The sequence below is a fragment of the Sciurus carolinensis genome, chromosome 8, assembly GCF_902686445.1.
Source record: "Sciurus carolinensis chromosome 8, mSciCar1.2, whole genome shotgun sequence".
Taxonomy (NCBI): domain Eukaryota; kingdom Metazoa; phylum Chordata; class Mammalia; order Rodentia; family Sciuridae; genus Sciurus; species Sciurus carolinensis.
The window spans coordinates 79346699-79418787 of record NC_062220.1 but is presented as its reverse complement, the minus strand read 5'-3'; positions in this window follow the sequence as shown (position 1 = coordinate 79418787).

Here is a 72089-nt window from a genome sequence, read left to right as displayed (position 1 = left end):
TCCCCATAGTGGGAAGGATTAGGCAGAGCTGGTCATAACAGACACAGAAAGTGGGCTCAGGAGCAGAACACCTATAAATTCACATTTTATTAGCCTAGTTCACATCCTGCTGGACTCCTCTCTCACTCCACAAGAGAAAATTCCTGTTTACTTGTACAATCTCCTTGGGACCATGGAGGAGTATGAATTGTGCTCTATGAAAAGAACTGCAGTCAGATGTGGGAAAAGTCAGCTTAATATGACCTGCGAGGGCTGTACATCTCCTAATCTAAATTCCTCTTAAGAGATCTACCATCCTCAGTCCAATGAACTCAAACAGGAATCTTCTGTAAGCATCAGGTACTCAAAAAATTCTACAGTTACTAAACCTAGGAAACTGACCACAGACATTCTTATTTTTAAAATGAAGACAGACTAGACTGACTAGAGAATGAAGACAGCTCTATATTCTTAATATAACTTGTTCTCTGAAACTTAGATACAAATATGTTTTAAAACAAAACAAAACCTGTTTTATTAAATAAGTAAATTCCTATTCATAAGAGACTAAAATGAAATGACTATTTAAATTAATCAAATGGGGAGGGAAATGGAATGAAAACTCATCACAGGCATCTAACCATTCTATCCAAACTGTTAAGTGGGATAAAGATGCTATCTTGATCTAAGTTGCAAAACTGTGAGGTCCTTAAAGACACAGATGGCAGAATATTACAAATATATCATCCAACTCTATCTTTACTTAAATTCTCATTTCCAGGTCAAGAGGAGTATGAACTGCTCTATGGAGAACTGTAAGTATTCAGAACAGCCAACATGGGGTGGGGTGGGGGTTGGAACCTAAAAATGGTTCAGGGGGATTTTTCTGGAAGTGGTTTTGAAAAGATTTAAAGAAAATGGTAGGCAGTCAATTGGCAGGTTTAGTTTATGTTTGTAATAATACATTTGTTCTGATTTTAACATGGGGGTTAGACTATTTCTTAAGATTTATTAACTCTATATTTATTTCATTAATAAATATATAGCTTACTTTATTTCAAAAAGTATTTATAGATGCATGGTAAAAAAAAATTTTAAATTAGGGGAAATAGGGAATAGAGACAAGACTTGTATATCATGAGGAAGCCAGAGAGTATGAACCTGAAATAAATGTATACATTTTATATGTAAATATATACATATACATTTATGCATTTAAACATGTAGATGTACACAATAAATGTATATATTTCTGCAAAAGAATGAAAGGTTGATCATCAATTCAGCTGAGTTTTTTATCAGATTAATTGAAGTGAGAGATATGTTATAAAATGATTATACACAAGATAAAAAAAACTACCAGCTATCCCAGAGTCTAAACAAAATTCTCAGCTGAGTTTTTTATCAGATTAATTGAAGTAAGAGATATGTTATAAAATGATTATGCACAAGATAAAAAAACCTACCAGCTATCCCAGAGTCTAAACAAAATTCTCCCATAGTTCCTTGTAGAGGAGATACTTGGGAATTGTGGGGGCATCATCCTCAATATTATCCTTGCATCACACAGTTAGCTCCACAGAATTGCTTTTACTGTGTCTGCCCTGCCATTTTCACCAGGGACTTCATGCCAAAATGCTGCTTAGAAAATGCAATTCAGAAGGACTGCCAAAACCACATAATCTAAACCCACAGTTTTCGATTGCCTAGTGTTATTCAGGGATACAATTTTTATACCATTTAGCAGTCCACATGGACTGGGATGTGCATCCTCATGTTATCTTTTTAAATATTACTTCTCAAAAATCAAGTTTTGATAAGAGTTGGATTGCAGAGTTTATATTGTCTGGCAATATCCTGAAGCATAGGCATTGCATCCTGCTGATTCTGATTGACAGTTGATCCAATCCCAATATCCAAAATCACCCCATCAGGACCTCTCAGTATAGCCTGAATTATTTCCCATTCCAATTCTATCGGAAAGTGTACCATGGCAATACTCCTCAGGTAGTCTTAAGATTATTTTAGAAAACAGTTTTAGTCGTGATAAAACACATACATTAAAACAATACAATGACACTAAAGTTTAAGCTCCTCAAAACTGGGAATCTTTGTCCATTTTCTTTACTGTTAATAGAAATAATAGTGGCTTATAGTTGGTACTCAACCAAAATTTGTTAGCTAGTAAATGAATGAATAGAGAAATGAATGATCTCAGTGATTTCAAATCACTATTTTTATCATTTTCAAATTAAGTAATAATAAAAATACTATGGAATCTCATTTTTAGAAAATCCCTTCTTAATATTAACTAGCCAGAAAATGATAATGAATGAAACTCTATAATCAATGATGACTAGTAATTGAACATACACATATTCAGAAAGAATATATTCATGTTCAATATGTAGTAGTATGAAACATCTTTATTGCCTATAGATAATGTGTATGTATATTTGGACTCAAGGATGCCTTTATATTAACTTGGAGGTCCCCCAAGAATTCATGAGCCATAGGATGGGAAACAGTGGATAAAGACTTGGCCTTTATTATTTTGGCCCTGAAATTTGTCTCAGAGGATATTTCAGGTTTCTCGCCAAAGTCATTGAAAAATGGTGTGCTTAAGTACAGAGGATGTTATCTCCACAGACTCACATTTGAATCATGGCCCCATTGTGTTCAAGTTGAAATGCACTTTATTTCTCTGAAGTCTCTGAAAAGAGTATAATTATATCCACATCACGAAAACACTGTGAGGATGTAAAAAGTTTCACACGTAGTAAGAGCCCTGTAAAAGAGCTCCTTTCTTTCCAAGAGATGCTGGATGGATGACAAAAATTGATTCATGAGATCCCTCTTGGTCTCTACATTTTAACCATCTCATGGGAAACTTTTCCTGTTCCCTACAGCAAAAGCACCTACAATCACAGCATTTGAAATCATTATCTGATCTGCCAGGGACTGTGTTTTCCCCCTGACTCTTAGAGTGTCCTTATGAAACAGATTCTAAGTAAATTTCCTATCTGGATCTCTCATAGAGAGTTCATGAAGTTCTTTCTGTAAGTAGTGCCTCAAACCAAGCGTGGAACGTGAATGAAGAATCAATAAAAGATGCAAATATTCTTTTATGTTGTTGTCACTTTTGTTCATAAATACTATACTCAGTCACCTAATACCCTGACAACACATTGACAATCAATGTGATACTGATGAATGAGAACTTCTTCAAATATTTTTGCTCAATATCTTCTTTAGGATTTTCCAAAAGAAATCTAAACAATGTGCCTGTAGTGTGTCTGTAACAGGGATTCAGGGATTCTTTTTATCTCTTCCTTTTCTTGCAGCCCAGACAATCATCTCTTTCTTGGAGTTGTTACTGACATTAATACAAGTATTCCTGACAAGTGGAAAATCTCCTTGTAATTAAATTTCTGTTGTACTTTAATGTTTGTTCCCTAAAGAAAGTTCCTGTTAACAGATTTCAAGCTGTGATAATAATATTTTCTTCTTATGTTATAGAAAGTTGTAATCTGTTTTCTTTCCTGGACCAAACTCAAAGTAGCTGTAAGATTTAAGACAAACTGGAAAAAAAAAATTTTTTTTCCAAAAGTTTGAGTGAATTATTCTTGAGTATCAGCTTAGAGTTTCAACATAGTGACGGAGAATATTAGCCAACCTACCATAATAACTTGACTGAGAAATTAAAGTCTCAGCAAATGTCATAGTCTAGAATCTCCTGACTTCTTCCCAGGTGGATGGGGAAGTAGAGGCAAGTTACGCTAAAGGACTATGTGCTTTGATAATTAAGTTATAACTTTTGATTCTGACAAATAAACTCAATAGAATTTCAATGAGTTCAGTTTTTCCTTTTTAGTTTTGGTTTTTGAATATTTTACTCAGGAATTTCCTTTCTTAACTTAGATACAAACCGATCAAAATAAAACTTCAAAATGCATAAAGGCATTCTACTGTTATGTATAACTAATTAGAACAAATGAAAAAATTTTAAATAATAAATAAATAAAATTAAAAAAATGAAACTTCACTTCCCCCAGATAATCACCTTTGAGCCAACTGTGCGATACCAAGTTCCTTCATAAATAAGACTAAATTCAACACAGATAAAAGTCTGCTTTCTTAAATCACTTTATTTGTTGTTCTCATATACCTATGTTGAACTTTTAATTATTTTGTTTTTTAAATTAAAGCCTCTCACATAAAACAAACCACCTTTCCTTTTTAATTCCAGCTAAAGAGCTGATTTCTATAAAGAGTAGGAATATAATATGTAAAATATTTAAGGAACGAAAATCTGTTGTCCCTTCTGCACTAATCAGTACTTAATAAAACATAGATATTGTTATAAAAAGTGCTGCCCAAATAACTAAGCATGCAGCAGTTTCATAACTTTCAGCTTTCATCTAGTGTTGCTAACCAAGCCAATTCTCATTTCTTAGGTTATATCAAAGTGACAGAATACAGGGAGAGCCAAGGATGCTTTCTGGTCTTCAACGAAGCTGGGACGGGGGTCGTTTCTTGAACTGAGGTAGGGAACATCCCTAGAACTTGAGGGATTTGTTGATCAAATGAAAAGGACTGCCTCTGAGAAATTAAATGACTTCATCAAGGGAGAAGAGGTCCTTACTAGAAGAAGCACTTTAGTCCCTTGACTTTCAATCCAAGATTCTATATTCCAGACTCTTTCCTCAATTGAGTTTTTACACCAGAACCTTTTTATTCCTAAGTGTTTTGCAGTCATGTGAATGGAGAATCCATATTGCCCAGATGGAAAATAAGGTGTTTTGTTGTTGTTGTTGTTGTTGTTAAGTATTGCCACTTCTTCCTTCTACTGGATCTGCAAAACTGTATCACAGTTCCTGCAGAGATACACTATCTACTGAGTATGGATGCCAGGAAAGTGTATTTCCAGAACATTTGATGAAAGAAGGATTTATAGCTTTTCACGAGCCCTTTACATGGCCAAGTGGTAGGATAGTTCAGAGACTTCTGGTTTTTGTTAATAGATAAAATTATAAAACTTGTTCCTATTTCAAAGATGAATTCCCTATTTGTAATACTTAACCAAATAAAAATAACTAAATAAAAGGTTCAGAGGTCCCACGCACTTCAAATGGACCTCTTTAGGTTATTGGCATGTTAGGCAACAGATTTTTCCTTCAATGAAGACAGAGTATGGGGAGGTTCTTTATAAGGGTGAAGATGAAACAAGAATTAGTACAGGTTTTATCACAAATATTTGACAAATTAATTTTATCACTACCACTATTAAATAAATGATTTGTTAAGGAAACAGATACAAATATTCTTTGCTAAAATTTTACGAAGTTAGTCCTTATTCTGGTCCTTTAATGGTTCTCTTTTGAAAAGAGAAAAAAAAAAAAAAAAAAAAAAAAACTTAAGTTACCAATTTGCTAATACCATCAGAGACCAAGCCATCCTAAAGGCAAATTTCAGTGTCCTGACCAGTTAATCATGTTACATTTTAAATTTTTTTCAAAAACTATTGAAAATGTTGTATTTATGAACACATGTACAAGTAAGTCTAGAAAGAAAAGAAAAGATTTTTGTGGTTCTCTACAACATGCTTTTTAAAATATGTTCTTTATGTAGTAAAAATTGTTAGCAGTCTTGGCATGTATGTCCAGAATATTAAATATTCAGTCCCACAGGTAAACCTTGTCATAGAATGAATTTTCCAAAAACATAAAATATAACCAAGCCATAAGAGAATAATGGAAAATAAGGGAATGAGAAGTAAGGTTAATGTGTGAAGAGAGCACCATTAAGTCTTCTAATCTTTTTAGAAGTTGGTCATGAACTTGTCTCAGAGTATTCTAACAACCAATGCAAAGAAGGTAAAGCTGTTGTTACATTACTATAATGTTTACTTGATTGAAATCCACTAGCTGCTGTGGATAGGAAAAATGATGCTTATTAATCTAACAGTAGTGATTACTATGATTCTGCAAACGCATTGAATTCAGAAAACAAACTCAAACTTTTAAAGAACAGCAACAAATAATAATTAGTAGTAAGAGATACAACTGGCCAACAAATATATGAAAAATACTTGGTATCAACCAAAGATTAAAAAAGAAAAAAAAAAAAGACTGGTAAAGAATGCAGAGAAAAGTGAACTCACACTCTGTTGATGGGAATGTAAATTAGTACAGCTATTCTGGAAAACATTATGGAGAACTCTTTTAAAACTAAAATAGGACTACAGATCCAGCAATTTCAATACTGGGTATATAGGAGATGAAATCCTTATACTTGCACACCCACTTTTACTGTAGCACTGTTCACAATAGCAAAGATACAGAATAAACCCCATCAGCAGATGAGTAGATAAAGAAAATGTGGTATATATACAGATTGGAATATTATTGAGTCATAAAAAGAATGAAATCCTGACATTTGCAGCATCATGGAAAGAACTGAAGGTCATTCTGTTAAGTGACACAAATCAGACACATTAAAAAAAATACCAAGTGTTCTCATCCAAAACTGGAAAATAAAAAGTCTATCCCATAGACTAGCAGAGTGGAATAGTGGTCACCAGAGACCTAAAATGATAGGGGAGGAGAGACAGAAAGAAGTTAGGTAAGGGGCACCAAAACACAGTTAGGGAAAAAGAATTAGTTCTGGTTTCCTATCACACAGTAGGGAAACTATTGATTAAAACAGTCAGTGATATATTTCAAAATAACTAGAAAAATAACTAATGTTTGAAAAGATGGCTTATTATTCTAATTTGATCATTACACACTGTATACATGTATTGAATTATCACAATATACTCTAGAGAGATATTAAAACATTATGTCTCAATAAATTAATAATGATTATAATAATAAAAAATAATTTACCTAGGAATGAAAAAGAATATAGTCAAGAAAAGAAATGACACTATACTATGGGACTTCAGAAAGCAACTTACATTATGTCTCAGCATTGTCAGCATGCTCATTAAAATAGTATCATACTATAGTATTTTCATCACTTTGTAGTTATAAGTTCATTTCTTCTAATTTATAATGTTATATGCCTTTAATCAGAAAATTAAGATTTCCAACATTTTTGTAAATCCTGGTTTTAGTTGAGGCACGCCACACCATGACATGAACATCTGAAAGCACTTTGTAAAACAGCACCTTCTGAGAAGTATTAAGGAGTACTAAGATTTAGAGATTTTCTTAGGGAAAACCTATTCTTCAATTCCCTTCCCCTTCCCTCTCGTCACTTTAAAACTGCGTCCTAAAGATTTTAGAGTTGACTTTGCTGATAGCTAAAGGTTGAAGAGTTAGTAAACTATTTAGGAATCCCATTGACTTTACAATATTAAACAATATAATGTTGGATACCCCAAAAAAACATACGATGACTCAGTATTAAACATAACTTTTAATATGATATTGCACATAAAACATGATAAGCTAAAAACAAATTATGTATATTCCAAGAGTTTCTATAATAGATAAGTCTATCAATAAAAGAGAGTGTAAATATTTTTTTCTATATGGTTAGGGAAATGAAATAAACAGCCCAAAGTGTATTACCATTATTACCATGTCATCTTCAATCTAAATTCACATGAGAAATTCTCGATCTATATGAGTGACTTCAACTATATTCTCTATGTTAGCTTAAGTAGAACATAACGTTTAGGGAAAATTCATCTTTTCATCACATAGTTCCTTCTTTAATGCTTGTTTAGGTCTTGTCCAGTCAGGATAATGTAAGAACATCTCAAAATAGAGATACTGTCCCTTGATCTTTTACTGCCCAAACTTTCCTTTTATTTACTTATTTCGAGTGAGGGGATTGGAGAAAATGGTTAATCATTGCTAATGAATTTGGTGCTGGTGAAAAATACCAGATGGGCAGTCACAGAGACTGAAGTTCTTGTATTCACAGGCTGAAGAAAAACATTTCTCTCTGTAGTTTCGAGTCCAGATGCAACCTGGAGTACAGAGTTATCTGCATTTCCAGACCTGTAGAATCTCTCCTTCATTAATCAGTGTTTTCACATTTCATCAGGTATCATTTCTGATAGGCATATTCTGGCTACACAGAAATCACTATTTCTCATTACTCATTTCTCAGACAGCTTTTGAAAGAACAGGGATTTCACATCAGCTGTCTTTTGTTGTAAAGATTATATAGTGTTAAAGGAAAATGCATGTAGGAACATACAAAATAACATGTCTGATGATGTGTTTCCTTCTTCCCTTCATCTAAGCTAGAATAGATTTATGCTAGTCCATTTGGTGGTTTTGCATGCATTGAGCCAAACTATCTACCTTAGTGCATTCCTAACTTAAGATAAAACAAGAAACTCATATTGGCTTATGATGGTATTTCCAACTGTAATGCCTAGGGAAATGTTAATCTAGAAGGAAACAGTAATGGATATATCACAGCAATTTTTTGTATAATTATTTCTTTAAGTGCTAGTCACTAGAATTCTGAAGGACAGCTTCTTATTTCCAAAGAGAAGCCACGACCCCAATGATTTAGATAACTTGCCTGCAGTCAGCAGATAGTAAACAAAAAGGATCCTAACAAACTCTCAGTCTGTATGACCATAAAGTCTCTATGTCACCCTGTCTCCCTGCTGTCAAATCCACATCTCCAGACCAGACCTACAATCTCGTGTCTAATTTCTCCGAGTTATTTTCAATTTACTCTCAGCATGTCCAAAACTGAATTTGAATATTTCCTCACTAACCAGCTCCCATTCTGTTATGTGCACCACTCTGATTTTCGGAATCACATTTAATTTTTCTATCATTTACATCCCCAGTATTCAGGTATTCAATCTTCTATTTCTTTTTCTTTAAAATCCCTTATGGTTTTCAAAACAATGGGGATTTTTTAAAAACATATTATTGCAAAATTAAATATTTCTGTGAATACTATTATATCTCTATATAACAATCAAGACTGGGAGATATTCCCTAAAGTGAAAATTCTTGAGCAGAGGAATTAGAAGTAATATTTCTCCTTTCTTCAAAATAATATTTACTACTTTATTGTTGCAAAATATTGAAAATTCCAGTTGTACAAAAAGTGTTAGCAATTTTTTCCCCTATTTTTCTACTTCTTGAGCTTCTTGTCATTCAAGTTTGCCATGAACTATGTAGCCTTTCCAAACCATTCTGCAAAACTTTATCCAGTTGATGTTTAAATAAATACATAAAAAAACAAAGATTAGATAACACCTAAAAAGTCTTTAGAACATCTAAAACACTGATAGAAAAATAAAAACTCTACAATATTTGACTTAGGTTTTGTAGTCAGTATCACTTCTCTAAAATGAGCACATCACTTCAGTTAGCCATGACACATTCTTACTTTCAACCTACCTTTATGGTTGACAAGCTACTGAACCTTGCTTTGAAGGATATCTTTTGGTTGAGCATGGAGTTACCATGCTAGATCCTCAATAAGCCCTTCTTCTTGCCTGACTTCTCGTTTCCTTCCTGCCTTGGATAGGAAGTATCCACATCACATTTAAACATTGTTTACTTAATGCTGTCTCCTTTTATTCTCTTAGGATTTTCTATATATGTTTTCTTGAGATCAATAACAAGGTCTAACAGTTCTTCTTTTGCTTATGTAAAAAAAATTTATCAAATAGAAATGGATTAATAAATTTCTGTTGATTTTTTATTTGGGATTAATACTGCCTTTGACAACATACATTTAAAAACACACACACACAATGTATACACATACAAAATGATATGACTTTTCAAAGATTTCATGAATTTTTCCTAAATTTCCCCTAAATGCATGAATATATTAACATTTTAGAAAAATTTAAAACACCCAGGATTAGATAAAATGTAAGTTCCCAATCTTCATATGTTAGGTTTTAGATTCATTAACACCAGAGTATTTTCTGGTCAGATGATTTTAGGTTAAAATATATATATCTATATTTTAAATTCTGTTTTCTTAATTAAAAAAAAAAAAAAAACTTCAGTAATTTTTCTGGTGCTTAGATGTAAACACACCTGACAACCTATCATTAAACTTTCCAAAAATCATGAACTGGTAGAAACCTTATGTTACCATTTAAAGTAATTGTTAAAAATACATCCACTGCATAATAAAGTTAAACATTGTTTTTATGTATTTAATTCCACTGAAGCTATTATAAACTGTTACAAAATTTAAAAATATACTGCCAAATATTAGCACTTCAGATATATCTAGTAAAGTTTACACAACTGAAAGAAAAGGAAATGAGCATATGAAATATAAAAATATCAAAAATGAGCACAAACAAGTCTGTTCTTCCACAAATGATTAAAAAAGCATCAAAATTATGTGACTTATTATTGAACTCTCTATTCTGGATTGTACAATTTTGATGGAATAAAATACAAAGCAATAAAATAAAAGGAAGAGAAATACCTAACATTTATTACAAATCTGAATTTTTTTCTTTCAAGAGGTGTATTTCTTGAACAAGTTAATGAGCACCTCTAAATTCCCAGTTTCTTCTGAAAAAAAAAAAAGATAATTCTTATCTGTAATTATTAGGAGAACTAAATGTGGCAAAATATGTGAAATCTAGAACTATGAGTAGATGCACCCGAGTCATCAAAACTTTTGTTGTCTTTGTTGAAACAATGGGATTCTGAAATAACAAATGACCTGGAACTGAGGCAGACTTAGCCTTTATTTCACTTGACTGAGCTCTGTGTTCAGCTCTAGAAGAATGCATTTTACTTCTAAGTGGAAGAACATGACCTCTGTTTCTAAGTTATTCAGCACCTATTTATGCCAATCTTCTTGCTTATTAGTCTGGGTTTCTTAACCCCTGCTTTCTTACCAGCTTCTGAGTTCCTCAGTCCTCAGGGCTTAATTCTCCTCTTTTATCAAACTCTACATGTACATATATACATAGTATATACATATGTTCGTTCATTTGTTTTCCCTGTGGTATGATAATGCATCTGCCTGTAGGTCCCTGGGGTCCCTTAAAACTAGGATCTAACTTAACTTTTATCCATACAATGTTACCAATTTTTATGATCTGCACTGCAATTTGCCAGTTTTTAAGTGGTAAAAGTCCCAAAAGCTGGAGCCCTGTTTTCTCCAGGACTTAGTGAAGTCTGTCTTCACGTTTTTAAGGAAAAAGTCGTGTCTAAGAAGCTCAATGTGGCCAGTTCCTTTTCTCTCCTTATCTCCCATGGCATGGCCATAAGAATTAGGAGGCAAAATAAGAGCAATCAGAGTTTGCAGGTATGCAGGAGGTTGAACAGTAGAACCACTTAGGAAGATATGATAAAATATTTATGCCTGGTGCTGGCCCCCAAAAAATTAAGTCAAAATTGGCTAGGTCCTGCTGCCCTGAAAGAAGTGGAGCTTTTTCTCCCCTGAGACTTCCATGCATTCTTACTGACATGGCCACCTCCCTAGCTTCTATCTGAGCAGATTAGGTTTTAGATCCTTGGTATCTTAGATTTTAAAATCCCTGAACAATAATAGCATTATACTCACACGTTTCCTAGGTTCTGAGGGAAATTTCTTGGCAGAGGCTGTGGCAGATGCTAAAACAACAAGTAATGTAGAACTTTACGAGTTTGATTTTCTTCCCTGCCCCCACTCCCCCACCCCAAGACCAAATGGCTCAAGAAAGTGCACTTTGAAAGGTTAATTTAATCCATGCTTTTTCTTTGTAATAATAAAACCTTATCTGAAAATTGCTGTGAAACTTTTGCGAGTCCATCTAACCATTTTGAAATGTCAGTAAAGTAGAAAATGAAACCACGTATATACCAGAGTGATAAAACATGCAAGCTTCACATGTAGTCCCTCTCTATTTTTTTTTAAAAGGATCTAATGGTTTCTTCAAGGTGCAATTTAAGGAGCTGATATCAATTCATGTTACTTGAGCCATGTTTACACTAAGATTTGGTTTCCTTTCTCAAGTACTTTAAACTTAGTAGTTTCAATGATGCTCAGTGAGTCCAGACACTCAATAAATGCTTTTTGATGATGATAATGATGGAGTTGTAACAGGGGTGTTCTTGTCTTTACTTACACTTAATGTCTCCCTGAAGTTCAGACCACACGTCGTCTTATCAGTGTGCTTTTGCTTAAAACTGTATAATATAGATATGGTTAATCTGCTTCTTTGTCTTCATTTTCTTCATAGAAACAAACCCTAAAAATATCTGCATTTTCTTAAACCAAGTTAGATCTTCTATTCATGGAACAGGTAACATAAGAAACACAATCATGCCAGATTTTGTTCTATGCTTGTTTTCCTTTGCCTGACTCCCCTGATTTTCCTAAATACTGCTATTCAGACAGTGTTCCCACAGGTAGTGTTATGAAGTGGAGTTCGGGGTCAGGGGCCAGTGGACTAGCTTTCATGTATGTATCTCTAACTGTAACCCAATGCATCCCTTTCCCCTGAGCAAAGCATTTGTCTGCTCAGCATGAATTGTCTACATGCAGAGCAGGGTAAGACCCTGCAGATCCTTTGAGGATTGACATTTGGAGAGTTAAAACTCACACAGGAGTTTCATTCTATTACTTTTGATGAGAAAATAAATATTGAAATATTGCTAGCACCTCATTATGCTTTGGAAATACTAATTGGCTTATGTTTCAAAAAATAGATCCCTAACATCTTACGTAACTGGATACTGCATATGGAAAAGACAGTCATGCCTAGCTAGTTGTTGTAGTGGCTTCCCTATAAAACAAAGAATAGCTAAAAACACTACACAGACCCCTTCCAATCAAAGAGCCTAAACTTGAAAAAGTTAACTTGACTGCCTGATTCTGAAGTTCTCATTTTCTTTGCCAGACAGGTTCAAAAAGAATGTCTGTTTTCATTTCATCAAGCTTAAGCCATACATAACATCCTTTCCCACTATTTACTAGACTACAGCTATCAAATGAAGATATGATGTCTGTGTTTGGGTTAGTTGTTTTAAATTCTAATGACCATGATGTAATCACAGTAATCAAGAAAAGCTTCTCTGTCCTTAGATTCAGGTCCTTTGCCATTGGCCTGGCACACTTAAGCCTTTTCATTAAGCTAACCACAATTTTGCCTAATTTGTAATTATCAGTAAGCCTGCTTTACACAGTGTTGTGTCCCCAAATTAAAGCTTGTTCCATTGGTTTTGTGTTATGGTAGTGGCTGTTGTTCTGACAAAACAGTTTATAAATATTTGGATAAGACAACTTTATCAGCAGAACACTTTTCACTATTCTGATATGTTTTTGCATTTGAGTGTTTCATTCAAATTGTGTCTTTTTTTTTTTTTTTCAATTTGCCCAAGTAAATGTTTAGAGAAACTTGGAAGTTTAGAAAGAATTAAATTGAAAGGAAAAAAAAAAAAAAAGATGGAAACTACTCAGTATACATGTAAATATAAATTTTTTTCTTAAAATCTTCATAACTTTGTGTTTTAAAACAATATATGTTCCCATATATAAAATGGAAATCACAGAAATATTTCTAGGATGAGAAAGTTTGAGTTATTGTGCAGAAAATGCACTATATCCCTATTTTAAGCGCCAGTTTTTGAGAAGTATAAGATTATTCTTTCAGTGGTTTACTAAAAGGGAACCATAAGAACTCCGTTATCTAGGAAAGAAATTTTGCTAATTTATTTGGGAATCAAGGACCGCTAAATTACTTTAATAAAAATACCATTTCTAACTGATAGAATGTGCTACTCCTTAACTCACGTAATGTCCAATTCATCAGTGATACCCTGGATAACATTACCATTTAGCTCCATTCCTGACACATACTGAAATTTGTGAAAATCTTCTGAGTCTGATGCCTTTATGTTTATGTTGCACATATGGGATAAATTTGTGGATATTTTTGGTTGCAAGGTGAGTAAAGTAAGGGGATGGGGAGAATGGTTCCCTTGCACAGACCAGGCATATTTAAACTAAGACCAGATAAGTTTTCAGTAGTGCCCTGGGAAAGTGATAGAGAACATTCTCTCCCTCTCTGAGCCTCTTTTATGCTCATGCTTTGTGGAGAAGAATTTCATTTTGTTCTGCAGTGCTGTGGATAGAACCCAGGACCTCCTGCAAGCAAGGCAAGAGCTCTACCACTGAGCATACTCCCAGTCCTTCTCCTTCTTTTAAAATGGGAATGATGATCTATTCAATTAGTAAAATTTATCATTTTTTCTACACATTATGAAAATATGACTATGGAAAACTATGAACACTCCAATTCCTCAGTGATGCCTTTAGTCTTTTTCCTCAGCAGGGGTAGAAGTGTAGATGGATGACCATGATTGACCCCCACAGGACACCGTACCACAAGGTTAATTAACTCACCTACATTAATTAATCACCAAGCTGATTTAAATTAATGGGTTGCTATATACCTTCTCATACAATCATCTTTTGGTAGATACTATTTCATTTCTACCACCTAAAATAATTCATGAAAATCAATATAAAGGAGGATCTGCATTATTATTTCAGTTTATTTAAACAAAACTCCCTCAAGACCATTTTTCTGATTGGCCTAATCAAACTAATAATTTAAATGACTATGTGAATATGACTGATAAAGAGAAATAGTGTCAAGATTACAATAGTGATTTATTCCCAAGAATATAAGGAAAACAACAATTTGTTAGGTGGGAATGATAAAATTTGAAGTAAAACACAATCATATATGATAAATATAATAGGGTGTTTAGGTTAATTGGTGTGACGTATGTCTATTATAAAAAGTTGTTGTGGAAGCCATGCCTGTTAACCTTTAGCCCTGGAGCCTTATTTAACAGTTAACTTGCTTACCAGCAGGATACTTTTGTGATTTTTTAACTTGGTCTGAGCATAGAGAGGCAAGTCCTGACAGTGTGTCCGTGAAGAAAAAACAATTTTTTCCCTAGAAGAATACATTTTCCAAGGCAATTAGTTCTTCTAGGGAAATTCTAATATACTAAGGAAAAAATTACTGCTTTGTACTTAAATGAACTAACAAAAATGAATGTTTTAACATTATTAAATTTTAAAATGTACAATTTTGAAGAACCACTTACTACCAAATGGGAAATATGAACTATGCATGCATGTTTTTAATCTTTGTTAATGTCAAATAAAGTATGTATTCTTTACCTAGGTATGTATGCATGAAATTGAGATGCAAATCAGTACAAATTGTGTTAGTTCTTAGGCATTGTTTTAAATGTAAATAAATAAGTTTTTAACATCGAGATTTAGCAACACCCTTGAAATAAATAAAGCTACCCTTCCATGACAGAAAACATGAATTTTGATTCTCTATCCTAAGGAGATGCAGATGATGTGGGCAACTCATTTAGATTTCTGTGGCGCCATGGATTATTCTGCCTTTCGATGTCTTTTCTGTCATTCTGATCATCTGTTTTTTAATGTATTATATGTTTAATTTAAATTTTAAGTGTTTATGCACTGTACTCCCAATGATATTATAATCTCATTATGGGAATGAATCCCAGCAGCATCTAACATAATGCCTTGTATACAGTGGCATCTTAAGGAAATGTCTGTGGTCTTGGGTTGACTTAAATCTTTTATTGTGAAAGTTTGGTATACTGACAAGAAGCAGGAGTAGGAGAACCTCAAACATCGTAAAGAAGGAAATGGAGTCAGGCAACACAATGAAGCATTTGCAGCTGTATTTGAAAAGGAGGGAACATAAAGAAATAGAGAGGGAGAGAACGAAAGATGAGGCTGAAAATACAGGTTCAGTGGGCATCATGGAGGGTTTTGGCATAAAGCAGAAATTTATCCTTTGGGTGTAGCCATCAGAAAACCAATGCCAACGAGAGCCAAGGATTTAAAAAGGCCTGAGCATCTAGTAGAACCAGACCTAGCAGAGATTATAATGGGACAGTGGCAAAATGAACCATCATCTCAAACATGACCTTGACACCCCAAATTCAACTCAAGCAAACACTGACATTTAGGAAAGTAGATAGGTATGGCCAGACCTCCAAATCATTTCATCAATAGCCAGAAATCCATTAGGTTGTAAAATATCCTAATCTAAAAATACTATTTTATTTTTTAAAAAAATAATTGCATGGGTCAGATAAAACATATCTACAACTTGATGTGACCCAAACACTATCAGTGTTGACATAGAAGAACTATGGAAAGCATCAGGAGGGAAGTTTTTACCTCCACTTTCTAAGTATAATAAAAGATGTGCTATATCACTAGACATATTTGGTCATTTAGGAACAGTGATGCTGCTTGATGGACATCCTGCCATTTTAGCAATGGAACCAGAGCTTTGTTCAAAATAGGGTGAATCAGTAGTCTTCAATTATGCCAGAAAAATGAAACTCTTTTAGTCAGTCTTATAAATAAGCTGATTTTTCCCCTTAATCCCCACTTACTGCTTAGTGTGTGTGTTTTTTTGGGGGGGGAATCAAACTCTAGCTTTTTTCAGTTTAAATCTCATTCTGGCATATGTATGCAAATAGCCTCTTTAGCTGCTGTCTAATATGGTAACTCCTATTCCAACCCTCTCTCTAAATTGACCTCCACACATGCATTAGCTGTGTGCACTTGTTATAGCATAATGCTCCCAAACCATCTGATTTCTGGGCATCCTGATGACTTACATTCTAAACTGTCTCTACCCTCCAGAATTGATTTCCTCATTATGCACTCACTATCCGTTCTTTGGGTGGAGATGGCAATCCTGTTTCCCAGGAACAAACACCACCTGACAGATGAATTTCTTCCCCTCAGTTATCACAGATTTCATACCCAAGTCTCTGCTGGTGTCTATCTGAAACCCAGTCATATATTCAGAAATACAAAAAAGAAAAGCACATCAGAACCTCCAAAATATTATCTGCTTTATTTAAGTATTGTTGAGAACTATAAAAATCAAAATTTAATGAAGCTCCTTCCCTTCATTCCAAACTCACTAAACTTCTTTTGCAACTCTTTTTTCTCCAGTTTCATTCCAAAGCAACATTTGAACATCCAAATTTACACATTGCAGGTCACATATAAATATGCCATGAACTTTTTCTGATACTGGGGAACATGGATTCTGAGGCTTTGAGACATATTGAACGATTTATCTTTTCATTCTAACTAATTTCTACTCTCTGAATCTAGAAGGCCTTCAAAACAGAAAATGATTTAATAGAAGTGATGTAATGCTATGTGTATATTTTACGTTTTTCCTTGCCAAAGTTCCATGTTAAAAAAAAAAAGAATTAAAAAAATAAAATAAAATGATTCTCAGAAGACACTGCATCCGATGAAAGCTATTTATATCTCTACTCCTCTGCTGCTCAAAATGGAAACCTCCTCTTGAAAACTTGTCAACAAATATTTTGGCCTAGTAAAGTGTAGTAAAACATCCTTTTTATTTAATGTCGAATAATCAACAACAATATTTGAATCCATTGCCACCATAGAAGATGAATCTTCTCTAATTACATACACGAAATCAACAGTTCAACCTCAGGGTTTTCATGTTGCTTCAGGGAGATATCAGCAAGCTAAGAGCATGTGTTAAAGGGTTTGAAGTTACTGTACTTCTTTCAAGTGCATTCACATATAGATTTAGATTAGGTGGAGAAATTGGTGTTTAATCTAGTGATTGAACAATGTGAGTTTTTCTTCACAGGTATGAGAAATTAATTTTTTCAAGGTGAAAAGAAAATATGTAAAGTTTCTCTCAATGTTCACCCCAATAACTTTAACAAACTATTGTTGAGATGAAAACGGTGATATTCTGAAGAATGGTAACTTATTGAATGAACATAAAAATAGAAAATAGCAACGTTTCAGACGTTTTGCTGTTCCTATTTTAGAAGATGACTGCACAAAGCCAGCCTGAAGAGGGGGATAAGATTTCACATTTTATTGGTGTTTAGGGAAACTTTATACCCTGTCTCTGGAAAATCAGAAAGGGAAGTGGTTATAAGGAATCCACATAATAATGTATGGGAAAGCCAACTAGAATTTACAAGGGAGGGGGCTCTGCTGGTGAATCAAAGAGCTGCCAAGTCACATGTTGCACAATTTATTAATCGTGGGCCGCTCCACCAGCCAACAGTTTCTCCATTTTCTCCCCATTTATGACTCTATTCCCACTAAGCCACTAAATTATTTTTGGTGCAAAATATGTGTTATGAGTGAAAACACAACACAGAATAAAATGAGAAGAAAGTAAACACTTGGCAGCTTTTGAAAGCAGGTGGAATGGGTCCAGTTTGTATGTTGTCTACATTTTGAAATTCCAGTTTTGGCCAGGGAGTATTATTTTGTTGTAAAATGCTATCCAAGTCTCAGTTTGATTTTGAAGAAACAAGGACTCAGCATGGTTTTGAAGCTCAATTACCGGAGATCTACTGGTGCTAAGAAATGTCATGGGCCCCTGACCCCACTCCTGTTCCCCCAGCTGTGACTCCAAGAAAGGAGGAGGTTCAGAGATGACTACTGACCAAAGAGAGTTTCCTAAGTGTTCCCTTGAAGTGTCTCTCTACTCATTTTGAAAGTGGCCAAGTATCATATATGTTGCCACTGTTGTGTTCTGTGTGTGAGTTTCTTATTTAAAAAATAGACTTATCTAAGTAATCCCCTTTTTGGATTTTTATGTGTAAACAATATTTTAAAACATTCTGTCTCTTTATGCACCGAATTCTCTAAACCTGGATAAAATCATACAAGAGATTTGGCTCAGGATTTCTCACTCTGCATTGTTTTTTGCCCTCCATCAAAAGCTAAGAGACACTGACTTTGGTAATTTTGGCTGTCTGTGCTAAATAAGCTATAGAAAATCCCCTTTAAGAATTTATGTATATCAGCTTCTCTAAATGAAATGCAGTGGATCAAAAAGCATCTTCTCCCTTCCAGCCCATATCACCTGCCTTTTGCCCCATGAAGGCCCACTTGTCCCTGTGCTCTTAAGCTCCAATGAACCTCACCAAAGAGGGCTATGTGGTCATATAACACCTACAACCAATGGAAAAAGAGCATCTGTTTAAACTTTCTGAATCATCACTCTCTGCTCTAGTAAATAAAGAGAGGCCCTGAAGGTAATGGAGACTGCAGACCCAAAGCAACCTGCATCACCACTGCTATTTGGCAGTTTTCAGTCTATTGCACTCCTGAGAGCAGTACCAGAAGATGCTGGGCAGACTCCTCCAGTTCTCTCTCCGTACTCATTTAACCTCACCTATTAATTTACCACATGGCTGAGCCAACCAAATGCCCTTCCTCAAATCCCTCCTCTACCTGTTCTCTGTCTTTGTCCATCTTTCCTTCCCTGGTTGGTACCATGGGCTGTGCCAATTTTCCCAGCAAATGCCCTCCTCTCTGCTGTGGCTCTCATTCAGGGATCTTTTTCAGCATTACCATTGTTTTGCTTCTCTAGAATATTTCCCTTCTGGTCATTATCCTTTATTGACCCCCCAAAAAATCCAAACATTATACACATAATCTCTATTTACTTACTCCCCAATCTTTTGTGAAAATACAAGCATTTATAAAATCTTAGATTTTCCAGAACATTAGAGTTAGAAAGAAACATTGTTCTGGGGCATTATTCTTGCTAAATAATTTTATAAATAGAGAAAACCCTATGCCATGCTGTAGTCTTTCCTCTATGATCATAATTTTAATAAATGCATTTATTCAGAAATAAAGAATAATTTTCCCTTGGTCTTCATTTTTCCTGGCTTTTCTATCTTAAGGAACTGTTTCCTCCCAGGTAAATTAGTTCCTTCAAATCACCCAGACCTATCTATTTTTTCTAATATTTAATCATCTGGGATGATCCCAGATTCACACAGCCAACTTTCCCAAGTGCTTGACCCAAATTCTGAGAACCATCCTTGGATCACTCCTCCATTTAGTCCTTAATTTGAAAATAGCATGAAATTCTATCCATTCTTTTCTTCTTTTCTGTTGCCTATAATAGTCTTCAATTTCTCTTCATGGATTGTTTTAATAGGCTCCTACATCGGATTCTCAAAGACTTTTTCTATGTCCTCAGTCCCTCCCATTAGTTTATACCTCATTAATTTTCTTCAAGTGAAACTCCAATACAGTCATTTTACCCTTAAAACCATACTAAAGCTTAAAGCTCCAATCCCCAATGCGTTTGCCAACTAAAGAAACTACAATGTCTAGTATTCAAAGCTTTCAGAATCTGGTTCCAATTTTTATTTCAGAATCATCATTCAATAGTCTTCTTTTTAAACCTTAATTTGTAGTCAAAATGAAGGGTTGGACGCTCTATAAATATATTCCATGCTTGCTGTTTCTGTATCTTGCTGCTTTACCATGACTTCCCTAGTCCTCCCTTTCTTAACTATCATCTCTGCTAACTAAAATACTGACGTCCAGCAAGAGGAACCTCCTGGAACATCTCACTCATGCAGCCCAGTCTGCTCACCCTAGTAAGAAGAGAGCTCAGCACTGCCTGTTCCTGCTTGAGGCCACCTAGGATACTCTGCTTTGTCTTAGATATACTTCAGTTGTTTTTACCTTGAGAGTAAAAATTCTGCTACTGAAAACTTTGATTTTGAGTTTTCCAGAAGTCTTAACATAGTGCCTTGTACTTGGGTATTCAACTGTAGATTTAAGTGTTCATCCCATAGGTTGTAGAAGTTTCAACAGATGTAAACTAAACTCCCTCCCCATATACTCCTTGATCCTGCATTAAACTTCTCTTTTCATAAAATTCTAGGCTAGGTTCATAGCCTCACCAGGAATTCAAAAGATTACAGTGAATCTGTGAATCTCAAATATCTCACCTTTCAACACAATTCCTACAAATCATTCACATTGGTAAATAAGTATTGACAAGTATTTTCTTCTAAATTCTGTATAAATTTCTCACTTGTTTCCATCAACACAGTCTCTATCTCAACATTTTTACCTGAATCATTGCCACAGTTGGGTGGTCCACCTTTGATTTCTCATCTGTAACCTCTCCCTCCATGCTACTTCTAGAATGATTACTCTAAATAACAAAACTGATCATGTATTCCATCTTCTTTAAATCTTCTCACACTTTCTATAACTTATAGAAGAGTGTTCAAATACTTCTTATAGCTTGTAAAGTCTTCCAACAACTGACCTCTTCATCACTTTCCAGTCTCATTTTCAATAACTTTCCAAACATCATGCAAACATGGAAAAAACAGAATGCCAACCCCCATCGATTAAGTAAATCCTGCTGATTCTTGAAGGTTCAGCTCAATCCTTCTTCTGGTCCATCACAAAGTATCAGGTGTTGCTTATTTATCAAATCACACAGTAACTATAACTTTCTTTAACTTATATAATAATTTTAAGTGTACATCTTTGAATTAAAAGTAAAAAATAATCAATTTTGAATACAAATTTCAGGATAATTCTGGGAGAAAGGCTAGGAGAGGTCTAATACAGAAGTTACATGGAGGTAGATGTTAGTTGGTTGTGTGATAAATTCAATGATGCCATTCTATGATTGATTACTTATTGGTATTTTCCTTGTTGTTGCTTAAATATGACCATTTGTGGACACAGTGTGTTTTTTTATTTGATTCATTGTACGAAAATGGGGTACAACTTTCGTTTCTCTGGTTGTACATGAAGTAGAGTCACACCATTTGAGTAATCATACACATATATAGGGTAATGATGTGTGTCTCATTCTATTATCGTTCCTTCCCCCACCCCCTCCCCACCCCTCATCTTCCTCTATATAGTCCCTCCTTCCTCCATTCTCACCTCCCTCCCCCACCCCGTTATGTGTCATCATCCACTTACCAGAGAAATCATTTGGCCTTTGGTTTTTGGGGATTGGCTTATTTCACCTAGCATGATATTCTCCAACTCCATCCATGTACCTGTAAATGCCATAATTTTATTCTTCTTTATGGCTGAATAATATTCCACTGTGTATATATACCAGATTCTTTATCCTTTCATCAACTGAAGGGCAGCTAGGTTGGTTCCACAATCTAGCTATTGTGAATTGAGCTACATTGATGTAGCTGCGTCACTGTAGTATGCTGATTTTAAGTTCTTTGGGTATAAAACGAGGCATGGGATAGCTGAGTCAAATGGTGGTTTCATTCCGAGTTTTCTAAGGAATCTCCATACTGCTCTCCGGAGTGGCTGCACCAATTTGCAACCCCAACAGCAATGTATGAGTGTACCTTTTTCCCCACATTCTTACCAACACCTATTGTTGCTTGTATTCTTGATAATAGACATTCTAATTGGGTTGGGATGGAATCTTAGGGTAGTTTTGATTTGCATTTCTCTTATTACTAGAGATGTTGAACATTTTTTCATATATCTGTTGATTGCTTATAGATCTTCTGTGAAGTGTCTGCTCATTTCCTTAGCCCATTTGTTGATTGGATTATTTGTATTCTTGGTGTAAAGTTTTTTGAGTTCTTTATAAATTCTGGAGATTAGTGCTCTATCTGAAGTGTGTGTAGCAAAGATTTTCTCCCACTCTGTAGGCTCTCTCTTCACATTGTTGATTGTTTCCTTCGCTGAGAAAAAGATTTTTTAGATTGAATCTATTCCAATTATTGATTCCTGCTTTTATTTCTTGTGATTTGGAAGTCATGTTAAGGAAATCTGGTCCTGTGTCCCCAAGATGAAGATTTGAACCTACTTTTTCTTCTATTAGGTGCATGGTCTCTGGTCTAAATCCTAGGTCCTTGATCCATTTTGAGTTTAGTTTTGTGCAGGGTGAGAGATGGGGATTTAGTTTCATTTTGCTGCATATGGTTTCCCAATTTTCCCAGCATCATTTGTTGAACAGGCTGTATTTTCTCCATTATATATTTTGGGCACCTTTTTCTAGTATGAGATAACTCTATTTATGTGGGTTTGTCTCTGTGTCCTCTGTTCTGTACCATTGGTCTACCTGCCTATTTTCATGCCAATACCATGCTGTTTTGTTTTTTTTTTTTTTAATATTGCTCTGTAGTATAACTGAAGATCTGATATTCTGATACCACCTGTTTCATTCTTCCTGTTAAGGATTGCTTTGGCTATTCTGGGCCTCTTATTCTTCCAAATAAATTTCATGATTGATTTCTCTATTTCTATGGGGTACAGCATTGATATTTTAATTGGAATTGCATTGAATTTATATAGTGCTTTTGGTAGTATGGCCATTTTGACAATATTAATTCTGCCTACCCAAGAACATGGAAGATCTTCCCATCTTCTAAGGTTTTCTTTAATTTCTTTCTTTAGTGTTCTGTAGTTCCCATTTTAGAGGTCTTTCACCTCTTTTGTTAGATTGATTCCCAAGTATTTTTTTTATGATATTGTGAATTGGGTAGTTTTCCTAATTTCCCCTTCAGAGGATTCATCACATGTATAAAAATGCTTTAGATTTATGAGTGTTGATTTTATATCCTGCTACTTTGCTGAATCCATTTATGAGTTCTAGAAGTTTTCTGGTGGAATTTTTTGGCTCCTCTAAATGTAGAGTCACGTCCTTGGCAAATAGTGATCATTTGAGATATCTTTTCCTATTCGTATCCCTTTAATTTCTTTGGTCTGTCTAATTGCTCTGGCTAGAGTTTCAAGAATGATATTGAATAGAAGTGGTGAAAGAGGGTATCCCTGCCTCATTCCAGTTTTTAGGAGGAATGTTTTCAGTTTTTCTCCAGAGTGTGTTATTAACTAAGGATTGTGGATGGAAACCACACTGGGAATCAGATTTATTTGTATTCTATAACCTGCAATAGTTATTTCATTATTCATAACAGTACTAATCATACTTCCATTAAAAAATCATATTTTTATAAAAGGTGATATTTTAGGCTGATGTACTTCTCACTATATTCTTTTGATCCATAGTACCATGTAGAAATGTATAAAATAATGACAGAATCAACAGAACACTACATTTAGGCAAATATATTTACTCAAATATTCAAATCTGTATGTGGATATTTTATTGCAAGGTGAATTTTGTTCCCTAAGGAAGAAGCAACTGTGATTGAAAAAAATAACAACAACTGTATATTTTCTTGGGTACCCTGTACTAAGAGCTTCACTCACCAAGGATCCACTGAGCATCTGTCAGAATCGCAAAGATAACAGCAATAAACATGGTTTCTGTGATGGGAGAAAAGAGCATACTGAATTGAGAGTATCCTCTCTGTGCCACATTTACACCTTTGAAAACTGATTTATCAACAACTGGGGAGATTTCAATTTGCAAAAGTAATTGTCTTTTTAATCCAATTCAAGGAGAATTCTGGAAAAATTTTGTGAAACATTTTTTCATACCAATTTAATAAAATCTATTATTTACACTACATTAACTCCCAGAAGATGAAGTTCATTCTTTATTTTCTAACATGGAGTTTGATTTTATGAACCAAATAATACACTGATTTCTTAGAAAATGAATTCTGATTTAGTAGTAGCAATTAGATGTTTATATATTAAAGCCTTATTATTCAAAAGTGTATAAGGAGCTATTATATAGTATTTTAAATGCAATAATAACTTTGGTTCATTTTATAAAGATTTTGTAAATATTATCTAATAAAATGTAAGTCAAATTGAAAATTCTGATTTCTTATTTTCAGAATTTTATAGTAAAGTTTTATAGATCTTTCTTTTGAGACAAACACACTATACAACTAGTAACTGACCAGAAATTTAAATCAAACAACAGTGGAATGAAATACATACATTTTTGAAGGGCACAAGTATGGGAGACTTTATTTATAAAGTCTTGATAGGTTTCATACACTGCAGCAGTATCACTGATTAATAAGCATGTGGGAAATGGTAGGGGTCTAGTCCAGGGAGTAGTATAAAGGATTGAAGATTCAGGTCAGTATTTTTTATGGTAAGAAAAAGATTGCTAGATACAGTGATGAGATAGAAAGGTGAGATTATGATGAATTTAAAATTGTCCAATTTCTTTTACTTTCATTTTAGTACTCTTTAACACTTATTTCACAATTACTATGTGATTCATAGATGACATGCTTTGGAGGGGAATACATGTTCAACAGATGACCAGTGACATTACTTTTAGACGTGGCACTTGCAGGCTGAGTTGTCTAAGTCATCAAAACTTCATAGAAGGAAAAGGAAAGAAGGGAATGATAGTTTTGTTGTAAGAATAAGCCTATGAGATTTCAGCGATTTATCATAATGGAAAGGCTGTAAGTAAAGCAGAGGAAAATGACAGCTTTAGCAGAAAGTACTAGCATAAAACTTCAAAGAGACTTTCCATAATGTCTGTGATCCTGGTTATAAAGAGAAAAGAAAAGAAAATATTCAATCCATTTAAATCTAAAACAAATGGTCATTTATATGGCACAAACACCCTTTGTCCAGGCAAGAGGGTCAAAAGAAAGAAGGGAAAGAAGTTAAGATAGCAATTCCTTCTTTAGGAAACAAAGAAAATTAGATTTCATGGTTGTGTTTTCTAATGTTTGGAATAGAATATCTAAGCTTTGTTATTCTAAATTCTCTGCAATCTCAGTTTTGAGAACTGACCATCTATATCTAAACACGTCCTTATGATTTGCAATTATATATTTGTTTCTACTTCCATTCATAATACATCACTATTATTAAAATACTGAGAGGTAGAAAATACTTTGCTTTTCCTTTAATGTCCTGAAGGGTGTATGGACACAAAAAATGACCTGTGATGATTTATAAGGAGTTAAATATTATTTTAAATGTGAAATAATAATTTTATTTTTGTTATTAGACCTTATTTTTTTCAAAGCATACCATGCATATTAATTCACTTGATCATCCCAACAGTGCAGATTTGGTGTTTTGTTACACTACAAATAAAAGCATGGAGACAGAAACATTAAATGACTACCTTAGGAATACAAAAACCTCAGAGACAGAGCTTCTTCAATCAAGTTTTGTGACTCTTAGGATAAATAATTTTCTAGAAATTAGCCATGTTGGTTTATACCATCGTGACTCATTAGGCCCCAAAGCCTAACATTACTATGGAAGCAAGATTCTTGACCTCACTAGTCTTTTGAGGAATACTTTTTGAAAAGGAAAAAAAAAAAAAAGTATCTTCCATTACTATCAGAGGAATTCAGATGGCCATTAAGATTCTCTTACTAATTCGAGGAACTTATGCTGGGAGATCACCAGTGTATTCATGTTGTGAGTCTCTGAGTTAAGTAAATTTGGATCAGCCTGTAATATCTGTGTTCTCATTCATACTAGTATCAAATGATCACACAACTATAAAATTACATAGTGTACATTAGCTATGGAAAGATGAAAAGCAAAATAGGTCAAAAGTCACAATGCCTAAAATTTCACACTGAAACACCTCAACATCAGCAAGGCGGTAAAAATGTGTGTGTGTTTCATGAGGTCAACAAGCACCCACACACCTATAAGAGAGGTTGGTTGAGGAGTTGTTCACTGCCATGCTAATCAAGAATGCAGTCTTAGCCCGGTTTGGTGGCACACACCTATAATCCCAGCAGCTTGGGAGGCTGAGAAAGGAGGATTGCCAAGTTCGAAGCCAGCCTCAGCAATTTAGCAAGGTCCTAAAGCAACTCAGCAAGACCCTGTCTCTAAAATACAAAAAAGGGTCGGGGAGTTGGCTCCGTGGTTCAGCGGTTAAGAGACCCTGAGTTCAATCTCCGGTACCAAAAAAAAAGAATGCATGGTGTTGATGCAGTTACACTGTGTGCTGTTATCAGAGAATGGTGGCTAGCATAATCCTTGTGAGATCTGTCTTTGATCCATAGCCAATGTTTTGGTAATAGGTTACTGGGCTTCTGAAATGGGTTTTTAACTATGAAACTGGTGACATACGTTGTTAATTTGAGTAATGAGATGGACTTTCATTGGTAAGGTTGTTGGTGATCAAGACTTAAAGGAACACTTAAATTCATTTACAACTTTACTACTCAAAGTAGGTCCAAAGTCTAGAAGTATCGATACCCAGAATTTTGCCAGTGTAAACTCTCAGACTCCACTTCAGACTTGATATTTCAGAATCCTTCCATTAATTCACATACACTAGTTTAAAAGCATTCCCCACCATTCTATGAGCAAGTTAAACTAAACTCTAGCAAGGCCTGGAACTTTCATCCTTAGGATGGTGCATTAGGCAGAACCCTAAGGGCCTATCTACTCAATCACATCTCCAGATTCTGTTAAACATCATATAATGCTGCTCAGGACAATTGCCTCTGCTTTGAATATGTCTTTTATTCAGTACAGTGATCTGAGGATATAACAGAGCAAACTTTTTGATACATCAAAATTATATACAAATTGCATATATATCATAGTATTAATTTCTGCCTATTATCCCAGTGTCTTTAATAATCATGCTTCATTTCACTCTTGAAGATGTCTGATTTTTTTCCCCAATGATGGGAAGGAACCTAGGACCTCATATATACTAGGTAAGAACTCTACCACTGAGCACTCCCTTAGCCAAATGTGTCTGAGTTTAAATGAATAATTATATGCTCAGACTCTGAATAAGTATGTAAATATTCACTTCTTTGCTTGCCTATTATTAAAAGAGTCCCATGGGGATAAAAGATGGGAAATTTTTCCTTTTAGAATCCTTTAGCTATTATGATATCTCAAGGTTACCCACTAATTCTGCTATTGTAGTAAGTCATCTATCTTAAAATAATTATCATGTGAGATGAATGAGATACTGGCAAATTCATAACATTTGTGGTAACCAGTTTACAATTTGAGAAATCAAACATATTTTCAAATCCATTGTCTCTAAATTTTATGTTCTCTGCAAAAATATTATGAATATTTAAAAGATTTAGGAAGGAAAATACTCTGCTTCTAAAATAAAAATATTGTTGATGTTGAAGTAAATTGAGATCAAATTTTAAAATTCCTTATTCCCAAAACTTAATCCAAAACATCTTAATTAAGACAAACCCCCAAATTTAAATGTTATCATACCACATTTATGATAACATTCAATCAACCACCAGAACCATGCATATTTTAGCCAATATCAAATCTTAATGTTTTAATTACTATCACAATTTTTTATGGAGTTAGTAGTTAAATTGAATAGTGCTTTCTAAGTTCTAAAAATTCAACTATATCATTTACACCAAAATGCATTTGTAACAATACAATTCAAGGCCATCATTCTGTTCCAAGTTCTGAAAGTAAATAAAAAGGTTTGGAGCTCTCATTTAAATAGATGATACATCTGTGGTGCAGTTTTGGCAATGATGAATTTTCTTGGTACATCATTGTTCCCATAATGATTATGGATCTTATGAACATAACATTTGTGGTAAACAGTTTACAATTGAGAATGAAAAGATGCATTTTCAAGGTCATAAATAAAGCTAAGAAACCTCTTATTCAAGGGAAGGAATATCCAAAACCTGACCAATTGTACAAGAATCTCAATTAACAAAAATGTTTTTTACTAGTGTGTAGGCCAGTGTGTGATTGCCCTGCAATTGTGGAAGCAGCTCAAGATGGATTCTATCCATCTTAGACATTAACCTTTATTCTTAGACATGTCATCTCTTCTTATATTAAACATGGCAATAAACTTGAACATTAAGAAATAATCCAGAAATGTATTTATTGGACAAATTTACTAAAAACAAAACAATAAATTCATTAAAATACTGTATTGATCAATCTCAGAATTTCATTAAAAAGATCATCTTTTCCTGAAAACAATACTAAATTAGAAAGGAAAGCCCAGGACATACTCAGTCTCAATGTTACAACTCAGTAAAATGGGAAGGACCATCGATTTCTCCTTCTGACTCATTACATGCTCATCATTAAGTGATTTTATGGTAGTTTGTACTGGAAATTTATAAAGAACTGCTTTCAAATTTTGACATAATACTCATCTATGTTACTACTGATGAAACATGGCCATGAAATCCCACAAAGCAAATCCATCTGGCCACTTAGCATTCACATCAAAACCTGGAAAGAAGTGAATGTGTACAATGAAGAACTAAAAATATAGTCACTGAACCCAAGTGGTTTCGCCTTCCCAGCAACTGGTGCAGAATTGAAGTCTAAGAAATGAATGACAACTTAATTCTCACCATGTCCATTATAACTACCATGTCAAACATGTTAAAGTTTAAGTGGTTAATATTGCCCTCCACATCCCAAATATTTAACTGTGAATTATATTACCTTTCAACTTAGAAAAATGAAACTAAAGGACATCAACCATCTGTTTTAGACTGGTATCTTCAAAAAATGAATATCCTAGACAAAGTTAAATCAGGAATTAGGCATCATAGGAGTCCCACCTCTATCTAGTCTTGTTCTATTCTTAACTAGTGACAGTCCAGTGTCTTAATATTGCACTATATTTATATCCTAGTTCAAACACTTGCTTGTCATATGAATTTGGACAAGTTACTCAACCTCCCTCTCTCCCTCAGATCACTCATCTGGGCATGATTTGTAATAGATGTGTTTTGAATATTGTTAATTCATTAAAAGAGAATAAAGCAATGCCCGGCACAGAGAAGTATTTAATGAAATATTATTAGTCATGCTTCAACTGTATAATGTACATTTTTTCAACAAAGATTTTAAGAGAAGTACTTTTGTAGTAAGTTCTAGACTGGTCCTCTTCTTCCTACATACTCACTTGAGTAGGTTTGGTGATAAGAATATGTGCATTCTTCTAAATTTCTAAAAATACTTGATTAACAAGGTGATCCCTTATTAGAGATGACAACATAGTCATCTTACTCAAGTTGGCATTGTTGAAGTTCTCATAAGGTATGCTAATCTAACTTGTATTTTCCAATCAAGAACACGCACACACACACACGCAGAAATCCCAAGAGAATCTATGAAGTCACCAAATAACTGTACCACATCTGTTCACAAGTTTAATTATATTATTTTTCAAAACTGTGGGAAAACAAAACAAAACAAAAAAAATTAAACAAATACACAGAACAGTGAAGTATGGTGACTACCATATTTTTAAGTAAAGCATAATAGGGATATTGTCATAGAACAAAACTAAGAAGGGTGTCTTCTTTAACCTTTATACCTCTGATTTGTTCCCATAAACTTAGATGAGGGTTTCTACAACTGGTGTGACTATGAACTTGGCTTCAGGGGACTCTGCACTGAAGGCTGAGAAATTCTTGCTATTCTTGATACACTGCTGCTTGTGCTGAGTTCCTCCTCTAAGTTGTCTTCAAGATGGTAAGACATGCAAATTTTATCATGCCCTAAAGACTCAAGATCACAGGAGACTTTTTGAAAACAGTCTGAAAGTTTTGTATATCTACTTTAATGTTGTGAAAAATTGTTATTGAAACTATCTACTTTTGAAAATTCACAGTCGTTTTACCAAGAGGAAAATAGTGCTTTTGTTACCACACTGACAAAAACTGAAGCAAAAAGTCATCCATCAAATTTATCCTAATAACCAGGTAGGAGTGGTCTAGTGACAGAAAGTCTGTACAGACATGGAGGATATATTCTCCTGCTTTAAGGAATAAGTATCGAAAAAAATAATATTAGAATAAAAAGGGAACACAATTATTAACTCATGTCTAGGGAGGAATCATTAAAAAATGTGTAAAATAAAAGCAAAAAATCAGAGAAATCAGAATTCTAAGAAGTCAAGCATGAGTATAAAGTCTGATTTTATATTGTTTTTATGTGTCCTTTGTTTTTATTGTTCTTTTATATTTGTCTTTTGTTCTTGTATTGGTTGGTTGGTTTTGGTAAAAATTCACTTACCTCAAATTGTTATATCCATTTATTTTCAAAACACTAAATGTTAACATAATGATATATTTTATTTTAAATTTTACTCATGATATTCCCTAAGAGAACAATTTGGTAAGAAAAAAATTAAACCCAGAGGAAAGGAATGGTATTAAATGGTGAATCAAAAAATTGTAAAAATGTTAATAAATCTAAACAAGTATTTGCCATCGATGATGATGATGATATCTAGTTTGGATGATTTAAATATAAAAAGTAACTTATAACTTGATACAACAAAATGAAAACTAATACGGAAGAAGGAAAAGCTATACAATTCCTGAGTTCTTTTAATATTCTAGGGAAGGATAAAAAATAGTGATTAAGCTTAGACCTGTTAAATCCAGATCCAGCTGTTCAACTTTCATAATAATAGAAATAAAAAGCAGGAAGGTCTAATGAAGGTCAGGGGAAAATAAACTATAAAATAAAATGGTTAAAATTATTTCAAATATAACAGTAATTACAATAAGCACCTCCTATTAAATGATACAGGTTCAGATCAGAATTTTTTTAAAAAGGGAAGACCATATTTATGCTGAGCTTTCCAAAAATGAATAGCAAACACACATATATAAACTAGGATAAGGAAATTAAGTTGAAACTATAAGAAATGGAAAAGAGTTTTTATATACAGTATGATTTTCCCCACAAAGATGCAGAAGGGCTCTGCAGAAAAAAACTGACAATTAACAAGAAAGTTAAACATAAACTTAAACTAAACTAAGAAAGTTAGACATAAACATCTTTGTAAGTATATAGTTTATGTCCTTTCTATAATTTTACTTTCCATGTAAGGAGGGTTCTCTGGGTTACTCACACAGTTGTGTGTGATTTTTTTGTATCCAGTTTGGCAATCTCTGTCTTATAAACAGGATCATTAGCATATTAATATTTCATATGTTTATTTACTATTTTTTTAATGTCCTAACTGTTCTATTTCCTTTTTCCTTCTTTTCCTGTCTTCTTTGGATTAGATGAAATATTTGATGTGAGATTTCATCTTATCGGCAGTATTTGCTTATTGTCTAAACACTTGATTTGTTTCTTCCTTGGTTGGGCTAAGGATTACATCATACATATTTAACTTATTACAGTCTATCATTAACTAATAGTATAGCACTTCACAGACACTGAGGGGCCTTAAACTTCCAATTACTTCCACCCATCTTTTCACGCTATTGTTATGTACTTCACTTCAATATGCTATAGTTTTCTAAATTATTTATTATTAGTTTTAAGTGGTCAGTTATATTTTAAAGAGCTTTTAAAGCATGTAAAGAAAATGTTTCACATTTAATGACACATTTGATATACTATTATTAAAATCTAAATGAAAATTTTAGCATTTCATATGTAATGACATATTTATCATTTCAAGTGATCTTCAGTCTTTTACAAATATCATACTTAGAATTTGACTTTTAATGAATTAAAACTTCTTATAATCTGCTGATGAGCTCTATTTTTATCTATGAGTCTGCATTTTTCCTTAATTTTTGGAAGATATTTTATTGCATATACAATACAATGACAATTGTTTTTTTTATTTCAGTACTTTAAAGATGTCACAATAATATCTTCTTGTTTAGTTCAGGACAACCAATCTGCTGTCATTTTTAAATATATCCCTTTATAAGGAATTCCCTTTTTTCTATTTCTGATCTCTTTTTATCATTATTTCATAAATATTTGATTATGCTATGACTTGGTGTGATTTTCATATTTCTTTTTGGAGTTCCTTGAGTTTTGTGTATTTATTGTCTTTGCAATTTTCAACAAATTTAGAAATTTCTTGGCCATTATTTCTTCTATTATCATTTCTGTTCCCGTTCCTCTTCCTTCTGGGTTTCTTAATACACGTGTGTTAGAACACTAGGTGTTTTCCCACAGGTAAATTTGGAACTATTGTTTTCAAGATTTTTTTCTCCTGGCAGTTCATTTTGGATAACTTCCATTGCTAAGCCTTCAATTTCAATTAACTTTTTCAGCAGTGTTTAATTTGTTGCTAATCCAATACTGTGTATTTCTCATTTCAGATATTACTGTTTCATCTCTAGAAATTCATTTCAGTCTTTTTGTATGTTTCCCTTCTCATAATGTTCATTTTTATTTACCTTTATAACTGTTATTTTATATCCTTATCTGCTAATTCTGTCATCTAGGTCAGTCCTTAGTCTATTTCTATTTGCAAGCCTAGTAATTTGCGAATGGGTTCCAGGATATCATTTGTGGAAATTTGATGGGAAGCGGAGAGCATTGCAGATGACTTCAATAGAATTAATTTTTCTCCTTTGAGTTTTTTTTTTTTTTAATGCAGGTCCAAGAAAGCCTTTATTTCAACATAAATTTTTTTTCTACCACCAAGACTATACTCTTCCAAGAATTATACTCAATATCCTGGATGTATTAGATGTTTCCACTTTGGGGACAACACGAATTACTGCCACCCTATGTAAGCTCAGAAACTGACCTGTCTCCTCTTCTCTGTTGTTTCTTTTCTTAGTGTCAATTATTTTCTTCATGTGTGTGTGCAGCGTGGTACTCAGCTAGATCATTAAGAGGATCCCTGCAAATATTCAGATCACTTTATCTATAGCTGCTCCCTCATATCTAGTATTTTGCCTTGAACATTTTTGGTGTTTGTTCTCCTTAAACTCTGTCTCTTCAACTTTGCAATATACTATACTATTCTATATATCTATACTATTGCTTTTGTCTGCAAGTTACTGAACGTTAAAAAAGTATTGAAATGTATTTATTTTATTTCTATTTGAAGGCCTTCCCAGTACACAATTAGTTTTCAAAGAAAACCTGAGTATTATAATTTTTTGTCACTAATAGTGTACCATATCCTGGGTGAACTTCATCCAAATTCATCTTTCTTGCAATTCCTCCTGGAAACTCCAGGTACGAGCTAGGACAGCTCTTGGACTCATTGCCTTTCTATTCTTTTTTAAAATTGTTTTTATTTTTTATTTTTAACTATACATAATAGCAGGACATATCTTTATGTATTACATATACATGAGGTGTGATCCATTATAATTTTGATCCCATTCTTGTGGTTAAACATGATTTGGAGTTAAACGGGACATGTATCCATATATGAACATAGGAAAATTATGTCTGATTCATTCTACCATCTTTTCTATTCCTATTCCCCCACCCTTCCCTTTATTCCCCTTTGTCTAATCCAACTGTTATGATTTAGATGTGGTGTCCCCCAAAAGTTCACAGGTGATATGATGCAAGAAGGTTTGGAGGAGAAATGTTTGGGTTATAGCCTTAACCTAATCAGTGAATTAATCCCTGACGAGAATTAATGAGTGGTAATGAGGCAGGTGGGGTGTGGTTGGAGGAAATGGTTCATTGGGGGTGAGGCTATGGGTTATATATTTGTATATGACAAATGAAGACCTCTTTCTCTCTCTCTCTCTGTTTCATCATGTGAGCTGGTCCCCTCTGCCACACTCTTCTGCCATGATGTCCTGCCTCACCTGGAGTTCTGAGGAATGGAGCCTGTTGACTATGGATTAATACCTCTGAAACCCTGAGCTTCTAAATAAATTTTTCCTCCTAAAATTGTCCTAGTCAGATATTTTAGTCACAGCAGCAAAAAAAGTTGACTAAAACACCAATAAACTTCTATACTTCCCCTCTGTACCCTCCCTTGTTATGGGTTAGCATCCACATATCAGAAAAAATATTCGTTTTGTTTTTGGGGGCTGGTTTATTTCATTTAGCATGATCATCTCCAGTTCCATCCATTTACTGGTAAATGCCTTAATTTCATTCTTCTTTATAACTGAGTAATATTCCATTGTGTATATAAACCACATTTTCTTTGTCCATTCATCTGTTGAAGGGCACCTAGATTGATTCCAAAGCTTGGTATTTTGAATCGAAACTGCTATAAACATTGATGTAGCTGTGTCACTGTAATATGCTGATTTTAAGTCCTTTGGATATAAGCCGAGGAGTGGGATAACTGGGTCAAATGGTGGTTCCATTCCAAGTTTTCTAAGGAATCTCCATACTTCTTTCCATAGTGGTTGCACCAATTTGCAGTCCCACTAGCAATGTGTGAGTGAACATTTTTACCCCTGTTTTCTCCAACATTTATTGTTACTTGTATTCTTGATAATTGTCATTCTGACTGCCTTCTTTCGGGGAATCTATGCTCTGTACTTTCCTTTAGCCAATGTCTGAAAATTGATTCTTCATTTTTTGTCTTTTTTTCTAGTTGCTAAATATTTGAAAGTAATCTGGTTTCATTACTCCATTATAGTAAAAGAAACAAATCTATACTATTGCTCTCGTCTGCAAGTTACTGAATGCTAAAAAAGTATTGAAATGTAATTATTTATTTCTATTTGAAGGCCTTCCCAGTATGCAATTAATTTTCAAAGGAAACCTGAGTATTATAATCTATTTTTTGTTGCTAATAGTGTACTATATCCTGGGTGAGTTTTAAAGAAAAGAGTCTAAGTTGACTCATAGTTCTGGAGGTCCAAGATTGAGGAGCCACATCTGGTGATGACATTTTTGCTGGCAGCCTCCAGAAGTGCTTCAGGGTATCACATGGCAAGAGACGGCGAAAATAAATGTGTGTTTTCTTGTGTCTCTCTTTCTTCTTATAAAGTCACCAGTATTCAGTCTTGAGCCTTTCACCCTGATGATCTTATTTAAAACTAATCACTTCCCAAATGCCCTATCTCTAAACACTATAGTCAGATTTATTTTCCATCCCTTAATACCTCACAATATGAATAAAACTCTATGACTTTGGGAGGGGACACACCATATTCTAGTGACAGCAACCTATTATGAAAATAAATGTATTTGGAAACTCATTAAGTGTATATTTTAATATGTCTTAAAGTATAATCAGATTGTTAAATAAAACTGATTTGCTTTTGAAACTAAAAGTGTTCTTAAACTTTATTTTCAATTTCTAATGGAAATTGAGTCTTTGAAGTTTCTAAAGCTATTTCAGTAATTTTCTTTCCCTCAAAAGTAAGCAGAATTGGAAATCATGAGACTTTTGAAAAAGAACTCCCCTGTTTAAGATTACATTATCAAAATTCCATACTTACGAGGCACTTTTCAAAGGTTTTATGTTTGTTTGTTTGTTTTACTTACAGGACTTAAAAAGGAAGTACAATGTCTCTGCCTATGTAGGGTCTCTCTGTTGTTGAATTTTATGCTCATCTCAGAGTTTAGGAGTAAAAGGTTAAATGCCATGAAACACTTAAGAGATGTTTTAGTGAAGACAGGTTTATTTCCAAATAAAACTTAGACATTTTTCTGGGACTTCTCTGTCAATCTCCAAAGAGGTTTCAGAGTCAGCAATAGAATTTCCAGTTTGTCTTAACATAATATAAAATGAACACTACTTATGGTATCTTACTCAAAAAGAGAATCAAGTTAAGCTTGCTTGCTTATTGCACCCTGTTTTGTTTGTTTTGGCTTGGTTTTGGTTTCTGTTTTTTTTAAAAACAAGCATGAAAGATTTTCTTTGTCCACAGAAGTGAAATGAATCTACCAAGTCATCCGAAAAATTGAAAAAAAAATTGAACTGAGGTGGACCCAAGACGATTGATCCTTGAATTTTGAATCCCCGCAGCTCAATCTAGGTCAGCTAAGCCTTAATCTTTCATTTATGGAGTAAGTGTTTTTGAAACACATGTACTAAGAAAAGATTCTCTGGCAAAGAATGGCATGTTCAGTGGTTGGGTAATGTGCAGTAATGACATTTTGATTGTGTACTCCACAAAACTATTATGTCATTATGAAAACACTAGGTAACATTTGTCAAATCTAAGAGAAGGCGAAATTTCAAAGTTATACCTATAATTGGTGCAGTGTGAAATTAAAAATACTTTCATTTTTACTCCTAGAACCAGAATTTTGAAAATGGCCAGACTGTCTTCCAACATTTTAGATTAAATTAGAAGGTACAATTTGTTTTTTCTTCCTCTTTAAATGACAGCAAAGGGAAACAATTTTTCAATTGGGACAGACTTTAGATATCGACTACTAACAATGACTCTAAAACTTACTTGCTATTCCCAGTGATTGTCAAATCCCTTGATCTAGGGGTTGACTAAAATTATTGGAGGCCCTTGGCATTGAGTAATTGACATTTCCCATTTAAACTAATAAGAAACCTTGAAAAAGAATCCTGAACATCTCTGAAATTAAAGTAGGTTTTTCTGAGTTGCAAATTTAATTCCCAAGGGCCTCAGAGCTGGTGTGTTAGAGGGAGCCTCAGCAGTCACCCAGGATTCCCATACATTCTCAATGCACCAGTTTCAAGGTTTCATTTGTCTCCTTTTCCTGAGTTTTAAATAAATCTTGTGAAGGGAGTAAAACGTTGTCTCTGTGGAAAATACCAAAGAATGTCAAGAACAAGTCTTGTTGATAGAAGCACAAAGAAAATAGAGCAGTCTAAGAAAGCAATGATTCCTTTGCCAGAAAATAAAAGGTGTAGGCAAATTTAAAGCATAGAAATGTGATGGTTGTATAAATGTGTCGACCATGCATTATGAACAAAAATAAGAAAATCCAGTTAAGGTAACTGCTTAGCCAATCATATCCTCCTGTACAAAAATGGATCATTAAATGAGATAAAACTTTAAAAGAAAACTTATGACATGAGATTACATATATAGGCTACACATCATTCTAAATGGAAATGTAATTCAGGAAAAATCCAGAAGCCCAGATAGTACCCTATAAAGTAACTGGTGGCACAGGTCCTTCTATGTTTCAGAAATACAAAGAATTGGAGGCTGCTACATAAAGTCAAGAAGAGGCCACGTAGAAATAAATGTCTTTGCCTACAAGAATACTCCAGGTCTTTAGCCTCTAAACCATCAACACCATCCAGAGTTACTTTTTTATTTTTAATTTTGTATATTCAGGTAAAGCTTGCTTGGTTAGTGTTTCCTCAGAGATGATGTAATGTAGTTTGGTGTGTATTTTATTGACATTTTTATAATAGTTTTTTAAAACAACTTTAGTACTTTATTTATAGAACTATTAAACATCTGAGCAGATTTTTTATTTTTCTAGTTTCATGTTGCTGTTCTTATGAAGGACTTCATAAGCTGGAGTGATATTTCAGATTTGTTATTTACCGAGGATGGTGGAATAAATTTTATGGAAGTAGGTGAGTCTTATTGCAAACATTTCTTAAAATGAAAAAATAACTTTTAATAAAACTAGCCAATAATGTTTGAATATTTGCAGCTATGTTTTACATTATATATTTCAAATGCTAGACTCTATCTGTGGGCTTAGAAAAAAATAATATATTTCAAAATTTCATTTCTATGATTCAATTCTTAGATAGTTTTGAAATATACAACATGATTAAAATAAAGTCTGTTCAATTCAAATATGATCAGTTTTACAGAAAGTCATAGGGGACAAAAATGCTACCTCAGTCCCAATATCCAGGATGTAGTAACAGCTAGACAACCATTCAGAGATTGTTAAGTAATATTTTGTTATGCACATCAGTTGTGTAATATATGTGGCCCAGGTGTCAACTAGCATCCATTTATGACTTAAGATCTCATTTAGATTATTCCAACACTCAAAGATTCCATGTTCTGTACACAAGTAATACCAATCCCAAATGAAGTCTGTGTGAGCAACTACTTTCACTCATTCAGCTCAGCTTGAGGTTATCTGAATGTTCTGAATGTGCGTGCTTGTCTTCACTGTATCACCCCAGGTGCATAATTCAGAAGTATTTTTAATATCTATCAAATCAAAATGAAATTCACTCACTCAAAATAATGAGGGTATATGTGCACTTTCTAAAGTCAGTGAAGTGATTTGCCTTAGGGGAGGGAAACATTTGTACTTCAATAATGTAAATAACTTCAAATAGAAAACTAGTCAAAAAATTCTTTAAAAGGCTCCATTCACTTATCTCTCAGAAAACATTCCAGTAAATACTTCTTTCTCCACCTCAGTTCTTCTAATGTAGACAGTTTAGATATTTCTATTCTTTGACTTCTGTTAATCCACATGTTCAGGATTTTAGCCTTCAGTTTACCTTAAAATTTTCTTAAACAAAGATGACTTTTCACTAAAATATTTTAAATTCAGCAGTTAGTGTAATATTTCTGTAGACATTGGAAAAATCACTAAAGAATATCAACCAAATCCTCAGTTTCCTTAGAAGGGATAGTAGTGGTCAACTGTTAAACCAAACAAAGACTTAATACCAATCATTTTGTTTCTCAAGTTTTCATGGACAGAAATTTAGAAGCTCCATGGGGTTGTTCTGAGTCAGGTTATCAATCAGACAATAACTGAAGCTATAATCGGTGGAATTGGCCACGTTTCTCTCTTCAGGTAATTCTCAGTAATTCCATGTGGTGTCTCCACATAGTTCAGCCTGTGCTTCCTCACAGCATGGTGACCTCTGGGAAGATGAACTTATTATACAACAGTTAAAGGTTTATTTGTGAGTGTTCCAAGGCAGTAAGGCAGAAACTGTATCATCTCGTATGACTAATCTCAGAGGTCACCGAATGTCATTTCTGTATAGTCACAGAACCACCAAGGTTCAAGGTGAGAGAACATAGACTCACTTCTCAAAGTAGCAATGTAACCAAAATATGGTATAGAAGATAGTGTTGTGACCATCTTTGGAAAATATAACCTACCACGTATGTTTAATTATTTATCCTTTATTTCCCCCAATTCTTCTTACTATATTGCAACCAAAAATTAATACTTATATCTAAATGTGTTATCCTATCTTTTTATTGCTATTTTAATTAGAGTTCTTTTAATCATTACCCATTTTTTAAAATCTGTGAAATAAACACATTTATTTCATATTTTTATAATAGGTATTTTATAAAACTAATAACATCATTAACCAGTGTCCCAGGTAAGACTGATACAGTTATTGAAGACTTTGTTAAATGAGGGTGTGGGGGGAAAGTTACACTCATACATGGCTGGTAGGAAAGCAAATCGGTGCAACCATTATGGAAAGCAATATAGAGATTTCTCAGAAAACTTGGAATGGAATACCATTTGACCCAGCTATCCTACTCCTCTATTTTTACCCAAAGAACTTAAAATTAGCGTATTACAGTGACACAGTCACATCAATGTTTACAGCAGTTCAACTCACAATAGTTAAACTATGGAACTAACCTAGGTACCCTTCAACAGAAGAATGGGTAAATAAAATGTGGTATCTGTGTGTGTGCGTGTGTATATATATACACACACACACATATATATATATATATATACTCCAATATATATATGTGATGGAATATTACTCAGCCTTAAAGAATAATGAAATTATGGCATTTGCTGGTAAATGGAGCTAGAGAATATCATGGTAAGTGAAATAAGCCAATCCCTAAAACCCAAAGACCAAATGTTTTCTCTGATATGGGGATGCTAATTCACAATAAGGGTGGGGGTGCCCTAGGGAAGATTAGGGCTACTTTAGGTAGAGGGGAGTGAAGGGAGGAGAGAGGGTATGGGGTAGGAAGGATAGTAAAATGAATCAGATATCATTACCCTGTGTACATAAATGACTGTATGATTGGTGGAATTCTAATCATGGACAACCAGAAGAATGAGAAATTATTCTCCATCTGTGTATGATGTATCAAAGTGCACTCTACTATCAGGTGTAACTAATTAGAAAAAAAAATCTTTTTAAAGCATATTGATGCTACTGATAGTGAGAATCCAAAGGTGGAACAGGAGGGTGGGTGGAGTTCTGTTGAAGTCTATCTCTGATATGACCCTGAGAAAGACATTTTGTTTTCTAGGACTTTTCCATAAAATGTCTTTTTTTAAAAGCATATAATTTATGATTTTTTTTTCTTTTTGGAACTACAGGAAAAATAACATTTACTTTATAAAGGAAGCAAAAAAAAATTGAGAAAATAGAGTATTTGTCTGAAATAAAAATACAGCATCAAAATTAAGACCAGAACTGAGTTCCAAGTTTACTATTCTGAACTGCACAACCTATTTAATCAATGTAACAAAAGATCAAGGTTATATCTAGAATAAAATTATGGTAACTGCAAAATTGAATGCAAATTTACATCTGACTCACTGATGATACCATTGATTCCACCTATCCTACTCACCTATGCTTGCAGATTCCTGTTTGAAGGATGCTGGCAGGCCCCTCTACAGATGTATTTCACTCGGGTTCACAGAGGCTATATCAAACAAGGCTAACACAGCTTACCCCATTGTATTTTTGGCATACCCTAATGGGTGCTTTCCCTGCACATATAATCTATCTGTTCCCCATCATCCTGAAATTAGTGCACACAGGTTTCTACAGCCTACTAATTAGAGTTACTATGTTAAACTACTTGGAAGATGAAATAGCAACACAGACCTTCCACAATTAATGTAGTTAAAGCTCATTTTTTAAAAAATAAAATTACAATGCCTTGTAATATAAAAATGTGCCCAGATGACAGCAAACAAACAGTTTAAATGCATTTGGATATTTCTGCATACCTCTGCCTTCTTTTGAGATTGGGTCTCACTATGTTGCCCAGGCTGCTCCTTAAGCTCCTAGACTCAAGTGATCTTCCCACCTCACCCTTTCACATGTCTGGGATTACATGCATGCACTACCATGGCAAGTTTGCCTTCTTAAATAAGTAATAAAATGGGAAATCCTTTGGCATATGATTTAATAATTACAACCTATTGTTTCTCCTCTCATTTTTAAGAACATTTTTGAGATTAGTCTGTCACCCATATACTTTATTCTACCAGCAGGGTAACTATTTCTTGAAATTAAACATCATAACCATTTCTTGAAATTAAAATTCAAAAGCTTTATTCCACAGAATTATGAAATTCTCAATAATATTGATAATTTTTTAGGGGAAAAAACAATTGTCAACATTAGCTAAAGGGGAAAAAGAAGTAGAAAACTCAAATAGGCAGTTATCCATAGAGAAGATTGCAAAACTTTCAGTTATTTCTTTAAAAGTCTCCAAAGATGGAAAGTTTTACCACTGACCCTTTTAGACTACAAAAAAGATTTAATGTTTGTTGTAAAACCATTCTGAACTTTCTAAGTGTATAACCATATCTTAGCCAATACTGATAATGTTGTTTTCACTTTTTGAAGAGTATATGAATAATCTTTACAAATAAGATCACTGGAGTCAGACAGACCCACGTTTGTGTGTCACACCTCTCTAAGCCACAATTTCTTTATCGTCAAAATAATGATACATAAGATAACTCACATAACCAGGTGTGACTATAATCCCAGTCACTCAGGAGGCTGCTGTAGGAGGATGGTAATTTCAATTCCAGCCTTGGCAACTTAGTAAGGCCCTGTCTTGAAATAAATAAATAAATAAATAAATAAATAAATAAATAAATAAAAAGGGCTGGGGATGTGGCTCAGTGGTAAAGCACCTCTGGATTCAATTCCCAGTACCAAATTTTTTTTTTTTTTAAATGATGACACATAAATTTCTAAGGCAATATTTGACAGATGAGTGTTGTCAGTAGACATAAGTATTAACCCAATCATTGCTTTATTGAACATTCTGACCAATTCTATGAGACATAAATGAAAATAGCATAAAGAAAAGAAAGGATTAAATGACTATTAATATTGGTAATAGTCATTTTTTTGTACCAGGGATTGAATCCAGGGGCACTCGACCACTGAGCCACATCCCAGCCCTTTTTATTTTTTATTTACTGGAAATTTATTAGAGTGACCATAAACTGGAAAAACATTTAGCTATATGATAAATAAGCAAAAAATAGCTTTTCTTAACAAGTTACAATAGTTATTATAAGTAGCTATTTTATTACCACATACAACAAAATTTTCCTACAAGAATAAAAGGAGGAATATATGTCAAACGAATTAGAAAGGAAGGAGAATAAAGGGAAATTTATCTTAGTATAAGAATGGAAATAGAATTGAAAGAATTGACAAAGAGATCAATATACCAGAAAAATTTTTTATTTTTGTACCAGGGATTGAACCCAGGGACACTTGACCACTGAGCCACATCCCAGTTCTTTTTATTTTGAGACAGGGTCTTGCTAAATTGCTTGGGGCCTCACTAAATTGCTGAGATTGACTTGGAACTCATTATCCTCCTGCCTCAACCTCCCAAGTTGCTGGGTTTACAAGCATGTGCCACCACACCCAGCTAGACCAGAAAATCTTAACCCAGAAACACACACATACATAGTCTTAAGACTTTAATAGAGGACAAAGCAAACATTAAAAATTAATAATAGAAGAAGAGAGCACTAATAAGCTTTTATCATTAGGCAGGAGAGCTGGAAAATAATTTGTTAGGTCTTCATCTCTGTAGTAACCACTTTCCTCTTGGTTCTCTCCCCAGCTCAAAATATTTCCCCTTCTCTGGTAACTACCCTTCCCCTGATTCTTTGGTGAGGAATCTGATCCACAGAGAACTGGCTCCCAGCAGCCAGGGTTCATCCAACATGACCTTATTTCAGGGCAACGTTCAGAACCGTGTCCAAATTAGAAAAACAGGGTCATTTTACTGGGAATTCGAATTGGAAGTGAAAGCCAGATTTAGTCTTTCTCTGGGTGGTTAGATGGATCCCACTGGGACAGGAAAGTCGCAAAAACAAGTGAGACATTTGAGGAAATACGCGGAGAACCCAGGCCAAATAGGAAGAAACAGAGACAGTCTCAACTGCAGGTCTGCCCTGTGTCCCTATATCTCCTGAAGTGTGGTTGAATCCAGAACGGGGATTCCATGAAATACCCCTGTTCTCTTCATAAGAACATCCCATTTCTTAACAGCTCCAGAAATAAATTGATTTACCAAAATAAATTCCAGCAGGAAAATAGTTTAAATTTTAAAATGAAGCATAATACAAATATGAAAGTATTGGTGAACATTTTAATTTATCTTGAGAAGGTAAATGACATTCTAATGATGAGTCCTAAGACAGTTATGAGGAAAACTACATCGAGTTTCATATACAATATTACTCCAATTTGTAAATAAATGGAAAATGGGAAATGTCTGCACTAAATATGACATAAACTTACAAAAGAGTTACTTATATTTTAATGCAAAAAAACTCTTAAAAATGAAGAAATAGGACTGGGGATATAGCTCAGTTAGTAGAATGCTTGCCTTGCAAAGCCCTGGGTTCTATCCCCAGCACCGCAAAAAAAAAAAAAAAAAAAGAAGAAGAAGAAGAAGAAATAGACTGGCAACCTCCCAAAATAAAAGCAAACAATGGACATGAACAGACAAATCACAGAAGAAATGTAAAAGGTCCTTTTACATGTGAAAAATTGTAGAAATGTAAGGGAATATTTTCACATATAAATACATTCTACTTGTGTGTCAATACTGGCACAGGGATGTAAGTTCTACATGGCTGGTAATGCTGTCTAGAAATTAATTTTGCAACATGCATAAGAACCTTCAAATGTATTCATACCCTTTGGAACCACTGTGCTAAAACAGCACTCCTGTTTACAAGTGCAAAAACCTAACTCAAAATGCTGCAATGAGAAAAGGGATGAATTGGCTCACATAGGGGAAAATTCCAGCAGTGCTTGTGTTGGATCCCAGTGTTCAAATATGTAATTATGAATCTCTCCCTGCATGTCATTTCTGCTTTCAACTGTGATGACTTTTTTATTTTTCAGGCAGGTGGTTCTTTCCATATGAACAGTGGCATCATGCACTTTAGGCCTACATTCTACTAGCTGAATGAGCTGGGAGAAAGAAGACTCAAACTTTCTCCGGACTTTCTGTAATGAACCAATATTACACCTCATGATATATTCCTGACATAACTTGGATCACATGCTTCTCTCTGAAATAATCACTAGGATCAGAGAATAGGGTCAGTTCCTTATATAAAAACACTGAGTGTGGGATTTGTCCCGTCTGAATAAGAGTAGGGAGCGGTGCTTCACAAAGGAAAACCCAAAGGGCCTTACCAGGACAAGGGAGATGGATGATATGCACATAAAGATAATAAGTGTCCACCAGCCCCCCTCACCCAGTAATTTAAATTCTAAGAAACTCATTTAAGAACATAATTAGGAAGCAAAGATTATGGTATATACTTTTAAAATACTTGTATTACTTATAGGACAAAAAATGAAAAAAAAATAATGAAAGCAATACTCAGGAAGTGGTTAAATATAAATTTACTATCATAAAACTACCTGCTGCTATATAATATATATCATATTATCACATCCAGGTTAAATATTCCTTATGCTTGGGACCAGAAGTGTTTGGGGTTCTTTTGGATTTTGGAATACTTGCATATGCATAATGAGGTATCTTGGGGATAGGATCCAAGTCTAAACTCAAAGTTCATTTATGTTTCATATACATATTAAGCACATAACCTAAAGGTGATTTTATACAACATTTTTTGTGTGACTGTGTTTTGCTTGTCATCCCTTCCTGAGGTCAGGTGTAGAATTTCCCACTTGTAGCAGTAGGTTTCATTCAAATAGTTTGGATTTTGGAGCATTTTAGATTTCATATTTTTAGATTAGGGATGCTTAACCTATACAGGCTATGTACTTATAAATTAATGTTACAGTAATATCAATATTAATTCACTGTGCACTCCCCTCATTAGTGCATTAAAAACTTGGACATAAGTAACACAATAATTTTTCATTAATGCCTCAGGTACTTGTCTTTCTGTGAATTTTACTTTTTAAGTTTATAAATGGGTACAAAAATATCTGCTTGTTCCATCTTATGAGAGGTGAACCTTATTTGAACATCTACTAGTTCTTGGAATCCTTTCCACCTTTCGGTTTGGATTTTTCCAAGAAAGCTAAATCTCTTTCACAGAGCAGGGAGTTAAGAAGATTCTGAAGCACAAATGGCTAAATCACTGGCTTCACGGATTCAACACTATTTATGCCCGGGTGTGCAGGACAGGATGACAGCACACAATATTACCCTTTCTGTGGGCACAGGGGGTGATAATTCTTATACAAAGGATCACAGGAATTCCGGGCCTCCCATTATACCTTGACCCAGTTTATTCCCTAAGAACTGGGAAGCTTAAGCTTGCGTGAATTTTATATGCTCTTATAGTGAGGGTGCATCTACCACAGGGGGCAAAATATCAAAGAGTAACTCAATAAATGGTGGGTCAAGATTGATACAAGAAACTATTTGAGAAAGGCATAAGACCTTCTAAGTTTAAGAGCTATGACTTTCTTTTTTCTCCCCTAAAATTCAGACTACTCCTATGATGCTATGGACTCCTCACCACCTGAGCTTTGCATTTCTTTTCCCCTGTAACCACTAGGAAATTGTGTGTAGAACCAAGTTCACCAGGGGCCATGTTCCCTTGCTCTTGCCTTGACCCTGTGGCAATCCTTCAACACTCCAGACAAGAGCACATTTCTTTACCCAAATTACTAGAGCCTGCCTGAAATCTTGGGCAGCTGAGAACCTAGCCTGTCCCCACAGGGTAGGAATGTATTAACCACCCTATAAAAGTTATTTTTAAAGTTTTATTTAAGGAACAGCAGCTGGAGAATAAAGAAAGAAAGGCGAAACATGATTCCTTTATACCCAGGCTGTAATCCTTCACACACCAATCTCTAGTAGCTTTCTGTGGGAATTCCATCCATGCAAATGTTGAAGTCTAACCTCTCAAACTGGGAACTGGAGATTCCAGAGACAAAATAAACAGGAAATACAAAACAACCTTGTTGGATCAGACCCTTATAGTTGTCTTGCTTAATTATACTATGGAAATTAGACAAAAGGCTTAAAATTCTTTCACTGGATTCAAAGGTAATTACCAAAAAAATTAAAGAGACATTAAAATAGCATCAAATATAATGAGCTCACTGCCATTTGAAAATTATTTCCAATCAACACACTGTAAATGTTAGCAACGGGAGGTTTCCTGGCAGTTTCTGCCTGTAGAAGAGAGTAACAATTTGAGTAAGGGAGAAAAGAAATTTAGCAAACTGAATAGCTATGAAGAAAATAAATATTAATGCAGTCTCTATTTTTTAATCTCTAAATTATGATGAAAATCATCTTACTTTTCATTGCTATTTTAGTAATTCTACATTTAAAATCTGTAATTGCCATAGGTGTTTTTGTTCTGTTTTTAAGGAAATAATGCATTGTCAGATTGGAATTTATGGCCATTCAACAAGATTTATTGAAAGCCCTTGTTGTATATGGAAGACAGTTTCCACCTAAATGAGCAAGCACTATTATAGAAGGAAAATATAAAAGTGTATACAGAAAGCTGAGCACATGGGATGCAAAATGCTACGATGCTGGGATGAGGAAATTCCACATTCAATCAAGGGATTTCAGGAAGGATCCACTGAAAATCACCTCATGAGATTGATAGGATTCTAACAAGAGAATAGGAGGTAAGAGTATAATCCAGGCAAGAAGTAAAAAAGAAAAGTGCATGTTCAGAAATCAGTAAGTGTTCCCACAGGAGCAGGGGTGAGCAAAGATTTCAAAGGAAGGTGGGCTCCAAGCCTGGTTCTGCACTTCTAGCTATTTAACCTTTAGCAAGTTACATAACACTCTAAGCCTCTGTTTCCTCCTGTGTAAAACTGAGCTACTAATAAGTGTTCAATGAGAGTAACACTATGCACATGACATATCTACTGTGGCTTAAAGCAAATGAGGAATGCAGAGTGGGAAGGAGGAAAGGAAGGAGCAAGGGAGAGAAAAAAGCAGGGAGGAGAGAGGGAGGAAGAAAAGAAAAATAAGTCAGATTTCTGAGAGGCTTACAGTTACAATACATATTTTAGATCCATTTGCGTATAATCCTAAGATATGAAAATAAACACCATATACAAACAACTTAAATTAAACAAAGTAGAGAATAAAATTTCAGCAGATGCCTGTCTACACATTGTGGTGGAATGAGTAAGTACAATTGAGTAAGAAAGGGATGTAGGTTCTGATTTGTGTCTCACCAAGGCCGGTGTGACTTTGAAAAAATTTCTAGACTTTCTTGAGTGGAAAACTATCTTCTTCATGGAACTATACTGAAGAATAAGAGTGAGAAGAGGTTAAAAAAGAAAACACGTAACACCAGGCTTTGCATATAGTTAACCATCACTAGCTACTAGGTTCCTCCTCACGCTCTTGCTTCTCTTAAAGAAAGGAAGAGAAGCAATGAATTTAGGTAGGATACAAAAGCTGGTAGGATATAGGGAGTTAGTTACAGTGGTTATAATGAGAGGGCAATGAATTAAAAAAGCAATGCTCTGAGGGTTGCTGCACAGTTACCATTCATCTTGAAGTTTGCTTTCATTGGACAGTTAGAGGAAAGCAGCCAGATTATGTATGAAAAATTGAAATGACTATTACTTCATGTCAGGTCATAAAGCAAAACATTAAGAAGAGATAGTATATGTTAAGTGTGAGTTTTATTTGATCCAGTTGGTTACTTTTAAGGAACATATAGCTTGAAACCAAAAAGAAAACAGAAGAAAAAGAGGCTGAGGAGGAAAGCAAAAGAAATGGCAGGTTTCAGTATATATGGGAAACATGGGTAAAAATTAGTCTTTGATAAAGAGAATACTTCTCCTTTTGAGTCAAGGAAGTTTATGATAGATGGAGACAATTTCCTCTGAGGGAGTGGGAAAATGGGTTGAGAGAGGTCTTACCAGCAAAAGTTCATCTTCTGAGTCAATATGTATCCAATAGCAACTCTTGTTCATGCTTGACACCCCAGAGTGTAGGTTGCCAATGGCTAAGGATTCCTAAGAGCTAGTGAGAACCCTGTGAAAACTACTGTTGTATAGTCTCAAAAATTACACAGAGGAAGTAGAAGAAAGGCAATGGACCGGGATAATGTTGAGTTGGTAGAATCAAGCCTTGATAGATCTTGATCAGAGTGTACACCTGCACATTCATACACAGAAAATGGGCACTAGAAAAATAACAACACGATTAATCTAACTCAATTAAGCCAACATTGCACACATACTACATCCTAGACTCTGAGGATAATAGGAAAAGATATGGCCTTTGAGGACTCAAAAAGTGCATGTTATATACTTCAATAATTCCATTTGCATGATAACTCTAATCTTCACACATAAAATGCACAACTGCATTATGGTACAGAAGAATTTTCCTTTCTCTGTACAATATCTATTCTGATGATTTGCAACCCAAGCAACTTAAATATTCTCCACAAATTGAAAGCAACAAAATACTGGTCAGCAGAAATTTTAACCTGATTAATCTATTAGTGTGCTTTATAAAGACTTTTAGAAAAGATGCCAATCCAAAGACTATTCACGAGGAATTGATTTGCCATATACATGGAAGTGTTTTTAAAAGGAAACAAAAATTCAAAATAAATAGATAGTTCTTTGAATGGAAACATTAAAATAAAAACTTTTCAGAGAAATTCCAATTCCAACTTTAAGAAAATCATACACTTTCAGAGCTGGACGAGATCTTAGATTCTTACTATTATACCCCATATTTCGTCGAGGATATAACTAAGATGAAGGAATTAAGGTGCTTATACCTGTTTATCTTCCAAGAGCACGAGTAGTAGTAAAATTTCAGTTTGCAGATGATACTATAAACAATCAAAACATAACAAAAGATTGAGGAATAAGCTGAAGGAATATTTGTTGATGCTGTGTGAGTAATGAGTAATAAATGTATTTCAATGTGAACATGCAGGTTAGTGCATTTAGGATAAGTAAATAAACAATACACTATTTACAATAAACTATCTGGGTCTAACATACTGGTTCTGATTTGAAATGAGATCTAGAAGGCCTTATAGTTTCTTCCTTATAAAAGTTAACATACCATTGCAACAGAGAAGTCCCACTTAAGGTCCAATGACAAGAACTGTGAAAATCAAAAACATATTGTTCTTCCATAATCTTCTATCAACCCAAGGGCATTTTCACCTCTATCATTTTGTGAAAGTCTGAGTAAAATTCAAGACAACTGAATAAAATATAAAAATCATCACATGAATTATGGATAATCATGGTCATCATATACAAAAAAAAAAAACAGAAAAGTCATGTTTCAGGAACAAGAAAAGAAAAAAAACTGAGAGTAAATATCATGTGAGTATGTTTTTCACATATGTCATGAATTAAGCATGCATTGACCTGTTTTATTATGACATGATAAAAACAGAAACTTTTTGCAAGTTAACCAGTGCAATTATAACAAACAGAACCAAGTTCTATAGTCAGTAAATGTCATACTCTTTTTTGAAGGTTCCAAAACTCCTGACATTCATAATTTGGAGATCTAGAATGCATGAATATTTGAAAATAGAATAAAAGGACAGAATTTTGCAAATACCTTGGATTCCCTATATTGTGGAAAATATGCCCTCTTACAACCAGGCAACAAAACTACTGCAGGGCCAGTTTAAAGGCAGCCACTGCCATCATAAGAAACGGAGTTAAGACTAAGATCTTTGCCATTTGTCTGGTTGAAACATATTTAAACTTGGTAAGAACAAAGCATTCTTTGCAGCAATCTTTAAAAGTACACTATGGCTCTGGTAAATGTGTGGTATATCTAGGTACCCATTTCTCTGTAATTGCTTGCAAAAGAGTGAGGCTATCTGTTTTAGCTAGCTCTTTTTTGCCACTGCAACCAAATGACCTGACAAGAACAGTTTTAGAGGAGGAAAAGTGTATTTGGTACTCACAATTTAAGAGGTCTCAGTACATAGACAGTCAGCAGAACATCATGATGGAAGGATGTGGCAGAGGAAAATGGCTCAGGAAAATCCACCAGGAAGGAGAGAGAGAGAGAGAGAGAGGGAGGGAAAGGGAAAGGGGGGTTGCAGAGAGGGAGAGAGAGAAAGCTTTGCTCAATAAAGACAAAAATATATACCCCCAAAGGCACCCCTGAGGGACCTACCTCCTCCAGCCACACCCTACCTGCCTACTGTTACTCCCAGTTGATCCCTATCAAGAACTTAACACACTGATTAGGTTAATACTCTCATATCATCTTACATCTAAACTTTGTTGCATTGTCTCACACTTGAGCTTTTGAGAGATACCTAATATCACAACTCTAACACTGTCCATTTAAAAAATCATGTATATTAGCCCAGCAGGATGGTGCATGCCTGTAATCCCAGGCAAGACGGTTACAAGTTCAAGGCCAGTCTCAGCAGTTTAATGAGACCCTGCCCCTGAGTTCAATCCCTAGTACCACAAAAATAAATAAACAAACAAACAAACATGTATTTTTAGTTAAAACAAAATAAAAAAATTAATTAGTAAAATGGATAGTTAGGACAAATCTTAAACATCATTATTTTTTATACAAATAGGAGAAAATGAATATTTGAAAAAAGAGATAGATAATGCCATTGGCTTCAAAATTATCAACATAGGGTCCAAGAATATAGGCCTTCATCTTTCAATTCAAGAGTTCTATGTATGTCTTGGGATTCCTAAAAATTTAATTTGGTTTTACTCTCAATCTCATGTTATTTTAAAAACTGCTGAGATTAAAATAGGAGAAAGCTGATGGAAACTCTCCTTGGATAAAATTTGTATTTTTATTAAGCCACTTTACTCCTGGCAACTGCTCCCGTGGTATGGTGGTGGTAGCATTCTTTAAATGCCAACATTCCACTGGTCCTGAATGTTGAGACTTTTTGCAAATAACCAAGAGCTCTGAAGTCTAATCCGTGTGAATTTCCCACTTCATGACTAGCAAGACTGCACAATATCAGAGCAGACTGAATACAATTGTAGAGCCTCATGATGAATATTTAGATTTAGAGGTAGGTTATCACTCTATATTCCTCCTTCATGCCTCATAAAAATTTAGTGGGGAAATTATTTTAAGATCTCATTTCAACCAATGAGGTCTTATTCCTTCAGTTTGCTCTGTTTTCATTAGTTCATTAGGTAGCTATTAGTAAAATCTGTCTTTCATGTGAATGTCCTGGGCTTTCTGATTTCTTTCTTCTAGTATGTTTCTCCATGATGTCACTCTGAGGCATCTTAGGGACATATATGACTCTCTGAATCAGCTGTTCCCTATCCTTCCCTACAACATTCAGAAATTCCTGGACCTTCTGCGTGGGAGGAACAGGCTGTGGAGGTCAAGGAGAATAATAATGTGGCTCATCCATCTGGCAGTCCTCATTCACCAGGTGTGGTCAAGGGTCAAAGTACACACCTGAGTTTGTGGTGGAGTGAAATTTCTCTGAATTATGCCTAATTGAGCAGACTTCTGATGTCAGTAAATATTCTTAGGTATCTGCAGGCATACCTGCATGCTTGCAGGCCACCTCCAAGGTTTAAACCACAATACATTTTGCATCTGACTTCCTCTATCTGTTCTGCTCTGGATGTATTGATGTAAGTTAAGATTTTTCAAAAGCCCTTTAACTCTCTTAGTACTATTTCCTGCTATCATTCTTTTTAAACATCAAAGCCTCAGCTTTGTCCCTCATGATTTCTTTAACCAAGGTATCATCTGCTTTCCTCCTGAAGAGAACAAAATGATTCAGTGAGAAAAGAGACCAAGAAGAGAGGATTTCACAACAGGAAAATGCATTTTTAAATATTTCTAAGTACATCTTGATGTTAAAAATATACTATTTGTTGATAAATTTCCTAAATTCAAAGAGAAGAAAAGTGCCCTTCTAAAGGCAAAGCTTGTATCAATCACCTCTGTGGGTAGAAAAGTGGTAAGTAGCACATTCCTCAAGGTTGCCCAAAGGAAGAAGTCAGATTAATAAAGACCAGTAGTTAATAAGCACACTTTATTTAATGGACTCCAACACTCTCAGTATCAGAATGTGTATGTGCCCTGAAGCCATTTCTCAAAACACAGTCCAAAAATCATACCAGTAACATTCTGTGAGGAAGATTTCATGGATCAAACCCAGATTTATGGAATCAGAATATTTTAGGGTGGAAGCAGGTATTACCCATCTTAACAAGTTTCATGGGTGATTCTTACGAACATTTGTGTGTCTCACCAAGGGTTAAGGACATTGTCCCTCTTATGAACATTTGCTGAAGCCTGAACTCCACTAATCTACACTAATTAAGTCTAGGATGGGTTGCTTGTCAGAAATTAAACAGACATCTGTATAGGGGTTGACAAAGAGATAGAAAACACATTACAACACAAAATGTATGAATAATTCTTGTTTCTTTGTTGCTTAATATGTATCAAATCTCAGTAACTCTTAAATCATCACCAAGAGTATTTACATTTCATTAATTATAAGACTATTCTTGAAGTTATTGATAAGTTCAGACTTCATGACTTTAAAATTTATTAAATTCATATACTTATTGACTAGCACAAGTAAAAAATATATGGAACACAGAAGGTTTGGCAACTTTATCTTAATTTTTTACATTTAGCACACATATGCACCCACACATGATCTTATTTACTTCTTGCCCTATACTTCATGTTTCCTCTAACACCATTTTTTAACCTCCTATGCTACAGTTTAATTATTTAATTTGCTCATAAAAGGCACTTAATAAGCATGTTTTCCCATAATTTAGGATTTTAAAATAGGGGATTTAATGTTTTCTTGTTGACTATCATTATTGGTATTGAAGATTTGACACAGGGGTGCTTTACCACTGTGCTACATCCCTAGTCCCTTTGGGGTTTTTTTGTGTGTTTGTTTGTTTGTGTGTTTGTTTTATTTTGAGACAGGGTCTCACAAGTTGCATAGGGCCTTGCTAAGTTGCTGAGGCTGGCCTTGAGCTTGAGATACTCCTGTTTCAGTCTCCTGAGCTGCTGGGATTACAGGCATGCACCACTGCACCTGGCCTAAAATTTTGTTTTACAGTTACATATTTTTAGGAAGAAATATTTATTTTCACTATTAAAATTTCCCTGGAGAGACATTTTCCCAACAGTTCCAATCTCTCTCAATTTCTTGGAAGAAGAAAAAAAAGAAGGAGCAGACGGATACATTTGATTGACAAGATGTGGAGCAAGAAATTGAGACACAACTCAGTCCCCATTTCTTTTTTTCTTCTGAGAACCTCCCTGTCTACAGGGAGTATGCATTCTGGTTTTTGTCTCTAAGCTATAAAGTTTATGGAACAGACACTCTCCCATAAGGAAGGCGGTGGCTGTTTAGAGATGACTGCAACATGGTAGGGTAAACCTCATTCTGAGGTTTGGTGTTGAGAATCTCATTATTATCAAATCCTACAATACACCATTCATTTGTATTAAGCTTCTACTTTGATATCCATATGCTTGAATACTTTTGTCTTTCTCTTAATTGGTTTCAAACTCAGGAAAATAATAGTAGTATTTAATGTACTATTCTAATCCCCAAAACAATTATATAATTTAAGCAGATATATATATATAATCTGTAACATATGGTCACTCTCATGGGGTTTTCTTCATGTTCCTCTTTATTGAGGTAGACTCTGTATTTATATTTAAGAAAAGCTATCAGCCTCTGAAAATGGCATAAAAATATTCTAGAATAAGAGGCATAGAGCAAATTGAAAGGTTAAATGCAGCACCATCAAGACAAGATTTTTAAAAATCTTATTGTGGGATAATTGGTAATAATCCTTAGGGGAGAAGTTTCATTCCCCGGTGCTTCTGTTTCTCTGTGAAGGAGCTTCCTTTAGAGTAAAATCCTGGCCTCCAATTTAGTATGCATTTTTTCCCCCTCTGGAGGATGGAGATTTGAAAGAGAGCCTGGGATGCATGGCTCAGGACATCCGAAGCCCATCTTTGGGATGGGCCTGCCTCAGAGAACACGTGCACTGATAAGCAGCATTTTGGGTCGGTGCCCTGCACAATCTCAGCATTTCTTGTGCCCATACAGATAATTTTGCTTAAGACTGAGTGCAGTATTATGAAGCCCATTTTTTCAACCAATCTGAGCCAATCCTCCAAATATTTGTGTCAGCAATTATAGACACATGTTCATCTCCAGTGTTCACAACTCCTGGACCTATCCATCGTTTCCAAATAACTGAGAGTTAAGAAGGTGATATTTACTATGTTCTCCAAACTAAAGTGCCCCAAGTCAGTAGAATGTAAGCTCCACTGGGACTGGAGCCTTGCTTTTTTTGTAACCTAGAAGTCTTGATCACATATTGGGAATTTAATAAATATTTATTGGATTTGTTTAAAGAATTGGTATTTATCACTTTTCTACTTAAGAAAGAAACAGTTATGTATGACATTGGTTTCCAAGAATATGAAAAAGGAAAGAATAGGAAATGACACTTGGCTTTAGACATCTGTACAATCTCTGTTAACTAACAGCTTTCTAAAGTTTCTTCCATCTCTAAAATTCTATAAAAGTCAAATGATTTAGTCTCAGAGAGTATAGTTTTCAAAACAAAGGATTTTTTATATTTTTGTCTTATTACATAATCTTTTTTCTATTATTAATTAATTTATTTATTTTATTGGTTTCTTTTAGTTATACATGACAATGGGATTTGTTTTGACATCATTATAAAAGCATGGAAAATAATTTGTTTTAATTTGGTTCCCATTAAATCCCTTTCCCTTCTCCTCCTCCCTCCTCCATCCCTTCCCTCTAGTCTACTGATCTGCTATTTACTTATACCTTTTTTCAATTAGTGTCTTGTGGATATACATGTTGGTGAGATTCACTGTGGTATATTCATATATATATACATAGGAAAGTTGAGTCATATTCATTCCACTATCCTTCCCTATTCCATCCTTTCTCCCTTTCCTCCATTCCCCTTTGTGTACTCTGCTGATCTTTCTTTTATTCTTTTTATATGCCCCACCCCCATTTTGGATTAGCTTCTGCATAACAGAGAAAACATTCTACCTTTGACTTTTTTGAACTGGCTTATTTCACTTGGCATGATAGTCTCCTGTTCCACCTGTTTACCAGCAAATGACATAAAGTCGTTCTTTATGACTGAGTTATATACTTCATTGTATATATATGCCATATTTTCTTTATCCATTCATCTGTTGAAGGGCATCTAGTTTGACTCCACAGCTTAGCTGTTATGAATTGTGCTGCTATAAACATTGATGTGACTGCAAAACTGTAGAATGCTGATTTTACATCCTTTGGATAAATACTGACGAGTGGAATAACTGGATCAATTGGTGGTTCAATTCCTAGTTTTTTGAGGAATCTCCATACTGCTTTCCAGAGTGGTTATGCCAATTTGCAATCCTATCAACAATGTATGAGTCTTCATTTTTCCCCATCTTCACCAACATTTATCATTACTTGTGTTCTTAATAATTGCCATTCTGACAGGAGTGAGGTGAAATCTCAGTGAGATTTTTGATCTGCATTTTCCCAATTGCTAAAGATGTTGAACCTTTCTTTATACATTTGTTGATCATTTGTATTTCTTCTTTTGAGAAGTATCTACATTGTGCTTTTGCCCATTTATTGATTGGGTTATTGGGGGGGTGGTTTTCGTGTGACTTTTTTGAGTTCTTTGTACATCCTGAATATTAATGCCCTACCTAAGGAGCAGGTCGCAAAGATTTTCTACCATTCTGTTGTTTCCTTTGCTGTGAAGAAGCTTTTTAATTTGATGCCATCCCATATATTGATTTTTTTTTTTTAATTTTACTACATGACCTTTAGGAGACTTGTTAAGGAGTTCAGTTCTGAGCCAACATGTTGGAGTGCTTAGCCAACATTTTCTTCTAGCATGTGCAAATTTTTGGTCTAATACCTAGGCCTTTGATCCACTTTGAGTTGACTTTTGTGCAGGGTAAGAAATAGGTGTTAAATTTCATTCTTCTACGTTTGGGTTTCCGGTTTTCTCAGCACCATTTGTTAAAAAGGCTATCTTCTCCCATGTATGTTTTGGGCATCTCTGTATAGTATGAAAAAACTGTATTAATGTAGGTTTGTCTCTGTGCCTTCTATTCTATTCCATTGATCTTCATACCTGTTTTGGTGCCAGTATCATGCTGTTTTGTTATTATAGCTCAGTAGTTAATCTGAGGTCTAGTATGGTGATTCCTCCTGCTTTGCTTTTCTTGCTAAGGATTCTTTTGGCTATTCTGGGTCTCTTATTTTTTCAAATGAATTTTATAACTCCTTTTTATATTTCCGTGAAGAACATCAATGAAATTTTGATGGGAATTGCATTGAATCTGTATAATACTTTTGATAGCATGACCATTTTAACAATATTTCTGTCTATCCAAGAATATGGGAGTTATTTCCACTTCTAAAGTCTTCAGTTTCTTTCTTTAGTGTTTTATAATTTTCACTGTAGAGGTCCTATGCCTCTTTGTTAGATTGAGTCCAAGTATATTATTTTTTATTTTTGAGGCTATTGTGAATGTGATAGTTTTCCTAATTATATTTCAGCAGATTCAGCATTGGCATACAGGAATGCAGTTGATTTCTGGGTATTGATCTTGTATCCTGCTACTTTGCTGGATTTATTTATGAGCTCTAGAGTGTTTTGTGGAGTTTTGGGGTCTTCTAAATATAGGATCATGTCATAAGCAAACAGATAATTTGAGCTCTTCTTTTCCTCTTTATATCCCTTTAATTTCCTTTGCTTGCCTAATTGTTCTGGCTACAGCTTCAAATACTATGGTGAAGAGGAGTGGTGAAAGTGGGCATCCTTGTCTTATTCCTCATTCTAGAGGAAATGCCCTCAGTTTCTCTCCATTCAGAACAATCTTGGCCTTGAGTTTGTGATATGTAGCCTTTACAATGTTGAGGTAAGTCCCTTCTATTTCTAGTTTTTCTAGTGTTTTAAACATGAATGGGTGCTGTACTTTGTCAAATGCTTTTTCTGTTTCTATTGAGATAATCATGTAATTCTTGTCTTTATGTCTATTTACATGTATTGACTTTCATATGTTGAACCAATCTTGTGCCCCTGGGATGAAACCCACTTGATCATGGTGCACTATCTTTTTTATTTATTTTGTATCTGATTTGGCAATATTTTATTGAAAATGTTTCCTTCTATGTTCAGTAAGGATATTGGTCTGAAGTTTTCTTTCCCTGATGTGTCTTTGTTTGGTTTTTGTATCAGGTGATAATGGCTTCATAGAATGAGTATAGCAGTGCTCTCTCCTTTTCTATTTCATGAATAATTTGAGGAGGATTGGTATTAGTTCTTCTTTAAAGGTCTGATAGAACTCAGTTGAACATCTATTCAGTTCTGGGCATTTTTTTGTTGGAAAGCTTTTTGATGGCTGCTTCAATTTCATTACTTGGAATTGATTTATTTAAGTTTTCTATATCCTCCTGGTTCAATTTAAGTAGGCCATGTGTCTGTAGGAATTTGTCCAAATCTCCAAGATATTTTAGCTTATTGGGATATAATAATAATTTCAAAATAATTTCTGATGATCCTTTGGATTTCAGTAGTGTTGGTGGTGACATTTTCTTTTGCACCTCAGATTTTGATAATTTGAGTTTTTCCCTCTTTATTTTGGTTAGTTTGGCTAATGGTTTAGCAATTTTGTTTATCCTCTCAAAGATCCAGCTCTTTGTTTTGTTGATCTTTTGCATTTTTTTAATCTCAATTTCATTGATTTCAGCTCTGATTTAATTATTTCCTGTCTTCTACTGATTTTAGTGTTGGTTTGTCCTTTTTTCTAGGGCCTTGAGATGTCATTTTAGATTATTTATTTGGTATCTTCCTATTATTTTGATGTATGAACTTCCCTCTTAGAACTGCCTTCATACTGTCCTAGAGATTTTAATATGTTGTATCATTATTTTTATTTACTTCTAAATATTTTTTATTTTCCCCCTGATTTCTTCTGATATCCTTTCATTATTCAAAAGTCTGTAATCCCAGCAGCTTGCCAGGTTGAGGTAGGAGGATCATGAGTTCACAGCCTGCCTCAGTCAAAGTGAGGTACTAAGCAACTCAGTGAGACCCTGTCTCTAAATTAAATACAAAATAGGACTTGGGGTGTGGCTCAATGGTCCAGTGCCCCTGAGTTCAAACCCCAATACCAAAAAATAAAATAAAATAAAAAATTAAAGAAAGACAGTACAAACAGCTTAAAACCAAATGGTAATAAGAAAGTTGAGCCAGGAGCTTACAGTCATCTCCTGGAGCCCTGCATTAACCAGTCACCCCCTTAACTCAACATAGCATCTTCCCATCCCAGACAGCTGCAATTAAACCAGAGGGAAGTCTCCTGCAGTGGGACCTCTTAAGAATCTGGCCAGAAATGAATTCTAGAAGAACCACTATTAGTCAAAAATCACTAAAAATCTTTCTCCTTCCCCCCTCACTGTGCACAAGGGGAAATGGGCTCCTGGGGACTGGAAATGCACCTAGCCCTGATAAGCTCTGTGAAACCTGCCTTGCAGAAGGGTGCAGAAAGATACTCAACTCATGGTCCAGAGGAAGGAGAGAGTAAGCGAGAGGAAGGGGCCAGGGACAGATGTAATCCAAGGAAATACCTGTTCATTGCACTGTAACTTCTGTGCATTTTTAGTGAATCTTCTGAAGTTTGAACTAAATATTCTCTTACTAAAGATATGTACACTTTAGGTAGTATGGCCATTTTGACAATATAAATTCTGCCTATCCAGGAACATGGGAGATCTTTCCATCTTCTAAGGTTTTCTTGAATTTCTTTCTTTAGTGTTCTGTAGTTCTCATTGTAGAGGTCTTTCACCTCTTTTGTGAGATTGATTCCCAAGTATTTTATTTTTTTCAATGCTATTGTGAATGGGGTAGTTTTCCTAATTTCTCTTTCTGAAGATTCATCACTTATGTATAAAAATGCATTGGATTTATGAGCATTGGTCTTGTAACCTGCTACTTTACTGAATTCACTTATGAGTTCTAAGAGTTTTCTGGTGGAATTTCCAGGTTCCTCTAAATATATAATCATGTCGTCAGCGAACAGGGATAGTTTGAGTTCTTCTTTTCCAATTAGTATCCCTTTAATTTCTTTGGTTTGTCTAATTGCTCTGGCTAGAGTCTCAAGGACGATGTTGAATAGAAGTGGTAAAAGAGGGCATCCCTGCCTTGTTCCAGTTTTTAGGGGGAACGCTTTCAGTTTTTCACCATTTAGAATGATATTGGCCATGGGCTTAGCGTAGATGGCCTTTATAATGTTAAGGAATGTTCCCACTACCCCAATTTTTTCTAGTGTTTTGAGCATGAAGGGATGCTGTATTTTATCGAATGCTTTTTCTGCATCTATTGAAATAATCATGTGATTCTTACACAGAAGAAGATGTACAAGCAATCAACAGATATATGAAAAAATGTTCAACATCCCTAGTAATAAGGGAAATGCAAATAAAAACTACCCTAAGATTTCATCTCACCCCAGTTAGAATGGCGATTATCAAGAACACAAGCAACAATAGGTGTTGGCGAGGATGTGGTGAAAAAGGAACACTCATACATTGCTGGTGGGGCTGCAAATTAGTGCAGCCACTCTGGAAAGCAGTATGGAGATTCCTCAGAAAGCTTGGAATGGAAACACCATTTGACCCAGCTATACCACTCCTTGGCCTATACCCAAAGGACTTAAAATCAGCATACTACAGAGATACAGCCACATCAATGTTCATTGCTGCTCAATTCACCATAGTCAGATTGTGGAACCAACCTAGATGCCCTTCAGTTGATGAATGGATAAAGAAACTGTGGCATATATATACAATGGAATATTACTCCGCAATGAAGAATGATAAAATTATGGCATTTGCAGGCAAATGGATGAAATTGGAGAATATCATGCTAAGTGAGATAAGCCAATCTCAAAAAACTAAAGGACGAATGATCTCGCTGATAATCGGATGAGGACATATAATGGGGGGGTGGGAGGGGTTAGCACTAGGTTTCGGGTTAGGTTTAGGGTTAGGGATAAGGAGTGTGGTAAGAATGAAGGAAAGAAGGACTGTATAGAGGGAAAAGAGGGGTGGGAGGGGTGGGGGGAAGGGAAAAAAAATAATGAATCAAACATCATTGCCCTATGTAAATGTATGATTACACAAATGGTATGCCTTGATTTCATGTACAAATAGAGAAACAACATGTATCCCATTTGTATACAATAATAATAAAAATAAAAAATATATATGTACACAAAATAAGGCTAAACAACAGCTAAAGTAAGAGTACTGACTTCTTGAATGAGAAATTAATCAGTATATCTAGTTCAAGGTGATTTCAATTGCTTGAAAATATTAAGTGAAATAAGCCAATCCCAAAAAACCAAAGTCCAAATGTTTTCCCTCATAAGTGGATGATGGAGGGAATGGAGGAACTTTAGATTACATAGAGGGAAATGAGAAGGAGGGGGTATGAAAAATGGTGGAATGAGACAGACATCATTACCCTATGTACAGGTATGATTACATGAATGGTGTGAATCTACATCCTGTACAATCATAGAAACAATGTACCTCATTTGTTTGCAATGAATCAAAATGCAGTCTGTAAAAATAAAAAAGTAATTTGAAAAAAGAAGATATTTTAATAATCTTCATCCATTGATTTAAAATATGCAAAATATCATTTCTAATCCTCGTAGAAATATGCTGCAATAAGGTGAACATAAATCAATTCCTTGATTTATAAAATCACAATTGAATTACACTTAGTGAATTTGCCATTGTAATAGCTTATTGTTTTTGGAACTTCCCTCTTGATAAGATGGAGATGGCACCTACTGGTCCTCCATTTAGCTGTAACACAAGTTGCCCTCACACTGAGCCTGGTGACTGCCTCCAGAATGCCTGGGCTCTATGGCTTGAGCAAGTTCTTACCTTAAAGGGAGGGAGCATATTTGCCAGGTGCAACCTGCATCATTAAGAAAAGGACTATGTGATTGGAACTTGGAGCTACCAGGGATCATACAATTGTTTGAGTGGTTTTGAGATCCTCAGAGGACTGTGATGGTCTCAGGAAAGCAGGAACAATGTTTGGACTAAAGTCAGACAAATAAAATTCCTTCCTGGCACATTCAGAGTTGGAGGAAGAAAGGAGGAAGGCAGGTCTGAAAACAACTCCCCTGAAGGTGCTGCATCTGAGGAATAAGGGAAATTCTCCACTCCACCCTCCAGCCCCTCACAATGGTGAACCTAGATAAAACCATGTGTGTTCACTCTAAAACAGAGCTCATGGTTCCATTGGTTTTATGTTGCTAGGTTTTCCTCAAATGAGAAATAAGTAAAATTAAGAATGCCTCTCAAAGAAAGGCATACTATCAGTGCATTCAAATGCATTTTCTGTACTCCACTGCAGCCTTTTCTTCATGCTCCCTTCTGCTTGTGCCAGAGAGCTGAGCTGAGCTGGGGCTGGGGCTCGAGATGGGGAGAGGCTGTCTTTACATCTCACTAGTTGAGGGATCTCTACACAGAAACACCAAACACTGTTACTGTGATATCTGAATAGCTGACAGGAAATTCTAGAAAGTCACAAAGGAACACAAGAAGATAAAGGAATAAGCTAGATGTTGAACTCAGGTATCTCTACCAAAAAACAGGCTGATGACAGAGGCCCCAGGAATCACTGGCCTTGAGCCCAGAGCTGAGACAGGCTTAGGGGTCTGACTGTGACCTTGGTCTAAAATCTTGTGGGCTTGCAAATGGGGAAACACCCAACCTCCTCAGCACTACCTGGGTGTTTTTGTTTTTGTTTTTGTTTTTATTAGCTCAGTAGCACAATTTGAGCATTCTGACCTGGTAGTTAACTATAAAACACTAAGCAGGTATGATCTGTAGACAACTTCTTTCAAGGAAGCTGTCAAAGAAATAACATTATTTTATAAACCAATGCTACTGGAAAAAGAATAAAAACGTGTCTTTCCCCTACATCAATAGTAAAATTTAAACATAACTCAATAAGATGGAAATGCTAGAAATAGAAAGCCCTTCTATGAAGTTGTATGCCTGCCCTGCTTAAAATTACACATTAATCCAATTTGCAGAGTTGGTAATCTGATAAAAATAAACAAAGCTCGTATTTAGATATGAACTAAATTCCTCCATCTGCCAGAAAGCAACTACCATTTAAACCGCTTTTCCATAGAAATATACCTATTTCAAGTCTTGCAACCACTAATGTGCTAGAATCATAAAATGAAAAAGCCTAAAATTTTATGTAAGATAACCTTTCCTCAACACTCAAAATGCTTTGCAATATGATCCACTTCTTAGTTTAAAAGTCAAACTTTGGTTTACATCAGAAGCTACATGAGTAATGAAATTGCTGTATGGTAAGCTTGGAAACAGATCAGAACAGAAGAGGGGGAAGTAGGTGGAGGTGCACCCCAAGTACACTGCTTCAATCCTATTTCTGTAATGACCTCCACTAGTCTTACAGTTCAGTGCACCAGACCATGTACAATCTCCCTCCTTCCTTGCTTCTAAGCCAATTTTATCTTTCTAACCTAGTTGCAATAAAAATAAATAAAATTCACTAAATGATTGCTTCAGCAAGTCATTACTTTAAATACTTATTAACTAATTTAATTCTCTACAAACTCTTCATGGAAAGGAGCTACCACTATTCCTATTTGAAAAGTAATTAAACTGAGTACACTCATGTTCACAGCAGCATTATTCATTATGTAATAGCCAAAAGGCAGAAGCAACTAATGTGTCCATTAATGGGTGACTGTATTAAAAAAATGTGGTATATGCATGCAATGGAATATTATGAAGCCATTAAGATGAAGAAAACTCATACTCAGGCTACAATGTAGTTGAACCTTAAAGATATTATATTAAGTGAAATAAGCCCATCACACACCAAAAACTTCCATATGATCCCACTTACGTGGGATATCTAAAGTAGTCAAATCCATAGTGACAGAAAGTAAAACAGTGGCTACCATGCACTGGGGAGAGTGAAAAAGGGGAGTTATTATTTAAAAGGTAAAAGTTTCAGTTATCCAACATGAAGAGTTCAGAAGACTACTCAACGTTATTGCTTATAAATATTTAAGGTGGCAAAATCTGCTACACGTATTTTATGAAATTTAAAATTAAAATAGGTAAAGAGACTCAAAGAATTTAAACAACCTTAACTTCATGCAGAAGTTTTGGTTTTCTACAGATGCCTTAGTAAGATGTTTTTAATATTAAAATATGATTTCAATTTTTTAAAGGAAATATGCTTGGACAGGAGTCACTCCTGTAGGATATACCCTGCATTCTGACCCTCAAGCCATAATCGGGATGTTTTCTTCATGTCAGACATTGCTCTCTCTCCTTCATGCTCACCATGTTGTCAGTCATTCTTACTGATTCAACCAATAAAATGTCTCTTATCTTTGTTTCTTCCTTCCTTATCATCTCTTCTGTTGCTTTATTCCATGCTGTCATACTAGGAATCCTTGTGGTCCCTCTCTGACTTGTCTCCAAAAAAGACTTCATTTAGAAAAATCTTATCAACCCTCAGACTGAAGTCTTTCAAAACCAGACTCCTTTGAATGAAGCTAAATGTCCTTTGGTGACATAAGCAGTCTTCCAGAGCAGACTCGAATCTCATCTCTTGCCTCTATCTCTGTCCCCTAAGCTCCAGGCATAACCAACACTTTAGAGATTCCAAATAGCCAGGTCACTACTAACCTTTTCTATGTTTTAATATGCTGTTCAATCTATCTGCACTCCCTCCCTTTCTGCATTGAAAAATATTTCTGGTCATCCTTGACGAATTATTTCATAAGTATCTATTCTAGAAAATTATTCTTGATACTCAGGATTTAAAAAGGATCACACGGAATGATTTAATAGTACTTACAGAATGTTGTTATATTTGTTTAGATATTTGTTCCATGAATTTATAACTCTAAAGAGTTATCAAAATCTCTTTTTCTGTCACTGTCACTACCATATAGAACAGTGACAATGATACAGAAATGTTCAGTGACTGAATGCATAAGTAACTACAAAATGAATTAATTAATAAATTTGGCTTATTCTAATGAGTCCCAGCCCTGTAGCTACCAAGAAAACCACATCTTTTTACTTGAAAATGGGTCACTAATTATGAAGGCTGTTCTCTGGGTTGCAGATGAAAACAGACAAATTTGAATAATTCTATATTCTCCATTTCACTGAATGCTGGATACTGGAGACTAGCTAGACAGCACAGAAGATTTAGCCAAAACAAGAAAGAAAGAAAAGAACAGAATAAAATATTAACCTCTTCCAAGAAGAAGGTAATTCACAGCCAGTCTCAAAAGCTGATCAGTATAAGAAAATAACTTGAGATAGACTTGAAAAATAAGTTTTAAAAATTTTATGTTGAAGTACTGCAACACAATATATTTAAAACTGTTTCCATTGAGACATCATCTCAATTCCTTGCAACAAAATTAATGACATCCCATTTTTCAAAAAATGGTAAAAAAAAAATCTCAAAATCATTATTGATTCTAAAAAGAAAAGGTATACATTAGCAACTGACAGCTTCCTGCTGAGAAACACCAAGACAGCTTAACAAGGTACTGCTGTGACTAATTAGGACATGAGATATTTTGCTGGACTATATATATTAGAGGTAAATCGAAGTCAGTTATTAGCTATGAAACCCAACAACTGTTATCAATAGTTGGTGATGCCCAATTGATGTGAAAGGATTTAATGCAAAGGAGGAAGATGAAATTGTAGTCACTGCTGGAAAAACTGGAGGATCTGAGAGCGTATGTGGCATTTTTCTTCTCTTCCAGTTGAAGGTCATGAATTTAAAAAGAAAGTAATAATGAGGTTGAAAAGTAACTTGGGTTAGATCATGGAGCAAAGAATTCTGACAGATTTGGAATTTACCCAATAAGTAATTAGGAGCCATTGAAGTTCTTTGCAAAGGAAGCAGATTTGCATTCTAACTTTTAAATGAGACTCATGTACACTGAGTTTATGGAATCAATTATGTGTAACGTAAATGCCTCCAGAATCTACTAAAACTAAATCATTTTATGAGACTTGAAAGATAAAGTACTAAATTTTGAATGGTGATAGCCTTACTAAGCTTTATTGAACCTTCCAATATTGATCAAATATTCCTTAGTTCACTGTACTTTACTTCTTTATTGTTTTAAATCCACAATGCCTGAAGTTACTTATGCATATGAGTGTTTATCACATTCCTGGCAGGAGCAGTGCAGGAACTGGAGAATGGTGCCCACTTGTTTTCTACAGAATTACTACAAGTCTCCCATCCAATGGTCCTGCTAATAAAATAAAATACTGCAATGACCCATGTGCACACATTATATACAAAAATAATGGATATGGTTTCTCCAAACTATACATTTGGGGTGATCTCGGTCAAAATGTAAGTTTGTAACAGACAAAAATTTTCTTTGGGAGGTCCTCAGAGAAATAAAATATGATTTAACAATACGTTTATATGTCTGCCAACTGGAAGGGACATGTCATATTTTTAAAAATATTCTGGACATCAATAATATAAGTTCCTATTTCAAACTGAAAGTTTCAACTGTAAGCATTTTAAATTGCAAAAATAAGATTTAATTCAATGATTTCTCATTCATGCAACTCTACCTAGTCTGATCTCGGATTGTGAAAGTAGGTTTTTTTTTTTTTTTTTTAAATAGTGTCTAGTGAATCTAATCAATAAGATTAGAATATATGTATTCAGTACATTCACTATAGGACCTCTGTTATTCTATGTTTTAGAACCATTGTGCTTGAATCCAAGAAATCAGAAGGCTCAGGATATAATGAGCAGACAGCAGAAAGTCTACTAGTCCAACATGCATCACAATAACAAGCTCACGTGTATACAGCATTTGCTGTATGCCAGGTACTATGCTTATGTAGATAGGTAGGTAGATAGAAAGATGACAGATGTGTGTTCATTTAATCCCCACTTTTAGCAAACATGCTTCTTACCGCCTATAAACTAGCTTCTTATCACTCACGTTTTACAGAAGAGGAAACAGAAATGAAACAACATTAAATAACAGCCAATGTCATATAGAAAGGAAATGACAGGGTGGAGGTTTAAACCTGGCTCCAGAATTCTCTGTCAATCACCAAGCTTCAATACTGCTTCAATAAAGTATATTCTCTCCTGTGTACCTCTACATGCCTGGGTCACAGTGCTTCTCACAGTATAGGAAAATATATGCCATAGTATACAATATAGTGCAGATTTTACATACATAGTACATAACATAGTACATAGTACATATATATATATATATATATATATATATGGGCATTCTGAGCAGGAAGGAAGATTATTCTGTGACTCTTTGCACCCACAGTTCCTAACACAGTGATATGATACATGGCAAACATCCAATAAATATATGCTGATGAAAACCCAACTTATCTCCCCGGGTTCCCACAGCTATTAGGTACTTCTGTCCGCTCAGATGGCATTTGTTATCTTTAGGACAGTTGACTTTCATCTTCAACTTCTGCACCCTGGTCACCAATCAGAGCGCTATCCCCAAAACAAATGAAATAATGATATAACATCTTTGACTACAAAAACAACAAAAATAATTATAACAGAGATAATGCATATTGAACATCAACTAAGACTTCAACTTTGGTAACTGTGGGCTGTCACTCTGTCTGGGTTCTATGAAATAAAGAGAGGATTTTGCTCTGATGCAGGTCTGCATGTCCTACATAACTGTCCAAAGAAGCAGTGTAAAATGGAATATTTTTCAGTAAAGTATTTAATCAAGAAACACCTGAGAGAAAACAGTTTCTTCTCTATAAGAAAATATTCAACTGTTTTTTTCTTCTAATCAAATCACAGGTTTTTCTTCTGTATCTTAGAATATCAACTGTAGCAAGAGAATTCATTAAGTTGCATGCAAAATTCCTACTGATTAAAATTTTAGTTAACATTTCAACCTACTTTTGGAATGCAATTAAGGGGCAGTAACATTGAGTCACAATTTATCTCAATATAATGACTTCTTGCTCTTATTAAAAAAAAAGGCTATTAAAGAATGGGAACAAGAGCTTTCTTCTTCACAATTAATATTTACTAAGTCTCCAGGGTTGAAATGACCTCAGTCTTTCTCTTCAAGTCTACAATCACAGCTGCAGTTTTTTCTCATTACTATAGCAACCACAGGAATGCAAGCATTGTGTTTCTTTCCCTGTCCAAAACATATAAAAAGGGCCAAAGTAGCAACAACCACCAGGAGACAGATAAATGCTCTAAAATGATCATAATTAAGAATTTACATTTATGGGAGTATTTTGAAAGCACATCTGACTTCAGAGTACTTAGATCATTCAACTATGACAAAATACATATTCATCCAAGTTTATTGAATCAAGATTCATTAGTGTCATTTACAGAGACTTTCTACAAAGAAATCCTAAATTTACCAGTTTTGTCTCTTTTTCTAAACAAATGATAGGAAAACAGTATCCCCTATTGAGGTCATAGAGAACTTTCCAAATTACATAAAAACAATTTATTTATACCCAAAGGAGCCAGAAAATGACCAAAATATAAGAACTCAATGGTTTGATTCCCAATTTTGTTGTTTATACTTCAAAATCATAATAATAGTAAGGACATTCCTTCATGCCTACATCTGCATCTTTAATATAAGTTCATTATAAGTAACATTAGCATGGTATTTTTAAAAGAACTCAGTGGAACTTTCAAACATCTGACCCTGTTTGTATGTCTACAGTTACATGACTTTAGTTATCCTAGGCCCAATTGGCTATTAAACAATGAATTTTAAGATGAAAAACCAGTCTTATAAATGACAGCATTCTTCATTATAAATGCAATGACTTTGGGTTTGGGACACAGATACATCTGTAGCTTTGGTTGATATACATATTTGAAGAAAGGAAGGGGAAAAAAATTCAAAAATTCTCTCCATCATCTATGCTGACCTTTTTTTTTCTTTCCAGGAAGAAACTGAAACAGAGATAAAATAATAGGTGGATATAGATAGATGGATAGACCATAGATCTCAACTTTAATAAAGCTTTATGTTACTGCTTAGTATTTTTTTTTCTTTTAAATTTCAAAGTGAGACTGCTACTCTGTTTCCCAAAGTAACATGTATTAAATGCTTATACTAGCCTTGTCAAGCGCTGTAAGGGCTCGTTTTGGGGGAATATGTTCCTACATTAATATGCAGAATTTACTGGGGTAGGGGATTCTAGTGGCGGCATTCACAAAGCACAAGTGAAACACACTGGACGAGTCCCACTTTTCCTGGAGCAGTTCCACAGGAGGAGGATCATTTGTTTGGTGTGGAACACATTTCATTCAGGATGGAGGAAGTAGGGTGGAGGAAGTGTGCTGGAAGATGGGACCAGAAGGTGAGCCTATTGCCATTTTGCAGAGGGCCTTGAATGTCATTCTGGCAAATCCAGACTCTGGTGGGGAACAGAAAAACTTATCTTAAAGCAACTCGGTGACAATTTTTATTTTTATTTTTTAAAGGACAACTGGGAAGATGGGTTGCAGTGAGGAGAGACTATAAAACAGAAAGTCTGTCACGTTGATCTAAGGAAGAAATTAAGTAGAAGAGTTACGGTGAAATAAAGGAGATAGATTAGAAAGACAGGAGGGAGACTGCACAGGACTTAATACTTTGGGATACATCTAAGAGCAAGTAAAATGGACTAGTTGAAGACAACCCCGAGAGCTTCTAATTGGAGAAACATGGCTGGCAGACAGTCATATAGAAACTTCCAGATTTATTTGTAAAATTGCACAGGTGTCAGTTTCTCTCCTTTGAAGTATCCTTTACTCTCTGCACCCAATCTTTGCCACCCAGATTCCCCTCATGGTTGCCAAAATCTGTGAGTTCAACATCTCTGCTCATCTTCCCCAAATTTTAGCAAAAAGTAGAAAGCACTCACCAAAGTAGTGCATGTAAAAGGAACTTGGGTTCTTAAACTAAGAGTTTATAATACTTCATAGTTATTTCTTCTTTGTCCTTTGGCCTCCATCTCCTTTTCAGAAGGATTTTATACATATATATATATATATATATATATATATATATATATATATGTGAAACATTACAATAAATCTAGCTTTATATATTAAAAATAGCATGATTCTTTTGAAAATAAATTATTTTTCTTATAGTCACCCTTTATAGGGGAAATTTCTACTTTATTGTTTTAGAAAAACGAATTTATTTTAACAACTGGCTTCTTAAGAAGTAACTGTAGCTTTGGAATATGTTACAAGATTAATTTTGCTATAGAAGAATACCCTTAGTAGGACAAGAAAAAAATCATATTATCTCATTGCCATTAACGCTAAGAAAGTAAATGGTGTAATAGAAATGCAAATATATATTGCATTTTTTTTACTTTTCCACTCATTGTTATGTTTTCCACTCATTGTTATGATTTTTTGATAACATTGTATGCCCCTGGTTTCCTTTGTCTCTGACTGCCCTGTCACACTCCATAGGCAGTGTCCACTATGTTTCTTCTGTTGGTTGCTGGCATCTAGGCAGCCTTCATCTCCCTGCTACCACAAACAACACCATTAATTTCACTAAGTACCTAGATGCCCTTCAACAGATGAATGGTTAAAGAAACTGTGGTATGTATACACAATGGAATATTATTTAGCCATAAAGAAGAATAATATTATGTCATTTGCAGATAAATGGATGGAATCAAAGAATATCATGCTAAGTGAAATAACCCAATCCCAAAAAAAAACAAAGGCCAAATGTTTTCCCTGATAAGAGGATGATGATACATAATGGGTGTGGGGAGGTGGGGGGTGATAGAAGAATGGAGGAACTTTAGATTACATAGAAGGAAATGAGAGGGAGGGGGTATGGAAAATGGTAGAATGAGACAGACATCATTACCCTATGTACATGTATGATTACAGGAATGATATGAATCTACATCATGCACAACCAGAGCAACAAAAATATGTACCCCATTTGTGTAAAATGAATCAACATGCAGTCTGTAAAAAATGAAAAAAAAAGGAAGATTGCTACAATTGCTTTCCAGAATAAAAACAGTTTTCACTTCTACTTTGCAGTGTGAGAAATTGTGTCTTCTTTCCATACATTTTGCCATTCCAATTGGAGTGAAGTAAATAAGGTCTTATTGTCTTGGTTTGGCTGTTTTTGTTTTGTTTTGTTTTGTTGCATGTCTTGCAATACTAGTGAGATTGAGCATCATTACATGTACTTAGTTCCTCTTCTATGAATTGCCAAGTAAGGCCATTTACCTATTTCTACTTAAATTCCTGTTTTATACACTTATTATCTAAATGAAAGTTACATATGTCTACAAATTACACAAAATGTTTTGCACAGGTAACTGAGTAGTTGACACTATAAATCAAGCAGTTGCCTGAAAATAGGCTTACAGAAGACTATATTTTTTTCTATTTTAAGCTAACAGTTGTAAGAAAATAATTATTGAAATTTTTTTTTCTGATAATAAATTTACATTTCCTGAGGATTTCTACTATGTAAAAATTTCACTTAAAATAAGAATCTATATGCTGAATGATTGGGATGTCCAAAACTTCCACAACAGAAGATTGATGAAGTAAATTCTAGTAAAATATAATAGAACATACTGTTGCCAATAAAATTATAACTACAAAGGTTGTGCAACAATTCATTCCAGAAACATTTAATGAGTGCTTATAGAATACCAAACACCACGTTTAGTACAAGGAATACAGACATTCATCTCAGGTTCTGCACAAAGAGCTCATTATCTAGTTAAGAAAATCACACATAAGTAATTATTTACAGGCTGTTTGTGTGTCATGTAGATAAAAGTTCATGCGATATACTGTGGAGTTCAGATGACAGGAAATTGCTGTGAATAAAAGGGAAGTACTTTGAAGAGGAGTCTAATATTAAACTGAAGTATATAGTGCGCCAGTGGGTAGGGAGACTGCCTGTTGGAAAGAATAGGAAAGTATGTGCAAAGGCACTTGGGTACGAAAGGACACAGCCTGCTTGAGGAATTCTTGTTGTCTTTATGGTTACAGTCCTGAATACATGCTCAACTATTGAGGAGTGAGCTTGGAGGCTGGGGAGACAGGAGGAGGCATATGATGAAGCTTCTTTTATGCCCTCCTTAGGAGGCCTCCAGGTGTTGAATAAAAATTTACCAAAGGTTTGTGTGCACAGACATCACATATCGGGCTGGGAGGTGGTAATGTCATGATGAATACATCAGACAGGGTTCTGCTGCCTAAGGTTTTGAAGTGAGGAATATTATTTTGTTTTCCATAGTTAACCTGGATTCAGTGTGTAATAAAAAGCAGGAATTAAGGCATGCAGACTACT